Raw genomic sequence first — 72,089 nt, 5'->3', positions numbered from 1 at the left:
GTTTAACAACAAGCAGAGGGGCAAAATCAAAAACGACAAGATCTTGAGGTGGAGAATCGAACTTTCCACCTACAATTACGAGATCTTGTACCAGCCCGGGAAGCTCAATGAACCCCCGGATGCTCTATCGCGTGGCACCTGCGCCAGCGTGCAGATCAATAGACTGCGGGCCCTCCACAATGACCTCTGCCACCCGGGGGTCACCAGGTTCTTCCACTTCATCAAGGCCCGCAACCTGCCTTACTCCATTGAGGAGGTCAGGACCATGACCAGGAACTGCCAAGTCTGCGCTGAGTGCAAACCGCACTTTTATAGACCAGACAGGGCTCACCTGATAAAAGCCACTCGCCCCTTCGAGCGCCTGAGCGTTGATTTTAAAGGGCCTCTCCCCTCCTCCGACCGCAATGTGTACTTCCTCAACATTATTGATGAGTACTCCCGTTTCCCGTTCGCCATCCCCTGCCCGGACATGACCAGTGCCACGGTCATTAAATGTCTGAACGACCTCTTCACCCTGTTCGGTTTCCCCAGCTATATCCATAGCGACCGGGGCTCATCGTTTATGAGCGACGAACTCCGCCAGTACCTGCTCGCTAGGGGTATTGCCACAAGCAGGACCACCAGTTACAACCCCCGGGGGAACGGACAGGTGGAAAGAGAGAATGCGACAGTTTGGAAGGCCGCCCTGCTAGCCGTAAAGTCTAGGGGCCTTCCGACCTCCCGCTGGCAGGATGTGCTCCCCGATGTGCTCCACTCTATTCGGTCACTGCTCTGCACTGCCACTAACGCCACCCCTCATGAGAAAATGTTTGTCTTCCCAAGGAAGTCCACATCGGGGACATCGCTACCCGCCATGGCTGACGTCCCCAGGGCCGGTCCTACTGAGAAGACATGTGAGGACCCATAAAATGGACCCCCTGGTCGAGAGGGTCGACCTCCTCCACGCCAACCCCCAGTATGCTTACATTGCGTACCCGGACGGGCGGGAGGACACAGTCTCCATACGAGACCTCGCACCCTCGGGGGCCCCAGTAACCCACTACCCACTACCACCCCCCCCCCCACGATCCAATATCCAACCCCAACAGACGGCACGCCTGGGCCCCGTGACCCGCTCGACACCCACGAGGACTGCACACCAGTGCCCCAGCCTACGCGGGACTCGACGCCGGAAGCTCCACTACCCCTGCCGTCGCCACGTCGATCACAGCGGCAGACAAGACCTCCGGAGAGACTCCAATACACAAACTTTTAATACACTTCACCCCGCCGGACTCATTTTTAAACAAGGGGCGAATGTGGTAAACCACTGTTATACCTGCCTGTGTGGGTGTTTGTATTCCACTGTGTACATGTCTGTACATGCCTCGGCTGACTCCTCCCATGAGTCCAGGTATAAAGGTGACTGCTCCACAGTCCCTCTGTATTCTGGACTGGTCGACCACTCGAGGCACACCTTCATTCTCTTGTTAATAAAAGCCTGTTAGTTAACCTCAGTCTTTTGAGTAATTGATAGCGCATCAGCTAGCACCATTTAAAGCTGGATTGCACTACTTAAAGCCAGTCTGCATCTCTTAAAGGGGAAGTGCATTGTGGCTGGAGCAGGTGGTGTAAGTCAGTGTGCAACTTATTGTGAAGTGGAAAAAGAATGGCACAACATGGGAGAGAGCAGGCTCCAAGATTTTCCGATGCTGCACTGCAGGCCTTGGTGGAGGAGGTGGAAAGGAGGAGAGATGTGCTCTATCCACAAAGGGCCAGGAGGCCCTCCAGACAAACTCTCAGAAGGCAGTGGGACTGGATAGCCTTGACGGTCAATGCCAGGAGTCAAGCCCCGAGGACCCGGATGCAGTGCCACAAGTAGTTCAATGACCTCACATGAGTGGTCAAGGTCAGTGAATGTATCTTCAAATGCCATATCCCACCAACTGTACGACTAGCCTCAGACACTGCTCAATGCACCACACCCCATCACTCACCTACCAACAATCTCTATCAATCAAGACTTATACATAACATTCATAGCTTCACCTCACCCTCACACACTTAGCACTGCTGCAAGCCTCACAGCCAGATCTCACAACTTGCTCACAGTGCCAGCTACTCAGCCATGACATCCACATCACCCAAACAGATTGCACCACACTCACTGACACACTTCCCTCTCCCTTGCAGGACAAGTTGGTGCATAACTGGAGGCAGCAGGACCTAACCGGTGGGGGACAGGTGCAGCTGTGTGTCCTTAATCCCATAGAGGCGACGGTGCGCGCCATCATTGGAGCAGCCATTGCTGAGGCCGTGGCCAGTGGTAGGGCTGAAACCATAGAAAATGCCGGTATTCTCATACCTAATCCTCCTTCTCATATGTCACTTACCCCTCATCCCACAATCTCTTCTGATTTACAAGCTGCAGATAGTGTAAGCATGCACCTCTTACTTCCCACCCCCCCCCCGACTCCTCCCCTCACCACATCCTTACCCTTGTGCCTTTCTCCTTTCAGATACCCAAGAACTGTTACCTGGCTAGGCAGTGGTGGAAAAGCAACAGCTGGAAGAGCAAGAAAACATTGATGATGAAGAAATACCGTTACTCGATTTCACACTCGCAGCCACCAGCTCAGATACTGACACTGCGCCTAATTTAGAGGATAGCTTAGATGTGAGATCTGCATGTGGTCGAATACCGGGCACGAGTGGCCTGCAGCCAGGGAAGAGGGCAAGGGTAGCGCAGGTGCCAGCTCACCGGAGGGCGAGGTCGCACATGAGTTCTGCTGCAGAGGACTCAGATGAACACTTCGATGGAGTGGGCTACAGAAGAAGGCTGATGTGTCTGCACAATGAAATGCTTGGTGCATTGGCAGACCTGCGAGAAAGCCGCCGGGCAATGTCAAGGAGCATGGAGGAGTGTGGTACCAAGTTTGCACAGGGCTTTGCTCAGAGCTTGGAGCCCATCCTTTCCAGCATGGAAGTGGTGGCCAGCTCCATTAGCATACTTGTGGACCCAACCATGATGCAGCGTCTCATGCCCGATGTCTCAGCTTCCATTGCAGCACAAGCAGCAGCCACCCATCATCTGGGTGCTGCAGCAGAAGCTCAGACTTCCCTCATGCAAGCTTAGCTTGCTGCCATGCACGCTCAGACTGCTGCCATCATGGCAGCATATATCAGTGTTGAAAGGGGCTTGCAGGGTGTCACAACAGTCCAGCAATCTCTTCTCCAACAGATCACTAGGATTGCTGAGATGCCGCATTGGGGGAGTGGCAGTGGCTCTGTGGAGCACAATCCTGCTGTCCTTTCTCCAGATGACAGCATTTGTCCTCCCACCATTGCCACTCTGCCAGTACTCTGTTGTTGTCTGTCAGCCAGCCAGCCCAGACTGCTGCCACTCATGCTGAGATGGTGCAGTCCGCAACCAGTCCTTCTAGGCCCAGAGCTGCTCGAGGTCATCCTCCAAGGCCATCTGCTGTCTCCCCACTATCAGTCGGCAGCCTTCCACCAGCCATGCTGCAACCACTGGGGTAGCACTTGGACGGGCAAAGGCACACAGAAGACAGGCACTAAGGGAATGCACAAGGGTGATTAGTTTACGTTTGCATGCAATATGGTATGATTTGATTTATACATTTGGTTTGGAATGTATATTTTGTGTTGGCTTTTATTTTTGCTTGTGGCCAAGTGGGCACTGTGATGGTCGGTGACAGAAGGAAGGCAAGATGTTGGTGAATGGAGAATTGGGGTTGCATTTATTGGTATTGCAGTCAGATGAATTGTTTAAGGTCAGCTTGGCCAGAAAGGGGCTGTTTAAGTTGCCTCCTCTCTTCCTCTTCCTCCTCCTTCTTCCTGCTCCTCCGCTGCTCGCCATATAGCTGGTGGCAAGGGCTGTGCCCTCATGATGGTGAGGTTGTGCAGCATGCAGCAGACCACCACGAATCTTGACACCCCGCTCTGCCGAGTATTGCTGGGCTCCTCCAAGCAGTGGAAGCGTTGTTTCAGCACGCCAATGGTGGCTCTGTCACATTTGTGTGGCAGCATGGCTTTCATTGTATGCATGCTGCCCACGTGTGCATGGGTTGCACACCAAGTTCATGAGCCAGATGGTCAGTGGATAGCCCTTGTCACCCAGTAGCTAGCCTTTGGTTTGTTGTGGTGGCTCAAATACAGATGGCACAGCGGATGCCACAGAATGAAGGCATCATGACTGTTGCCAGGATACCAGGCATTGACCTGCATGATTCGCTACCTGTGGTCGTACACCAGCTGGACATTGAGGGAGTGGAATCCCTTTAGGTTGCAGTGCATCTCAGATTTGACATACATGCCCACAAAGCGATGTACGTGCAGTCAATGGCACCCTGCACCATTTGGAGCCAGCAATCCTCGAGAAGCCACATGCTCGCTCCATCTGCTGCTCTCTGGTAAGAGAGAATGAAATGGCATCAGCTCGCTTGGAACAGAGATCCTCAGTGACCTCCCTTACGCAACAGTGGACGGCAAACTGCGAGATGTTGCAAATATCTCCAGCTCCAGTCTGGAAGGAGCCCGACGCATAAATGTTCATCACCACGGCCACCTTCACAGCCACTGGCAATGCGGGCCTTGCCCTGCTCTGAGGTTGCAGTTGTGGCTGCAGCAGGTGGCAGATTTCAGTGAGGACATCCTGACCTCGCTTAGGTTCAGGCAGGAGAATTGCTCCCTAAACACCCTGGGTGGATATGGCCTCCTGCTGAGAACCTTTCCTCCTCTTCCCTCTTCTAGCAGCTTGTCCTGCTCTGTGTGTCCTCTGTTCATTCTGCAAGTCATGCTGTATTCCAAGGGGATTGCCTACTACTGCACCCATGTCTGGGAGCAAGTAGTTTGTGCAGAAGTCTTGAAGTCAGGACAAAGTCCTTCACCACCTGCCACACCACTCCCTGTAGACTTCAGCAACTTTAAAGAACTCTAGAAAGCACCAAACACTTGTACAATTGCAGCAAAAGCCAGTAGAAAACTATCAGCAACTAACTTGAAAGTAGTTGATGGTCCCTTTAAATAGCGCTGGTTGGGGGGGGTGGGGGCAGTCCTTCCTCCTGCTGAACACGTTCAGCTGTGCGAGCTTAGCTGGAGATCAATGTCTGTAAGGACAAATAATGCTCTCACTTCTCTTCACTGTACTGAAACCAAGACTTATCACATCATCTCCTCCTGCCACTTACGCTTTCCCGATACCTCAAAACGACAAAACTCCTGACCTCCTTCAGTTTGCCCTTTCCTACAATTGCAGGTTTTTACAAACCTAAGCTTGTCATTATCTAACCACTACTCCTTGAATTATCTCACCTTCGCTGTCATTCTTTTCAATCTTGGTAATGTTCTTCAGAATGGTTTCATGCCTAGGTTTCTCAATTTAAAAAATATAATTGAATATTTTATCCTTCATTTGTAAGTTGTCTCAATACATTCTGATGTCCGTTGTCTCCTTTCCACAGTATTTTTGTATTTAGCTGCTGTGGTTATTTTTTTCTAGAACCTTTAGGAGTGACAATCCAGGGAGTGGCAACATAAAGGAAAAACATCACTATGGCAATATATCGACACAATATTCCATCTCTTACGTTCTACCAACTAGAATCTATTCCTTCTTGGTTGGGAAGAAGAGAATTAAATGGCCATGATGAGTTATAAACTTAAATGGGATAGGATTTGTGTTCTTCCATTATAACATTTTCAATTTCTTATAGTTCATTCTATTATTTTACTTTTCCAGATGGAAATCATTTATTGTCTGGAGGTTGAGATTATTAGAATGATACATCTTTTAATTACTGTTAACTGTACTTCCTGTGCAAGAGAGCCATTTGCCAACTCAACAAATTGTCGTCCATTCTTATCAATGTTTACGTTTCGCCTAGACTTCAATATTTAATGGTAGTGATTCATGTGGCTATAAGCATTTCATTATTTTTGATTATATTTAAGAACAAAGCACTAACTTGACTTTGGGAGGAGAATGGGTTAAGATAAATTCTGGCAAACTTCCATGAGCTGGAGATAACAGAGATCTATGGCTTCCTCTAGTTGACCTCTATTACATAGCTTTAAAAAAGTAGAAAAATAACTTTTGGTAGTAAGCAAGAGCGTGGCATATGATCTTAATGAATGTTTTCAAATAATATACACTGAAATTGTTTTAAAAAATTATAAATGAAGTTTACATTCAAATCTACAAGTTTACATCCCAGGTGCTTAAACTGAGATTGGTTCCGATTCATAATTTGATTTAAAGTCTTACAAACCACCCAAAACATTTTGTGCGCCTAAAGGACATCCCCAAACCAGCTGGGTTTTTACAACAATCTGGTAGTTTCATGGTCACCAAATTACCAGCTTTTTAATCCAGATTTACTTAATTAACTGAATTTAAATTCCCCAGTTGATTAACATAACAAAAGCAGATTATCTGGTCATTATCACATTGCTGTTTGCTGTGTGCAACTTGACTGCCACGGTTCCAAAATTACAACAGTGACTACACTTCAAAAGTACTTCATTGGCTGTAAAGCACTTTGAGACATCCGGTGGCCGTGAAAGGCGCTACATAAATACAAGTCTTTCTTTTCTTTTCTCAGGACATCCCAGAGCGCTTTAAAGCCAATGAATTATTTTTGAAGTATAGTTACTGTTATTTTATAGGCAAAAAGAATAGAACTTGGGAAGATAAAATGGGCAACAATATTGGCAAACAATGATGTAGAACGACAATGGGAAACATTTAAAACAGTGTTCGACAGAGGCAGGAAAAATATATTCTGCTAAAAGGAAAGAACAAACTAAACACTAATGAGACTCCATGGATGAATAAATACATAAGGGAACAATTGAGGGTAAGGAAAGAGGCATACTTTAAGTACATAGACAGCAGAGGTGTGCTGAATACGAAGGGATTAGAAGATAAGTCCAAAAAAAATTAGGAAGGCAAAGAGGAACTATGAAATTAAATTATCAAGGAACATAAAACAAAGTAGTAAAATATTTTACAGGCACATCAATAAAAAAGGAAGTGAACCAAACACTAATACTATAGCAAAATACAGCGGATGCTGGAAATCTGAAATAACAACAGAAAATGCTGGAAACACTCAGCAGGCAGGCAGCATCTGTGGAGAAACAGAGTTAACGTTTCAGGTCTGTGACCCTTTGTCAGAACTGGAAAAAGGTTGGGATGGGAATAGAGCCATTAAGGGATAGACAGGACAATACCGCAGGCAACGATGGGGAGATAGCAGAAATATTAAATCATTATTTCACTTCGGTATTTACCAGGGAGATAGAACAGGTGGACGTGACATTAGATGATGAGATGAGTAATGAGATAAGTGCTTTTAAAATTAAGAAATGGGAAATCTATATATATAAAACAGTATGTCTCTCTCTGTCTGTCTGTCTGTCTGTCTGTCTGTCTCTCTGTCTGTCTGTCTGTCCGGCTATACAATCAAAAGTTATAGAGCGTACCTACACATATGTTATATCAAAAGAAAGCTCATCATTAGGGGACTCTTGTAGGCGGATTTACTTTTTGGTCGGACAAACATTGTGCCGACGGTATCCAAAAAACGTTCAAAATTCCACTCATTATCCGCTCATTTGCATCGAGTAGGGGCGGGTTCATTGTGTGTGCGGGGCGGGCCATCCTACTGTTGAGTGACGTGATGATTGACCAATCCTACAGTTCAACGACCTGATGGTTGACCAATCGGTGCGTGTGTGGGCGGGCCTTATCGTTCTGAAATGAGGTGAGTGGCCGCCATCTTGATTCCAAACTCTTCGTTTCTTTTTCCCACTTTCTGCGTGTTTCTTTTCAAATCTACATTTCCAGCAAAAAAAAAGTTGCTTTTAAAACACAAATTGTTTTTTTAAAAAAGTTAATTAATTTGTAAATCTTTTCTCTAACCTCGATAATTTTCCTACCTTTCACCATTTTTCCCAGGCCTCGAAGCCTGGGCCTCTGTTGCCCAGCCACGCCTGAGCTAGGCACCTCCCGTCGCGATCAACAAAAGGCCCGCGATCGCCGCCATCGTTGTGAAGGCTGGAGGCTTCCCCCCAGTCGCTCTCTCTTCCCCCCAGTCGCGCTCTCTCTTCGCCCCAGTCGCTCTCTCTCTCCCCCCAGTCGCTCTCTCTCTTCCCCCAGTCGCTCTCTCTCTTCCACCCGTCACTCTCTCTCTTCCCCCCAGTCGCTCTCTCTCTTCCCCCCAGTCGCGCTCTCTCTTCCCCCCAGTCATGCTCTCTCTTCCCCCCAGTCGCTCTCTCTCTTCCCCCAGTCGCTCTCTCTCTTCCCCCCGTCGCTCTCTCTCTTCCCCCCAGTCGCTCTCTCTCTTACCCCCAGTCACTCTCTCTTCCCCCCAGTCACTCTCTCTCTTCCCCCCAGTCGCTCTCTCTCTTCCCCCCAGTCGCTCTCTCTCTTCCCCCCAGTCGCTCTCTCTCTCTCTTCCAACAACAACATGCCCTCAAAAAAGCCTCTGCACTGTCGGGCACTCCAGCTAGTATTAAATAAACTAGTCAAACTCAAAGAGGATAAAACCCCTGGTCTGGATGGATTGCATCCACACATTTTAAAAGAATCTAGCGAAAAGATAGCAGGGGCATTACTACACATATTTAATAATTCATTAGAAAAAGGTGTAGTGCCAGAGGACTGGTGGATAGCTAACATAATGCTTATATTTAAGAAGTGGGATAGAACATGTCCAGGGAATTATAGACCAGTCAGCTTAACATTGGTGGTAGGAAAAATAATGGAATCCTACTAAAGGAGAGAATAGAAGAACATCTAGAAATGAAAAATATAATAATGAATAGTCAGTGTGGATTTCAAAAGGGAAAATCTTGCTTGACCAATCTTATTGAATTTTTTGAAGAGGTAACAGAAAGAATAGACAAGGGTAATGCAGTAGATGTAATTTATCTAGATTTTTAAAAGGCCTTCGATGCGGTACCCCATAATAGATTAATGAATAAGGTCAGAGAATGTGGAGTCAGGGGAAAAGTAGCAGAATGGATTGCTAGCTGCTTCAAGGTAGAAAGCAGGAGAGTGGGAGTAAAGGGTATTCACAGTGGCAGAAAGTGGGTAGTGGTGTTCCACAAGGATCAGTGCTGGGACCACTGCTGTTCACAATTTACATTAATGATTTAGACTTTGGAATCAAAAACACAATTCCTAAATTTGCGGATGATACCAAATTGGGTGGGGTAGTCAATACTGAGGAGGACTACAACAAATTACAGGAGGACATTAATAAACTTGCAGAATGGGCAAATAACTGGCAAATGAAGTTCAACACAGATAAATGTGAGGTATTACATTTTGGTAGGAAGAATAGGGAGTTCACTTATCACTTGGAGGGTGCAAGTCTAAGTGGGGTAGAGGAACAAAGGGATCTTGGAATACAAATACACAAATCACTAAAAGTTGTGATGCAGGTTAGCAAGGCCATTAAAAAAGCAAAGCAAGCACTAGGGTTTATTTCTAGAGGGATAAAATTGAAAAATAGGGAAGCTATGCTAAACCTGTATCAAACCTTGGTTAGACCACACTTAAAAGTACTGCGTGCAGTTCTGTTCACCATATTATAAAAAGATATAGAGATACTGGAGAGGGTACAGAGAAGATTTAGAAGGATGATACCAGAAATGTGAGGGTATACATATCAGGAAAGGATGAACAGGTTGGGTCCTCTTTTTCTCTTGAAAAAAGAAGGCTGAGGGGTGACCTAATAGAGGTCTTTAAAATTCTGAAACGGTTTTGATAGAGTGGATATAGAGAGAATGTTTCCACTTGCGGGGAAAGAACATAACTAGAGGCCATCAATATAAGATAGTCACCAAGAAATCCAATAGGGAATTCAGAAGAGTGGTGAGAGAATGTGAAACTTGCTACCACAGAGTGTGGTTGAAGCAAATAGTATAGATGTCTTCTTCTTAGGCAGTCCCTCGGAACTGAGGATGACTTGCTTCCACATTAAAAATGAGTTCTCAGGTGACTGATGAGTCCAATGCGGGAGCTACAGTCTCTGTCACAGGTGGGGCAGATGGTGGTTGAAGGGGCGGGGCGGGTGGGGTGCTTGAGTTGACGTGCGCTCCTTGTGCTGCCTGCGCTTGGCTTCTGCTTGCTTCCAGCGAAGAGACTCGAGGTATTCGGCGCCTTCCCGGATACTTCTCCTCCACTTTGTGCGGTCTTGGGCCAGGGATTCCCCAGGTGTCGGTGGGGGATGTTACACTTTTTCAAGGAGGCTTTGAGGGTGTCCTTGAAGCATTTCCTCTGCCCACCTGGGGCTCTCTTGCCATGCCGGAGCTCCTAGTAGAGCGCTTGTTTTGGGAGTCTCGTATCGGGCATGCGGACAATGTGACCCGTCCACCGGAGCTGATCGAGCATGGTCAAAGCTTCGATGCTGGGGATGTTGGCCTGAGCAGGAACACTGACGTTGGTGCACCTATCCTGCCAATGGATTTGCAGGATCTTGCGGAGGCAGCATTGGTGGTATCTCTCCAGTACTTTGAGGTGCCTGCTGTACATGGTCCATGTCTCTGAGGCATACAGCAGGGCGGGTATCACTGCTGCTCTGTAGACCATAAGCTTAGTGCCGGGTTTGAGGTCCTGGTCTTCAAACACTCTCTTCCTCAGGCAACCGAAGGCTGCACTGGCACACTGAAGGCGGTGTTGGACTTCGTCGTTGACGTCTGCCCTTGTTGACAGTAGGCTCCCGAGGTATGGAAAGTGGTCCACGTTGTCCAAGGCCTTGTTGTGGATTTTGATAATTGGGGGGCAGTACTGTGTGGCGGGGGCACATTGGTAGAGGATCTTTGTCTTACGGATGTTTAGTGTAAGGCCCATGCTCTCATACGCTTCAGTGAAGGTGTTGATGATGGTTTGGAGTTCGACCTCCGACTGAGCGCAGACGCAAGCGTCGTCTGCATACTGTAATTCGATGACAGAGGATGGGATGACCTTGGATCTGGACTGGGGGTGATGGAGGTTGAACAGTTTCCTGTTTGTTCTGTAAATTAGCTCCACTCCAGTGGGGAGCTTACTGAGGGTGAGATGGAGCATTGCAGCAAGGAAGATCGAGAAGAGCGTTGGTGCGATGACACAGCCTTGCTTGGCCCCGGTTCGCACATGAATTGGGTCTGTGGTGGAACCATTGGTCAGGATCATGGCTTGCATGTCGTCGTGAAGCAGGCGGAGGATGGTGACAAACTTTTGAGGGCAGCCGAATTTGAGGAGGACACTCCATAATCCCTCGTGGTTGACAGTGTCGAAGGCCTTTGTGAGATCAAAGAAGGCCATGTATAGCGGTTGGTGCTGTTCCCTGCATTTCTCTTGTAATTGACATGCGGTAAAGATCATGTCCATTGTGCCCCTTAGTGGGCGGAATCCACATTGTGACTCTGGGAGGAGCTCTTCGGCCACTGGGAGAAGGCAACTGAGGAGGATTCTTGTGATGACTTTCCCTGTGGCAGACAGCAGGGAAACTGCTCTGTAATTACCGCATGCGTGGATTCTTTAGCACAATCAAGACCATCTATGGCCCAAGCACCCAAGTGCCCAAGGTCCTACCCCTCTGCGGGCCAAGAACGGAGAGGTACTCATCAAGGTCAGAGAGGCAGTCAGTGCCCGCTGGAAGGAGCACTTCAAAGATCTCCTTAACCGTGACTCTGTCTTCGACGCGAGTGTCCTCAACTCCATCCCGCAGCATGCTACCCGCCACCATCTCAGCACAACCCCAGCCCGGCATGAGGTTGAAAAGGCCATCTGACAACTGAAGAACAGCAAGGCCTCAGGAGCAGATGGAATCCCCGCCGAGGCAGTAAAGCATGGAGGAGAAGCACTACTGGCATGAATTCATGAACTCATCTCTCTTATCTGGAAGGAGGAGAGCATGCTAGGGGATCTCAGAGATGCCGTAATTGTGACCATCTTCAAGAAAGGTGACAAGTCCGATTGCAGTAATTACAGTATAGATGTATTTCAGGGGAGGCTGGACAAGCATATGAGGGAGAAGGGAATAGAAGGTTACGCTGACAGATTTAGATGAGGAAAGACAGGAGGAGGCTCGAGAGGAGCATAAAAGCCGACATGGACTGGTTGGGCCTAATGGCCTGTTTCTGTGCCGTATATCCTATGTAATCCTATGTAAAAACGGCAGCCAATTTGCACACAGCAAAGTCTCACATATACAATAATAAATGGCCAGTTCATCTGTTTTTTGTGATGTAAGCTGTGGGATAAATGTTAGACAGAACACTGGAAGAACATTCCTCCTCCTCAAATAGTGTCATGGGATTTTTTATGTTCACCTGAGTGCCTCTGTTTAACACCTTATCTGAAAGACAGCACATCTAATATTGCAGTACTCCCTCGGTACTGCACTGAAGTGTCAGCCTGGACTCAAAAATTGATATTCTGTAATTAAACTGAAGAAACACTCAAACTCAATTCCTTATTTACAAATCCTGCTTGAAATTCAAGGTCATTATGAACTGGGACATTATTCATGACTATCTTCACTTTTTTGCTAATGCCTGAAATCAATTGACATTAATATGTAATAATATACTTATTGCAATCAAGAATGGCAGTTTCAATCTTTAGATTATTGTATTAATATTTTAGCAGGTATTCTTAATAATAATAAAAAGAAAAGAGACTTGCATTTATATAGCACCTTTCATGATTTCAGGATGTCCCAAAGTGCTTTACAGCCAATGAAGTACTTTTTGTAGTGTGGTCACTGTTATAATGTAGGAGCATGACAGCCAATTTGTGCACAGCAAGATCCCATAAACAATAATTAAATAAAAGACGAGATAATCTGTTTTACTGATGTTGGTCCAGGGATAAATATTAGCCAGGACACTAGGGAGAACTCCTGCTCTTCTTTGAAACAATGCCATGGGATCTTTTACATCCAGCCGAGGTTTCACATCTTCTCCAAAAGACGGGACTTCCGACAGTACAGCACTCCCTCTGTACTGCACTGGAGTGTCAGCCTAGATTTGGTCCTTTAGTCTGTGGAGTGGGAATTGTACCCACAACTTTCTGATGCAGAGGCGAGAGTGCTACCACAGAGCTACGGTTGACACTAATAAATATTCTTTTGCAATGTACTAGTGTAAGAATTTAAGAGTCAACCATATATTGTTGAACTGGAATCCTGTGTAGGCCAGACCAAATTCAACTTTCAACTTTTCAATTTTTTTTTTTTATGTCATTGTTGGTGCACAAGTGCAGTACAACGAAATGTAGGCTTGCGGCTCCCGAGAGTGTACATTTAGATTAAGACATTTAAACATTCAACATACATTTGGCTTGTAATACATTAACATAAACATAACCATAATAAAGTGCATTGGCAGATGTGCAGGCTTTAGAGTTTATTTGTGGAGTTCAGTAGGATGACAGCCCTGGGAAAGAAGCTGTTCCTAAATCTGGTCGTACGGGTATGAATGCATCTGTAGCATCTCCCAGATGGCAGGAGGGCGAACAGACTGTGGCTGGGGTGGGTAGGGTCTTTGATGATGGACCGTGACCTCCGTAAACAGCGTTTCTGGTATATGTGCTCTATGGTCGGTAGCCGGGTGCCGGTAATGCGTTGGGCAGTTTTGACTACCCACTGCAGGGCTTTCCGGTCATAGTAGCTACAGCTGCCATACCATACTGTGATACAGTTTGTCAGGATGCTCTCTATTGTGCAGCGGTAAAAGTTAGAGAGGATCAGGGGCTGGGGTGGGGTGGTTTCCTTCCCTGAAGGGCATTAATGAACGAGTTGGGGTTTTTACAATGTTCTGGCAGGGTTCGTTGTCATTTTCTGGTGCTAGCCTACAAATTACCAGATTGATTGAATTCAGTTTCACAAGTTGACCTGCTGGGATCTAAGCTCTTTTTAAATCGTTTGACATCAATTAATGTCAATTGATCTCCGGCATTAGCAAAAAAGTGAAGATCGTTCATAATGACCTTGAATTTCAAGCAGGATTTGTAAATAAGGAATTGAGTTTGAGTGTTTCTTCAGTTTAATTATGGAATATCAATTTTTCAATTTCGCTTTGAGTTGCTCGTTAATGATGTGCATGAATATAAAGCATCTCCCCGATCTTTTATGTGGTAATTATTTAAACATATTTTAGAGTCTAAAACTACTTAGCTATTGCATAAAGAGCTCACAGGCCCGGCGTGATACCACATTTAAACCATTGGTTGTCCAGCGTGACTACTGATCGGGAGAGCTGATCTGATAAGAGGTAGAGAAGACAGTAAACGGTTTGGAAAACATTAATCTGGAATACTACTTTAAATTAAACTGTGGGAGTAGGACGAGGGAGCACAGATTCAAACTCGTAAACAGTAATTGTAGGAGGGATAGATGGAAGTTCTTCATGCAGTGATCAACACTCTGAGCAGAGTGGCGGAGACCAAAAGCCGGGATCATTCATGAAATAAATGGATGCAGCGATGTGTGTGTGGAGGGGGGCTGTAGAGCCATTCTGGGCGGGTGAATTAAGATGGGCTAAATGGCCTTCCTCATCTGTAAGCATCTTGTGATCTTGCCGATCTAGTGACTTGTTACTTGTGTACTCTTCTGATGCAACCAATAGACTGTAGCTTAACAAAAACACATTAAAGGAAACTTAACAAATTCAAATTTTGTTCTGGGGTGATGATGCACTCCAGCCGCTCAGGTGCCCACCGGTCGCGGAAGGCTTGTTACTTGTGTACTCTTTTGTGTGGACACTAAACCAAATAAACTGTAACTAATAAAACATTAAATGAAACTTAACAACTTAAATTAAAATGTGGTTGGCCGGGGTGATGATGCACTCCAGTCCCCGCGGTGCCCACCGGTCGCAGGAGGCCTCGAGTGTGCTCCATCTCCAGGGCCACCCGGGTGAGAACCTGGCCGTGGGAGAGAGGCAAGCAGTCGGGCCGAACGACCCCTTGTTACCTGTGTAAGTCCGATCTATTCCTTGTTTAATTATGATAGCTCAGGGGGGGGGGCGTATCCTCGAATATAACAGTGACTGTAAACACACATTCATCGCCTCAGGAACTGTATAGGACTTAAAGAGTTAATGCTAGCGAGTGAATATTACTCTCCCTCTATAACCAAGGGATGCAAAGTTCGTTTGTCAGGTTCATGCCTACATTACAAGCTCTCTGGTCCAATGTATGTTTTACAATGTGGCTTACACAAGATAACCAGAGCGTTTCAACGTTTATTCTGTAGTATATGGTTTTAATGGGATAACACCAGCTGCAATATAGCAATCGGTATCTACTTGCCAGTACTGTTACTCTAAAGTTTTTCACTTCTTTCTTGGAAGTGTAATGCAAGTGTACGGAAAGTCCTGTGGCTTGTTAAAACGCGAGGTAGGGCACAGCCACCTGTGTGACTGAGAGCTGGAGGGCTGTTCGGCCAGCAGGTCACTCTTTCAGGACGGCCGAACACACAATGACGCAGAGCTGCAGCCACTGTTGTGTCATTTGTTCAGTTTGTGTCCCTCAAACTGCTCTCCTGGTAAATCAGTAGACCCGACAACCAGGAGATAATTTGTGTGGTTTCTCGTATCTCTCGGCTAACGGACACCTAACAGTACATAAGCTCAAAGTGCAATTGATAAGCCCAGTGTTGAAGTGATTGAGATGCGTTAAGTTAAAGAGCTGCCGGCTGTTCTTGTCAATTGAGGCTATTTGCAGGTAGCGTCGGCGCATTGGGAATGTTGATGTTCATTCGAGAGAACTGTTTCAGCAAGAATCTTACCTGGCAAAACTAGTGCACGGATAGATTCCCATCATCATGAATATGTATCCTTAAACAGCGACACACACACACAAAATGGGGCATTTTAGTCCAATTATAAACTGCTGAAAATAATTTGCATGCGTAATACTTGCGTCCAGTACACGTAATGCATCTTTGGAGTGTGTGTTGATGTTGTAATTCACTGACTCCGGTAGGTAATTGTCGCTGGCCTGTGCTCTCCAACTGGAAAGTAACACACCCAACTCCAAAGGACTGGAACGAGAATTTCAGGCTACGGATGTAATTTACTGCGTTAGTCTTTGAGTAGCGAACGGAGGAAGAACTGTATCACGAAGCGTGCATGACTATTGCAACACTTGAATTGTATTTTTGGAGTCATTGTAAGCGGCGCTTCTTTCGGAAGGCGAGACCTGAGAGACTGGAGTTGGAATGCTGGAGGGTTCAGGGAGCCCAATCCCTTTGCCCCATCCCGCACTGCCATCAAGAGCAGCACTCGGCTCTGACTGACATCCCTCACTAAAGGGGGGAACTCTTGCATTTCACTCTCGGATATGTTGCCGACTGGCTGTTCCGTGGCTCCATCCAACAGCCTCTCCTCACTGAAGTAGCGACAGCGGCCAGAGAGCGGATTGAGGATGGATACTGAGACGCTGAGCTCCAACAATGAGACCGGCCTTGGGGGAAATGCCAGCTCGGATGGGACAGCCGAGGGACCAGAGACAGTGATTGTGCCGATCACCTTCGGCTTAATATTCCTCCTCGGCATTATTGGGAACACTCTGGTGATGATCGTGCTGGGACGGACCAAGTCGAGGAGATCGCGCAGCACAACCAACACCTTCATCCTCAACCTTTGCATTGCCGATCTCTCCTTCCTTCTGTTTTGCGTCCCCTTCCAAGCCACGATTTACTCTCTCCCCGAGTGGATCTTTGGCGCTTTCCTTTGCAAGTCGGTGCACTATGTTTTCACGGCCACCATGCTGGTGAGCATCTTCACCCTGGCGACCATGTCGGTGGACAGGTACATCGCCGTGGTCCACTCCAAGCGTCCCCCGTGCATCCGAAACAAGAGGAACGCCACGGTGGTGGTGGCGGTGATCTGGGTTCTGTCGCTCTTGACCGCGGTGCCGGTCGCCCAACATCAGACGCTGCTGACCGGGTACCGCCAGGCTCCGAACAAGTCGTTCTGCTGGGAAGTATGGGAGGACGGAACTCCCAAGCAGATCTACAAAGTGACCATTCTGATCACTGGGTACTTACTGCCCCTGCTCTTGATCGGCTGCTGTTATGCCAAGGTAACTGAAGCTGCTCGCTCCATTCCAAATAATATCAAAGAAAACTTTCGCGTGGCGTGAGTATGGTTACAAGTCCAATTGGATCCATTCCCGCGAAGTTAATTGTGCAGAAAGTGAACTCGGGAGACACGAAACTACGCTGAGAAGGGGAGCAAGAAAGGGAGTGGTAGCCACTGATAAACTAGGCAGAAGGTTTAATTTAATATTCAGTGCAAATACAGAGTATATTAACGCTGTCTCTTTATAAAATCATTTTATTTTAGCAAAATGCAACAGGTGAATTAATGGGTGTTTTGAAAGTCTAGGAACTCTTAACAAGATTCTGGGATAATAACATTTTCTGCTCGGCCTGTGTACTGGAGTTTTATATAAGGCGATATGTGATCTGACCGTATTGGGAATGTACATGCAGTCTAATTACTGCGATCGCCTCTATACTGGACTGAAGCTGTTGAGGATCTCATGACAGATATTGTTGGAAATGTATAATTAATCTGCTTAAAGTTTAGGGAAGCGAGGTTTACCTCAGCCTTAAGCTGTGCTTAAATGTACATATACTTGCCTGCTTTATTTCACCAATAGTCATCAACAAACGTACCCTTCCTTTCTTCACAGAGCAGCTCGCTGTTTCACGAGCTCTTGTTCCTCTTTCAGGTTTTGTTTCACCTCCACAAAAAGGTGAAGAACATGTCGAAGAAATCAAAGCGATCCAAGAGAAAGGTAAGAATGCAGCACAGACTCCGGTCTACTGAAACCTTTCCATTCCAAGCAGTCACACCGTGTACTTTCACTAATTTCTTTCTGAAAATTCCACTGACACTTGCCTCTGGTAGTTTTCCACTTATTCCGTTGTAATCCGCAACAACTACCTCATCTTCAAAAACAGACAGCCAAATGGAAATAAATCACTAATAGTTGTAAATACGCTAGACTATCTTTTTAACACAACCAGTCCCGTTTATAATGCACTATGCTCCTTTCAGCTTATGGTTGAACAAATACAAATTCCATATGTGTATCTATTGTTATTTGTGCATAGATGTCCATTGACTATGATTAAGTGAAAATCTAGCCCAAGAGCTATTAGGCAGCCCATAATTATATGAACAGTATTAGAACCATAAAAACAAACCATTCTTGCTCAAATGTCTCAAAATATTACCTGTTTCCCCTTAATTCCCCTTCACCAATAATATAACTGTGTGTAAAGCTTTTTTTTGTCAAAGTAAGAATAGGGCAGAACTCAAGTACACAATGTATTATGTAGAGTGAAGAAAAAGTTACTCATCATAGAAATAAATTATAGTGAGATTGAAAAAAGAGGTAAAACAGCACAACTTAATGGTCGTATTCTGCTGAGTGACTGAGCAGAGTTTGCTCAGTAACAGCATGAAAACATACATCTTAAAGTTCCACCACACTATAAGCAAGCACCATTCCCCACAATATGTAATATTGCGACAATATACAAGAGGATATTAATATACTTGCAGAATGGGCATGTAATTGGCAAATTAATTTCAATATAATTAAGTGTGAAGTGTTACATTTTGGTAGGAAGAATAAGGAGGCCACATACTGCTTGGAAAATAAGAGTGTAAATGGGGTAGAGGAGCAAAGGGATCTGTGGGGTACAGATACACAAATCACAAAGTAGCAACGCAGGTTAATAAGGCCATAAAAGCAAATAAAGCACTGGGGTTCATTTCTAGAGTGGAAGAGCAGCTCTGTTAAACTTGTATTGAATATTGATTAGACCACACTTCGAGTATTGTGCACAGTTCTGGTCTCCATATTATAAAAAGTATATAGATGCACTGGAGAAGTAAAAAAAAGATTTACAAGGATGATACCAGAACTGAGAGGTTATGCTGATCAGGAAGGTTGAACAGGCTGGGGCCCTTTTGTCTAGAAAAGAGAAGGCTGAGAGATGACTTAATAGAGGTCTTTAAAATGATGAAGAGGTTTGATAGGGTAGACGTAGAGAAGATGTTTCCACTCGTGGGGGAGACCAGAAACTAGGGGCCATAAATATAAGATAGTCACCAATAAATCCAACAGGGAATTCAGGAGAAACTTCTTTACCCAAAGAGTCACAAGAATGTGGAAATCGCTACCACAAGGATTAGTTGAGGCGAATAGCATAGATGCATTTAAGGGGAAGCTAGATAAGTACATGAGGGAAAAAGGAATAGAAGAATGTATTGCTAGGGTTAGATGAAGAGGGGTGACTGGAGGCTCGTGTGGAGCATAAATGCTGGCATAGACCAGTTTGGCTGAATGGCCTGTTTCTATACTGTAAGTTCCATGTAATATATTCTTTCAACACTGTACAATTATATTCCCAGATAATTCTGCCTAGTTTACATACATAGAATTACATAGAATGTAGAATATCCTCCCTAAGTTTGATTAGTTTATCAATTATCTCCCACCTTTCCATCTTAAATGTGTAATATCTTTTTTTATCTCTTCTTCTAATGGCATGTCCGCCCTGTTAGTCTCCCTGGTAAATACTGAAGCAACGTAACTATGCAATATTTCTGCCATTTTGCTGTCACTGTCTGTGCGTTAATCTTGTGCTTCCCTTATTGGCCATATTCCTATCCTGATTTTTCTTTTGTTATTTATGTGTCTGTAGAATACGTCAGTATTTCTTTTTATATTCCCTGATAATTTAATTGTGTAGTTCCTCTGCTTTTCTAATTGCTTTTTTGACTTCTTTCCTAACCTCTTCATATTCCCTTTTGTCATCCTTTCCTTTATTGCTATGTATGTATGTATTTAGTTTCACAACCCGTGCAGCTGGAAAGGGAAAGAGAAAGAGGCTGAGTTTGGCGAAAGAGAGACCTAGAGATAAACAGCTAGGGTTACAATCTTATGATGGATTTCAGCCACAAACGTATGCCTTTCCTCTTTTGAGTGGACTTGCAATTAACAATCTGTCAATATGGTAACACTACATACAAAAAACTGTCTTTGTAGGATTGAAAATCTCAAATCCATCATTTTGCAACAATCATCCAAGTGCTGCTTACAAATTCATTTTATTTTTATTGGCCCTTTAAATGCAAAATGATCTGGGTTAGTTCACATCTGGAATTGCTTTCACGAGGGAAGAATTTCTATAAAGTGCTGTTACTGAAATTCACTTTACATCTAATGTAGAGTTTATGTTTATTGTTTGTCAATATAGCATGGCAGGGTTTCCTTTCAAGCCATTCCAGCAAAATGTGGTTTACTACAAAGAAATAAAATGGATATTTTATATAACGTTTGTGTACTCAATACAGTTGCATTTAATAGTCAGTTAGATCTGGTCAGTGGTGAGTAATGAGTTGATGCCAGATTTAGAGCAAAATTTCATAATGCTCTTTGTAGAATCATTGTAGTGGTGCAGACTGTTCTAATGTAATTATGATACTGAAAAATCCCCATATAAAGCAATCGTACAGCTGAAATGTCAGGACTAGCTTTCTTACTGTAACATTAATCTTTAACCATTAAAATATATCTTGCTAAACTTCTTCTATTAAACTTTTATTTCATGAAGCCAATCTTGCACATTCAAACAGGAAAGCAGTCAATCATTTACCCATTAACAGTCAAGATATAAACATATGTTTTGAAAATTCTTTAAAGAAATAAATGTACAGTGGTTCATATATTGTTGTATTATAATTATTCTTGACATATACAGCATAGTTGTGCTTATCTGCACAATTGTCTTACATACTTTGAGGTTCAGACAACAATGGAAGGGGGTACTCAAGGCAAGGGTACACAGGAACTATCCTACATTTTGTAGGGGCAACGTTTGGTTCGAGTCACTTTTTCCATTCATTTAGAAGATGGTCGTGTGCTTTGGTTTTCTACTTAGGATCAGCCTGTCTCTCATTGTTCAGGGGTGTATTGTGGTATTGGTGAAGGAAGACTTGTGCAGGCCTCCAGGAAGTAAGTTCAGACTCAATACTTTCTCAGTTCTTGGTATTTTCTCAGGTGCTTAATCCACATGCTTGTGGTGTGGGGAGGGGGGAATGCATCTTCTCGCTGATGTTACTCTGTCCATCTCGGGCAGCTCTCGCACACCTGGAGACAGGTCCAGTGTGTCTATGAGAATCTCAGCCTTTGTAATTTTCCTGATCACTGCTCAGAATGGTTGGATCTGGGGATAGGAGCTGGAAATGTGTAGAGACAGTCTGGGTACATCCTCTCCAGAATTCATACAACAGGGAGAGATACCTGAATAGGTCCTATTGTGTGAAGTTGAACTTGCTGCTGGAAGATCTTCCCCTTGTGGAAAAGTTGACCTAGCCTGGTGATGTCCTCCTAGTGTTAGGCTCACTTGCAGTGAGCTCCCTGGGATTCTTCCTTTTTGCTAGATTGGATGACAAACCTAGTGGAATCTTTAGTAGAGCAGAGGATCCTTTCTGGTCAATAATGTTATTGCAACTGTAGGATGTTCCTGCACTCCTTGCCAGGGTATCTGAAAAGCAAGTTGGAAATTGGAGTGGATTACGAGGCTGTGGCTTCCATACCCAGCCATGAGTACTATGGTGATGCTGTGTTCCAGGCCACATTTCTTTTAAACTGGGCTATCTAGTGGTAGCATCTAAGGTTTGGGAGTCCAAACCTCTCTTGAGCTTGGAAAGTTGTAATAATTTTAACTGCTCAAAGAAACTTGAGTTATATCCCTGTCAAGGTCATGGAACTCTTAGGCTGGGACCCTGACCGGTAGTCTTTTGAATAGGTGAAGGAATCAAGAGTGGCACATTCATCTTTGCTGTTTCCAGAAGTAATATGGTCAGATTGCCCCATCTGTCTAGGTCATTATATATGCTTGCTGCGAGTGGGGGATAGTTTTTTAATGCAAGGATGATGGTGCAGGGTTTACTGAAACTTTTGTTCGACTGTACAGTGAGATAGTGGGTCTGGCACATATAATAATTTATTGTCAGTCTATAATGATATTAGTGTTCAGCCCCTTTAACTTGCACGCCATAGATGCCTGTATTTGTTCTTACAGCTGTGTAAGAGCCAGTGGCTCTACAGCCAGAGCAAAGGGAAGGCAGAAGAAGGAATGTGCTGTCTGGTCCCTCATTGGAGGGAAATGTGGGGGAGGTATGACCACTGGTATTTCTGTGGACGTGGGCTGTAAATAGAGTGTTAGCCATGAATCAGTGGTAGCACCCTCATCTCTGAGTCACAAGTTTGTGGATTCAAATCCCACTCCAGAGACTTGAGCCCATAATCCAGGCAGATACTCCAGTGCAGTACTAAGGGAGTGCTACCCTGTCAGAGGTGCTGTCTTTCAGATGAGACTTTAAACCGAAGCCCCATGCCCTCTCAGGTGGATGCAAAAGATCCCATGGCACTATTTTGAAGAAGAGCAGGGGAGTCTTGGTCAATATTTATCCCTCAATCAACATAACAAAAACAGATTATCCGTCATTATCACATTTCTGTTTGTGGAACTTTGTTGTATGCAAATTGGCTGCCACATTTCCTACATTACAACAGTGACTATGCTTCAAATGTATTTCATTGGCTGTAAAGCACTTTGGGATATCCTGGGGTCAAAAAGGGGCTATATAAATGCACATTTTTTCTTTCTTTACTGATAGATTATTGTTTTTAGTTCTTGATTCAAAACTTCTGAACTTTAAATTAATCCAACTATGAAATACTAATGAATGCAAATAATTAAAATGACCTTATTTGCGAATTTAACAGCTATTAGAGTAAAGAATGTTACTACACAAATTCAATTATGTAAATGCATTATTGTACAGAGCATACACAGGTGATATGAATAAAATAGTTCATGATTAGTGATCATGGCCCAATAAACAAATAACATTTTTAACTATACTATTTATATAAATAGTAAAAGGGCAGTCAAAGGAAGGGTGAGGCTGATTAGGGACCAAAAAGGACATCTTGTGGAGCCAGAGTGCATGGCTGAGGTACTAAATGAGTACTTTGCGTCTGTCTTCACTAAAGAAGAGGATGCTGCTAAATGTCATAGTAAAGGAGGAGGTAGTAGAGAAATTGAATAGGATAAAAATAGATAACGAGGAAGTACTTAAAATGTTGGCAGCGCTCAAAGTAGAAAAGCCGCTCGGTCCGGATGGGATGCATTCTAGGTTGCTGAGGGAAGTAAGGGTGAAAATTGTGGAGGCTCTGGCCACAATCTTCCAATCCTCCTTAGATATGGGAATGGTGCCACAAACAGGACTGGTAGGTTGCAAATATTACACCCCGTTCAAAAAAGGAGAGAGGGATAAACCTGGCAAACACAAGCTAGTCAGCCTAATGTTGGAAACTTTTAGAGACAATAATTGAGGGTAAAATTAATTGGCACTTGGAAAAATATGGGCTAATAAATGAAAGCCAGCATGGATTTGTTAAAAGCAAACAGTGAGGATGATGGTAACAGACTTCAGGAGGACATAGACAGACTTGAAATTTAACGCAGTGAAGTGTGAAATGATTCATTTTGGTATGAAGAATGAGGAGAGATAATCTAAACTAAATGCCACAATTGTAATGGGGGTGCAGGAACAGAGAGACCTGGGGGTGTACGTACTCAAATCCTCGAAGGTTTCAGGACAAGTTGAGAAGACTATTAAAAAGATATACAGGATGCTTGGCTTTTTATATATATATATATATATATATTATTTTATATATATAGAGGCATAGGGCTCAATTTTGCCAGGCCCGAGAAGGCGGGATTGGAGATGTGTGGTGTTAAAATCGCAAAAACTGGCGGGCGGGCGGGATCCCGCCTCCATCCCGCCTCCGAGCAATTTTCTCACATGCGAGTTTTCTGACCCCGTCTCCATCCTGCCTCCAAGAGGTGGGATAGGCCCTTAAGGTCCTTAACAACCAGTTAAGTGCCTCTATAATTCCATTTTGAGAGGCCTTTCTGATTTTAACACTTTTCCCACGCACTTCACGCCTCCTCTGAAACACGCCAGTGAAACCTGGCGGCAGCACAAGTGGATTGCTCACTAACAGCTGCAGCTCCACCATTAAAAAGGAGTTTCCACCAATCATCATTTGCAGGTGGCAGAACTTTGTTGTCTCAGGTCTGGGGGAACTTTTAACAGGCCTACTCATTGTTGTGGAAGTTTGGAGCCTGACACCCATCTCCAGTGTGACCTCCCCACCTTGAATGAGCGCTTCCTCAACTGAGGTATATACCAGAAGAATGGGAACCATTTATTTCCTTTCACCCTGGACATCAGATTCGGACGAAGACCAGCCGCGGCACCAGCAGAACCATGAACAACAACAGAACCAAGCTGCTGCTCACCCACCTGAAGCTGCACAGGCCAGAAGGGGCCAGCACATAGAAGCCTGTCGGCGCAGGGGATACCCCCCAAACAGGGTCTACAGACAGAGGATCAGCTACCTCAACGTGACTGAGCAGCAGTGCCAAAGGAGGCTCAGACTTTCGCGAGAGGTAGTGGGTGACATCTGCGCAATGTTGCAGCAAGACCTGGAGCCCAGAGGAGCAGGTGGACACCCCTTATCAGTGGCCGTCAAAGTCACCACCGCACTCAACTTTTTTGCTTCAGGCTCATTCCAGGAATCAGCAGCAGACATCAGCGGCATCTCCCAGGCGGCCGCACACACTTGCATCACGCAGGTAACCGATGCCCTCTTTGCCATCGCGCACAATCACATCCATTTCTCCAAGGATCAAGCCAGTGTAACTGTGTGTTCAGTTGGGTTTGACAATCCGGCAGGCTTTCCAAGGGTGCAGGGCGTCGCTGACTGCACACATGTGGCCCTTAAGGCACCCCATCACAATCCAGGTATTTTTGTCAACCGCAAGGGCTTCCACTCCATCAACGTACAGCTGGTGTGTGACCACAAGAAGGACATTTTGCATGTTTGTGCCAAGTACCCTGGCAGTTGCCATGACTCCTTCATCCTGCGCCAGTCTAGTGTGCCTCCGCTCTTCAGTCCACCACACCAACTTAACGGATGGCTACTTGGAGACAAGGGCTATCCCCTGAAGACGTGGCTAATGACGCCATTGAGGAGCCCATCCAACGAAGCTGAGGAGCGCTACAGCTCGAGCTACATTTCCACCAGATCTATAATCGAGCAAACCATTGGTTTGCTGAAGATGCGCTTCAGATGCCTGGATCGATCAGGTGGAGCCCTGCAGTACTCAGCAGGGGTTGAGATGCCGATCTCAGTTGGGTGGGGACTCTGGTGGGGCTCTGACCGAGGGCTCTGCAGTGGCAAAGTAGTGTGAGCGCTTGGAGAGGAGCCCCCACTTCCTTGTCGTATGCCACCAACATCCCTCTCATGGGTCAGCCCCACTTCAGAGCTAGCAAGTGGCTTGACAGCACCTTGCTGCAATTCAGGGGGGCCATGAGGACCCATTTCTGTACTGGAAGTCCTACTCCCGAGGACTTGCCTGAAGGTCTGGTTTGTTTGCTCAAGAGCTGACCATCGCTCCTCAAGAGATGTCAGTCTATTCTGAACAAATACCATGTTTTCCATACCCTGGCGACTAAGCTCCTCCATGGACGTAGCCATCCTCTCCCCTACCATAGCCATCCTCTCCTCTACGGTAGCCAGCCTTACCATGGAGGTAGCCATCCTTTCCATGGAGGTTGCCATCCTTTCCGTGGTGATGCATTCATGCGCCAATGCCTCCACAAAGGCTCTGCTCATCTTAGCAATGGACTCCTCCATTTGCTCCACACTCGCAGCGACCCTGGAGACAAAACCTGCACCTCTTCCTGGAGTTCCAGCACCACTCTTCTTCTGGATGGACCGAAGGCACAGGGTCGACATGCAGCTCAGCCGAGCTGGCAGAGTCCTGCGCCCTCCGACGAGGACTCTCCACTGCTGTCCCTGTCTCCACCATCTGCTGATGCTCACTTGTGAGCTGTGATACACCAGGTGACAACACTGCACTATCTCACGAAGGTACCACCAAGGTGTGAGTGTCTGCGCTGGTGCTGGGTGCGCTGAATTCTGCTGACGCTGCGCCCTCAGAGGTTGCAGCTTCCTCTGAGGAGTCTGGAGGCTCAGGCTGTTCCTCCTGGATAGTGGGGACGGGTGCTTGCAATGGTCCTGTGGGGGAGTAAAGGAAAGAGTCAGAGATGTGAGGCCAAGGTTACATGCACATTGCATATTGCAGATGATCAAAAGTCAATCTGTTAGAGCTTCAGAATCATTATCAGTGACTCATGCAATGTCGATGAGAGAGATGATAAACTATTCTGTCACCAGCTTGCTCTGATGCACCCGTCTTTCCGTCCCCCACTTGCACATCCTCCTCCACTCCCACGATCTCCAGGGCCGCCTCCTCCCAGGGGGTGAGCTGGGCTACTGAGGGTGGCCATCCTCCTGTCCTCACTCTTTCCCTCTTATTGTGAGCTCTCTTTTCCTGCAATGAGGGAGACAAGTGGAGTTTGAGTGAGAATGAAGGAGTGAGTGTAGAGAATCCATATAATTGATGGTTAGAAGGAGACAAAGATGGAGTGAGGTGGCAAGACCAAGAGCCCTCCCTGTGTGTTGTAAGTTATTTTCATAGCATCACAGCAATAGGGAGTGTGAGGGCTGCATAGTCGAATAGTTAGGTGAATGTGACCATAGAGAGAGAGGGAATGGGTAAGGGTGCAGGGATGTCAGTGTCAAGTGGGATGTGGAGGAAAAGGTTGTCAAAGCTGAGTGCTGGTGAGGAGAGGCAATGGGGATCAGATTGAGGGTAATGGGAAAGTCATACTCACTTTTCCAGTGCGCAGAAGGTCATGACACCTCTTCCTGCACTGCAGCCAGGTTCTGCGGCACATAGACAAAGAGTTGACCCCCTGGGCCACTTGCATCCACACAGCTTTCGTCTGCTGGGGAGGCTTCTTCCTCCCTGAGGAAGGGAAGAGCACCTCCTTATTTCCCCTTGCTCCCTCCACCAGAGCTTGCAGGGCGGCGTCATCGAACCTTGGTGTAGATTTTGGCCTACTGCTGGACATATTGGCTGGAGGAATCTATCACAGCAAAGGGCATAAGGTTTGCAGTCTGCAGAAGAAGCAAGGCTGCTTGCAGGCCTTAAATCCAGCAGCACTGATGACGTCATCGGAGGCGACTTTCAGGATGGAAAGACTAAGTGGGCCAGGGGTTCCCACACGCTGGAAATCAATTGCCCAATTAGGGGAAAATCGCATATTTTTCCCACATCAAATTGGAGCCAGGTGGCTAACACGAAAAGCGGCTGACACGCCCCCAGCCCGCACCAATGGCAAAATCGAGCCCATAGAGTACAAAAGCAAGGAAGATATGCTAAACCTTTATACACACTGGTTAGGCACCAGCTGGATTATTGTGGCTAAATCTGGGCACTACACTGTAGGAAGGATATCAAGGCCTCAGAGAGGGTGCAGAGCTAATTGACCATCGATGAAATACTTCAGTTATGTGGAAAGACTGGAGAAGCTGGGGTTGTTCTCCTTCGAGCAGGGAAAGTTAAGGGGAGATTTGATAGAGGTGTTCAAAATCATGAATGGTTTTGTGTAAATAAGGAGAAACTTTTTCCAGTGGCAGAAGGGTCAGTAGCCAGAGGACACAGATTGAAGGTAATTGGCAAAAGAACCAGAGGCAACATGAAGAAACATTTTACACGGAGTTGTTATGATCTAGAATGCACTTCCTGAAAGGGCGGTGGAAGCAGATTCAATAATAACTTTCAAAAAGGAATTGGATAAATACTTGAAGGGGAAATATTGCAGGGCTATGGGGAAAGAGCTGGGGGTGGGACTGATTGGATAGCTCTTTCAAAGAGCCAGCACAGGCACGATGGGCCGAATGGCCTCCTTCTGTGCTGTATAATTCTATGATTCTACCCAATCAAGATAGCCCTGCAAACAAAGTTATCCAATAAAAGTGCATTTCATACAGGCTGCAGTGGAAACCTTCCCAGTGGGAATATTGTGGCTCTGAAACCAGTTTTTGAAGATACTTTGTTCTAGGTACTGAACCCGAAAGGGTGATTATATCTCTTTAAACTCAGTCTGAACTACAACCTTGTTGGTATTACACTAACTGGAGTAAGAATCTCAGCAGCGACTTCTTGTGTCACAGAGTATGTTCTTTTGTGTGTGCAAATTTAGGACTGATGTCAGAAAGTTCTGCTTTACTGCTAAACCTCAAATTTTCCGATGAATACTGTCCAATTTTCCGCTGCTGTTTCTGGCAGAAAGCACCCACCTTAAAATGGGCAGGCATATATAAATGAGGAGTAATGACTTGGTGATTACATACATGCCGTTTGTCATCATTATCACCTCATTTACACTAAGCACTAACTTTGCCACAATAAAACAGGTGTCTGGCATTGCTGAGTGCTACAGAAAAAGCAGAAGTGGATTTAAAGAGCCCAGCAAGTACTTTACAATAATTCGCAGAAAGCTTGTTTCGCTGCTGTTGTGTATGTACCTTTAAGAGAATAACTGGTCTCAGACTGCAGTACCGGCAGTGACCACCCCTGTATAAAAGGCGCTAGAGAGCCTCTGTTTGTTAGTTTCACTATTGACTTCCACCAGTAAAGACTTATTTTGTTCACTCCTGCTGTCCGTGTCTCAATTATTCACGGACGTAACACTGGCGACGAGTAAGAAACGAACTTACCTGCAACTCGGTAGCACCTCAGACGACGTTGTTGAAGGTCGGAGCCAGAAGAAAGAAAAAAAAAAATTGAGTCCAAAGAAACTCGAGAAATGGGCGTCGACCGTCAATCATCGGTTTGAAAACTTGCAGGAGAGACTGTCAAGAGCCAGGTTCGGTTCACCAGTCTGTGGTTTCCCAGCTAGTCGGGCTGGTGGCAGGTAGTGCTCTGATCCTTCCTGGGCTGCAGCGGGCTGAAGCTCGATCGGGTGGCTTTTCAACGGGGCCGGGCAGCGAGTCGGGAGGCAAAGAGAGAGAGAGAGGGTGGAGCACACAGGGCGCGGCCGGTGCTTCGAAGCCGGGCAGCATTCGGACCTAAGAAGAGGGAGGGAAGTGTCCCAGAGGGCCGGCTCCATGACGGGAAAATAATAAAAGAAAAAGAATCAATATTTAACGCGCAAGAAACCGTGGAAAGCAGCGCTAACAACAGCGGGGAAGAAGGCAAAGCGCGGGAGGCGCCATTTTGTTAAATCGGGGAAGAAGGCAAAGCGCGGGAGGCGCCATTTTAGATTTGCAAGATGCCGAAGACTGGCTGTATCACTGCTTTTGATAATACATTAGAGGACTGGACCATGTGTGTGGAAAGAGTCGAGGTATATTTCGAGGCAAACGAAATAGCGGAGGGGAAAAAGGCATCGATATTGCTAAACTTAATGGGCGCTAGAACGTACGGCCTATTGCGGGACCTGATTACTCCAGCCAAACCGAAGGCGAAGAGTTTTAATGAAATTGTTGCTGTCCTACAGGAACACTTAAACCCTGCACCGCTATTGATAGCAGAAAGATTTAAATTCCACAGGAGAACTCAGCACAAAGATGAGAGCAATGCTGAGTATCTTATGGAACTACACAAGCTATCAAAGCACTGCCAGTTCGGAGCAGGACTGGCAGATACCCTACAGGACAAATTTGTCTGTGGACTCCTGAGTGAAGGAACACAGAAGAAGTTACTCTCAGAAAAAGAGCTGACGCTAGATAAGGCTTTCAGCGTGGCAGTATCGTATGAAGCAGCAGCCAGGGGAGCTGCAGAAATTCAACAAAAACCACAGGAATACGGCACCCACGAAATGACACGGGGATTTGCAAAATGTTATCGCTGCGGCAGAACTAACCATGACCAGAAGGACTGCTGGTCCAAAGACAAAATATGCAGACAATGCGGGAAGATTGGACACATTGCACGAGTTTGCAGGTCTGGGAAGAAGACCAGCGACAACAAAAAGGCTACTAAGGAACCGTACAAGAAAGTACAAAAGATGACGGACAGTAGTTCCGAAGACCAGATGAGCGATAGTGAATCCGAGAACAGGAGACTAAGCTGTCTCAAACTTCACAATGTAATCGCAAAAGAGGATCACCGAACCATTTGGGTCACCCTCACGATAGCAGGGTCCCAAGTTAAAATGGAATTGGATACAGGATCAGCGCTAACCATCATGAATCGACGAGACTACGAGCGGCTATTTTCACACATACCCTTGAGAGAGACATCCATTGTCTTGACGACGTATACGGGGCAAAAAGTATACCACAGAGGAAAAATAAGGGTGCCTGTCGAATACAATGGCAAGAAAATACGGAAATTGTATCTCTACATACTGCCAAATGGTGGACCACCGTTATTGGGATGGGAATGGATCAGGAAGATAAACTTGGATTGGCATTCCATTCATGCAATGACGGTGGACGGTAAAAAAGATGAAGACGTCACTCCTGGACGATTGTCAACAATCTTAGCTAACGCCAAAGAAGTATTTCAACAAGAACTGGGCACGCTTAAAGGCGTAACTGCCTCGATAAAAATAGAAGAGAATGCAGTTCCCAAGTTTTTCAAAGCAAGACCGGTACCATATGCAATTCGCCCAGCCGTCGAGGCAGAGCTGGAGAATCTGGAGAAGGCGGGCGTGTTGTCTAAGGTCGACTGGAGCGAGTGGGCAACACCCATCGTTCCTGTCATGAAGAAAACGTTAAGCAATAAGTCCGGAGAGCCAAGGAAGATTCGCATCTGTGGGGATTTCAAGGAGACGGTGAACCCTGTCCTTCACACAGTACAATATCCTCTTCCAAGGATAGAAGACATCTTCACCTCGCTGTCTGGAGGGAAGCGTTTTACAAAAATTGACCTAGCACAAGCATATTTGCAGATGGAGGTTGAAGAGTCCTCTAGGAAGTATCTCACGATAAACACTCACAAAGGTCTTTACCAGTATCATCGATTGGTATTCGGAGTAGCATCGGCTCCGGCGATATGGCAAAGAGCGATGGAACAAGTCCTGCAAGGGATTCCGGGGACTCAGTGTTACTTGGACGACATCCTTGTAACAGGTGAAGATGACAGTGAACACCTTAACAACCTAGAACAGGTGCTCACTAGATTACGGGAACATGGGCTGCGAGCCAACCGCCCCAAGTGCGAATTTTTTAAGAAACAGGTATCGTATTGTGGCCACGTGATTGATGAAGAGGGGTTACATAAGTCCCCTGACAAAATTGAAGCGGTTGTTAAGGCCCCAGCGCCTGAAAATGTGTCGCAACTGAGGTCATTCCTCGGATTGGTGAATTACTATCATAAGCTTTTGCCGAATTTGTCGACAATTTTGCACCCACTGAACGCCCTGCTACGAACGGGGGTAGCATGGAAATGGAGCGATGATTGTAAGCGTGCTTTTCAGAAGAGTAAGGACTTAATCACTTCAAGGGAAGTATTGGCTCACTACAACCCAGCACTGCCGATCAGACTGGCGTGTGATGCGTCTCCCTACGGCATTGGGGCGGTACTGTCACATAAGTTCCTTGATGGGTTAGAGAGGCCGATAGCTTTTGCGTCACGCTCGTTAACTTCTGCCGAGCGTAACTATGCTCAGATTGACAGAGAGGCCCTCAGCCTAGTGTGGGGGGTGAAGAAGTTCAATCACTACCTGCACGGTCAAAAATTTACTCTACTAACCGATCATCAACCTCTTGTCTCCATTTTCAACCCTCAGAAGGGCGTACTGATAATGACGGCACAACGGCTGCAGAGATGGTCCCTTTTCCTAGGGGCACACCAATATGACATCGAGTACAAAGGAACTAAACAGCATGGAAATGCTGATGGATTGTCACGCCTACCGTTGCCGACGGAGGAAGAAGAAGGCCTTGCAGTGGATCCAATCGAGTTATTCCACTCGACCATAGTCGAATGTCTCCCTGTGACGAATGCAAACATAGAAAAGGAAACACGGAATGACCCGACACTATCACGGGTCTATGATTTAACGGTGAAGGGATGGCCAGCACATGGCGAACCACTGCTGCCAGCATTCTCGCCGAGAAGAGAACAGCTGTCAGTGTGCAGAGGGACCTTGATGTGTGGATCCAGAGTAGTAATTCCACCTAAGTTGACGGATAGAGTACTCAATGAGCTTCATGAGGGTCATCTGGGTGCGGTAAAAATGAAGAACTTAGCCAGAGCGTTTGTGTGGTGGCCGGGAATCGATAGAGAAATCGAAGAGATGACCAAGAGCTGTGCAGGATGCCAGAAGGTCCAAAACGCCCCACCACAAGCTCCTCTGCATCCATGGGAGTGGCCCTCATCTCCATGGCAACGGGTGCACATTGATTTTGCTGGTCCCTTCATGGACTCGATGTTTTTAATTGCGGTGGATGCACATTCAAAGTGGCCAGAGGTAATAAAAATGTCCTCAACCACCACGGAAAAAACTATCACAGTTTTGCGAACCATATTCGCCAGGAATGGGCTGCCTGAACAGATTTGCTCTGACAATGGACCACAGTTTGTGTCTGAAGAGTTCCGGAGTTTCTTAAAGAACAATGGCGTTAAGCATTACACATCTGCCCCATATCATCCAGCCACTAATGGATTGGCCGAGAGGTTTGTCCAAACTTTCAAGAAGGCTATCAAGGCAATGTGTAATGAAGATATACCCCTACAACACAAGGTGGACAACTTCTTGTTTGCCTACCGGAATGTGACACATGCGGTTACCAACCAAACTCCAGCCATGATGTTCTTCAATCGAAGACTACGATGCCGCTTGGATTTGGTTAAGCCAGACGTCCGAAGAGATGTGGAGAACAGGCAGTTTCAGAATATGAATGAAAGGCCGACCAGGAGTTTTAAGATAAGTCAACCAGTTTTGGCCCGGGACTACCGCACTGAGAAATGGCAGCCAGGAACGATTTGTACACGACAAGGACCTCTCATGTATACCGTGGACGTTGGGGAGAGCATTGTAAGACGCCATGCTGACCAGATTCTAGAGTCACTGGAAAACGTCAACTCCACACCACGATCTGATACACCTGGTAATGAAATTGACGTTCCAATTGCAGCTACCGCAGAACCGGTAATGTTGGAAGCAGATGAACCAAACAAAGACATTGATCCCGACGCAACATTGCCAGAAGAACCTGATACCCCAAAGAGGCGTTATCCAGACAGAATCAGGAAGCCTCCTCAAAGACTGAACTTATAATTGCTTAAACTTAACCAATGTATCAAGCAACAGTAATTGTGATTGTAATTTGTTATCATTTAGTTGTTAAATGAATGTTATGTACTGTTTATCTAAAAGGGGAGGAATTGTTGTGTATGTACCTTTAAGAGAATAACTGGTCTCAGACTGCAGTACCGGCAGTGACCACCCCTGTATAAAAGGCGCTAGAGAGCCTCTGTTTGTTAGTTTCACTATTGACTTCCACCAGTAAAGACTTATTTTGTTCACTCCTGCTGTCCGTGTCTCAATTATTCACGGACGTAACAGCTGCCAACTTTGGTCACTTTGTCTCTTGTTTTTTTCGCTGCTGACACCTGCTTTACCATTTACCTTTGTGCCTTGTCCTGCCAACGATCAGGGTTCTACAGCTGTAGGTAGTGGACTCCTCCAATTTACTACTGTCAGAGACCGTTCCTCATATCTGCACATGCATTTCATGCTCTGAAAGCACCCTTATAATAGCAGGAACTGTGAGATATGGGTCTCCAGCCTGTTCAACCAAAGGGAAATATCTCCCAATCTTTCAGTCAGCAACATCTTCCCTCTTATCTTTCACCCCAGATCTTCCTGTGCTCTATGTATCATCCTATGCATTCCCCTCTGGTTTATTCTGTAATTCCCACCACTGGCTGAATGTCTCTAGGCTGGTGCTTGGGAAGAAAAGTGTGAGTGATGCATAGAATGAAGTACTGTTAGGGCCCGAAACATAAAGGCCTGGTTGGTCTTTCACCCTCTGCTGCTTCTTCATCTGGAAAATCTAGAGGATGATAAGCTGAAGAGAAATTAAAATATGTTGTTAAGAAGAGCTCACGTGACTTTCAGTAGAATGAATGAGACATGGGTTTCATGACCTAGTTTGCTGAGAGGTAATGTGGAGTGCAACAGGATGATAAGAAAGAGAAGTAGAATGGCGTCACAAACCTGCAGCTGGCACCTGTCCTCCAACGTCTCTGTCCAACTTGTTCTATTGCTTATGTCCAGAAGAGCTCCAAAGAGATCATTCTCCAAAGCTTGCTTCTTGTCTATGATAAGAGAGAGGAGATTGATGGGTCCATCACTGGTAACCTTTTAAAAATAAAAAAGGGAAGAATGATCTCTGATTCCCATGAGATGCAGTCAACCCAGGTATCTGCCTGCAGACCATAATGTGGATGATGATAGGAGCATGAACCAAGCAATTACATACCACAAGACTTTTATTGAGATGCTGCACGTAAGGTTGTGAGTAAAGCAACATTTCCAGGTGAAGACGGGAGTGTAAAGAGTCCACGCTAACTCCTGGGCATTGATAATGAACCCTTTAGCACTTTAACACAGTAAGGGTGAGGTAGTTCTAAGTGGCAGATATGCTTAGTAAAATGCTTAGCATTCTTGGAAGGTGTGGCTGGCTCCTTTTGTCTTGTCTGACCTGGTAAGGTCTTTAAACTTATTGTTATTATATTAAGTTGCAGTGTATAGGGTTGTGGAACCGGCACTCACTGCCTTGGCCACCTGCTTCCGCTGGGTCTGAGTAGACCATCTTATGAACCTTCGCTGCTCCGTTTCAAAGAGGGCCTTCTGCCTCTCTTCACTTGGTCCAGGAGCACTTCTGGTACTGTCTCGGAGAATCCTTGGGCTCAATGTCATCCTACAGAACTAATAGACATTTCTCACTGGCAAACCTTCAGCCTCTGTTCCCAAGGCAGTTTTTAGTGTACCTGGCCCTTTAACTACCTGCAGGTGTTTAAATCCTGCAGTAATATGTGACTTCTTGCCCCAAATGGACAAGTTCCCAATGAGAGGATTTGCAATATATGAAGCTCACCCCCAATATTCTAATTAAGTTAACCCTAGTTCTAAAAGCAGAAAACATCTCATTTAGTCCTATTGCAAATTTCATTTATACCACTAATTTCATGAATTTATCTATCTTTCTAATGTTTTTCCCTTTAAGATAGTATCCAGTACAGAAAAGCAACATTGAGCCACAGCACAAGGTCCACACAACCATTGCATATTCTCCAGTAAACGAAATCTGTACAAAAATCTTCGTAGGGCAAAATCTGTATTTTCCAACAGCATAGCAAAATGTGCATTACTGTATATAACTGAAGTATGTATAAGAGTTATATACATATGATCTAAATTCTACCTCGGTCAAGTGATGAACCAAAAGACAATCAAGTTAGATTGATGAAAATATTGGAGATAATTGATTCATAAGTCAAGAAGTTAGTATATTAGTATGCTATTGGAAGTCTGTGCGGTTCATTGCTGCTCCAAAAGATTTGTGCAGGCCAGTGTTTATAATGGGGATGCTGTCGTTGTTGCCAGAGGCAGTGTTTACTGGAGCATTTATCTCCCTCTTGTTTACATCAATCAATAACTGCAGGACTTTAAAAATTCAATTGAGCTTGAACCATATATACAGCTGTGGGTTCCAACTGTGCTCAATTCCCACAACAGAAATTGAAATAAGGACAGATCTGATAACACAAGAATGCACCCACTAGGAGGTTTGTATTCATAAAATCCCCCCTCCCATTCTAATTCGTAACCATCGAACTAACCGGCTAAAACAGCAGAATCCTTACCAATGAGTACTGAATGAAATATACTGACTAAATAGACAATAGAAATAGACAACAAAGGGGCTTGGCAGTGCTTAATGGCACACACTTCAATGCAAGGAGTGAAGAAGGCAGATAAGCTGGGGGTACAAATAGACACGTTGAAGGTATGATATGGCTATTACAGAAACATGGCTGAAAGAAGGGCATGAATGGCAGCTCAACATTCCTGGTTACAGGGTTTTCAGACAAGATAGAGAGGGGGATTAAAAAAAGGGGGTCGCAATATTGGTTAAAGAAACAATTACAGCTGTGAGGAGCGATGATATGTTCGAAGGATCATCAAATGAGGCCATATGGGTTGAACTGAAGAACAAAAAAGGGGCAATCACACTGCTGGGAGTGTACTACAGACCCCCAAATAGTCAGAGGGAGATAGAAGAGCAAATATGTAGGCAAATTTCTGAGAATTGCAAAAACAATAGGGCAGTAATAGTAGGGGATTTCAACAACCCTAGTAGTAACTGGGATAGAATCAGTGTAAAAGGTATAGAGGGTGCAGAATTCTTAAAATGCATTCAGGAGAACTTTTTTTGCCAGTATGTAGCGAGCCCAAGAAGAGAGGGGGCGGTTCTGGACTTAGTTTTAGGGAATGAAGCTGGGTAGGTGGAACAGGTATCGGTGGGAGTGCATTTTGGTGGTGGTGATCATAATTCAGTTTAGTTATGGAAAAGGACAAAGATAGACCAGGAGTAAAAGTTCTCAATGGGGGAAAGGCCAATTTCACTAAGCTGAGATGTGATTTAGCAAAAGTGGACTGGAAACAGCTACTTGAAGATAAATCGGTGTCAGAGCAGTGGGAGGCATTCAAGGAGGAGATAGTGAGGGTTCAGAGCAAATATGTTCCCACAAATCTAGAGCCCCCTGGATGTCAGAGGACATACAGGGTAGGATAAGGCAAAAAAGGGAAGCTTTTGTCAGATACCAAGAGCTAAATACTGCAGAAAGCCTAGAGGAGTATAGAAAGTGCAGGGGTGAAATTAAAAAGGAAATTAGGAAAGCATACAGAGCGCATGAAAAAATATTGGCAAGTGAAATCAAGGAAAACCCAAAGATGTTTTATAAATACATGAAAAGCAAGAGGATAACTAAAGAAGTAGTAGGGCCTATTAGAGACCAAAAAGGTAACCTGTGTGTTGAGGCGGAAGATGTGGGTATGGTTCTTAATAAATAATTTGCATCTAGTCTTTACAAAAGAGAGGGACGATGCAGACATTGTAGTTAAGGAGGAGGCTTGTGAAATATTAGATGAGAGAAGAAATATTAAGGGGTTTAGCATCTTTGAAAGTAGATAAATTGCCAGACTCCACTGAAATGTATCCCAGGCTGTTAAGAGAAGCAAGGGAGGAAATAGCGGAGGCTCTGACCATCGTGCATCGTTGTTTAAAAAGGGAGAAAGTGATAGACTGAGTAATTACAGGCCAGTCAGCCTTATCTCGGTGGTGGGCAAATTATTGGAAAAGATTCTGAGGGGCAGTATTAATCATCATTTAGAAAGGCACGGATTAATCAAGGACAGTCAGCATGGATTTGTTAAGGAAGGTCGTGACTGACTGAATTTTTTGAGGAGGTAACAAGAAGGATCGATAAGGGTAGCATGTTTGATGTAGTCTACATGGATTTTAGCAAGGCCTTTGACGATGTCCCACATGGCAGACTGGTCAGAAAAGTAAAAGCCCATGGGATCTAAGGGAAAGTGGCAAATTGGATCCAAAATTGGCTCAGTGGCAGGAAGCAAAGGGTAATGGTGTCAGCTGTGGCTCAGTGGATAGCGCTCGCACCTCTGAGTCAGAAGGTTGTGGGTTCAAGTCCCACACCAGAAACTTGAACACAAAAACCTAGGCTGACACTCCAATGCAGTACTGAGGGAGTGCTGCACTGTCAGAGGTGCCGAGGTGCCGTCTTTCGGATGAGACATTCAACTGAGGCCCAGTCTGTTCTCTCAGGTGGATGTAAGAGATCCTATTCGAAGAAGAGCAAGGGAGTAATCTCGAGTGTCCTGGCCAATATTTATCCCTCAACCAACATCACAAAAACAGATTATCTGGTCACTATCACATTGCTGTTTGAGGGAGCTTGCTGTGTGCAAATTGGCTGCCACATTCCCTACATTACAACAATGACTACACTTCAAAAGTACTTAATTGGCTGTCAAGCACTTTGGGATGTCCGTGGTGGTGAAAGGCGCTATATAACTGTAAGTCTATCGTCAGCGGGTGTTTTTGTGACTGGAAGACTGTTTCCAGTGGGGTTTTGCAGGGCTCAGTACTAGGTCCCTTGCTTTTTGTGGTACACATCAATGATTTAGACTTAAATGTAGGGTCCATGATTAAGAATTTTGCAGATGATACAAAAATTGGCCATGTGGTTGATAGTGAGGAAGAAAGCTGTAGACGGCAGGAAGATATTAATGGACAAGTGAGGCTAGCAGAAAAGTGGAACTGGAATTCAATCCAGAGAAATGTGAGGTATTGCATTTGGGGAGGGCTAACAAGGCAAGGGAATACATATTGGCCCAGAAATTCGGGTCGGGGGCTTCCCGCGGGTGCAAGCCCCTGACCTGCACTTACCTACCGCGCCGGCCATTGAGCTGTGGGCCCGTGTGGAATTGCGATCCTGGGCCTCCTCCAACTGCCGGTGCGCAGTGCTTGCGTATCCCAGGGGCGCAGTTAGTTCGATGCGTCCCCTGGGATCACGTGGGCCATGGAGAGCCAATGGTAGCAGGGAATGCTTCATTCATAAGTTTGACAGGAAGACCTGTCAAACCTATAAATACTATAAGCCCCAAAACATCACTAAATCTTCAAATAATTTTTTTTTTAAATCACATTTTTTAAATAAACTATACATTACATGAAATAACTATTTTAAACAATAATTTAAATTTAAAAAAAAAATAATTTTATTTTCTAACGGGGCTAAAAATAAACTTACCTTTCTTTAAAGTATTTATAAAAATAATAAGCCTGTGGAAAAAATGTTTTAATTTTAATTAATTCACCACTTACCTTGTAAAGAGCAGGCCTTGCGACTGCTTTTTACATGTCTAACTTCTGGAGACTTACCTTCCCAGGAAAACCTGCAAAAAAAACATAAGTTCGATGCGCACGCTCCCTCTTCTGCGCACGCGTTCCACCTCTTAACCCCTTCTTTCAGTGGAATGGAAGTGCCGGTTTCCCATGCATGCGCAGTGCATGCACGAAACCGGCACTTCCATTGGGCTTACGGGTGAGTACCCCATGCGTACTCACCCATGGAGACCCGAATTTCTGGGCCAATAAATTGTTGGATACTGAAAAGTGTAGAGGAACAAAGGGACCTTGGAGTGCATGTCCACAGATCCCTGAAGGTAGCAGGACAGATAGCTAAGGTGGTTAAGAAGGCATACGGGATACTTTCCTTTATCATCCAAGACATAGAATATAAGAGCAGGGAGGTTATGCTTGAACTGTATAAAACACTAGTTAAGCCACTAGAATACTGCGTACAGTTCTGGTCACCACATTACAGGAAACATGTGACTGCATTAGAGAGGGTACAGAGGAGATTTACGAGGATGTTGCAAGAACTGGAGAATTTTAGCTATGAGGAAAGATTGGATAGGCTGGGGTTGTTTTCTTTGGAACAGAGGAGACTGAGGGGAGACTTAATTGAGGTGTATAAAATTATGAGGGGCCTGGGTAGCGTGAATAGGAAGGCCCTATTTCCCTTTGCAGAGAAGTCAATAACCGGGGGCATAGATTTAAAGTAATTAGTAGAAGGATTAGAGGGGAGTTGAGGAGAACGTTTTTCACCCAGAGGGTGGTTGGGGGTCTGAGACTCACTGTCTGAAAGGATGGTAAAGGGAGAAACCCTCATCACATTTAAGAAGTACTTGGATATGCACTTGAAGTACTGTAACCTAAAAGGATACGGACCAAGAGCTGGAAAGTGGGATTAGGTTGGATAGCTCTTTTTCGGCCAGCACAGACATGATGGGCCGAATGGCCACCTTCTGTGCTGTAAATTTCTATGGTTCTATACTGTAATCACTGTAAAACCAGTACAGTACAAGGTGCCATGCACATAGATTATAAAATGTTCTGTGCATTCCACATATCAGTGCTCATAAGTGATTTCTGGGGACTGGACTCATCCCATTAGAAGTATAGCAAGATGAATTGTTGTGCTGAAGCAGCTAACAGCTAGCTTAGATATAGCTTCTAAGGCCTAGGAATTGGATCATACCTGAATCGAGTGGAACGCACACGACTAATGAGGCCGGCGGCAGGGCCATGGCAAATTGGACTGCTGGTCTGATTAGAGTAATACTGGCGAGCTGCGGGCGACTGTCGTGGCCCCAGAGGCAACTCATTGGTCGGGGGTGGCGGGAGAGGGTGCGGGGCAACAAGAATGGCCGGCTGGGGACCTAAAGAAAGAAAGACTTGCATTTATATAGCGCCTTTCACAACCTCAGGCTGTCCCAAAGCGCTTTACAGCCAATGAAGTACTTTTGAAGTAGTCACTGTTGCAATGTAGGAAACGTGCCAGTCAAAATAGCACACAGCAAGCTCCCACAAACAGCAATGTGATAATGACCAGATAATCTGTTTTTAGTGATGCTGATTGATGGACAAATATTGACCGGGACACCGGGGAGAACTCCACTGCTCTTCTTCAAAATAGTGCCATGGGATCTTTTACATCCACTCGAGAGAGCAGACGGTTTAACGTTTCCGATGCTATTCAGATGCGGGAGGTTGACCCCCTAATTTGTACCTCTTAGTACCCGTTTCCTGTCTGGAAAGCGGACACAACAAGGTCTAATTTCACTCCCTAAGTATTCAGTCATTTACTAATATATAGGCTGAGGCTGGATCTATGTAACCCACCGTGGGGAGTAAGGGAAGCAGTGGGGGTGATTTTCCCAATGGAGGCGGGTTGGAGGCGGGTTTTGGATTGGGTGGGTTCCAAACCCGCCTCCACTGAGAGGTGGGGAAAAGTTTGCGATTTTCCCCTAATTGGCCAGTTGATTTCAGAGGTGTGGGTTCCCCTGGGCCAATTAGTGTTTTGGGACTGAAACTCGCCTCTGCTGATGTCACTTATTCAGCTTCATTTAAGGGCTGCTTGCTGCCTTGGCTCATTCCACTGGTTTTTGGTCAATGCTGCACCACCTCCAAGCTGTTATCTCCTTGAAGAATGGCCAGCTCCAAAGCAAGGGCCTCCCCGAGGTTCTCGGATGAGACGCTGGGTATGCTGGTTGAGGGGGCGAGAGCTAGCACGGAGGTGCTCTTCCCCTCATCTGGGAGGAAGAGGCCTCCCAAAGAAACCAAGGCTGTGTGGGTCCAGCTGGCAAGGGATATAACCTCCAGATCTGTGTGCAAATTGGGTAATTGTTTCTGTTTATTGATGAAATGCCATCCCTGTGGGAATGTATTAAAATTAGGTGATGGCAAACTGTTGGCGTGATGGCATCTGTTATTTCGGCTTAGGCAACTCCACATTGTGGGCTCCGTGACACTTGCGTGGTCAGGTTGGTGGTCAGAGTGAAAGGAGGCCAGAGAGTCATGCCCATTGTCTATCGTGTTAAGAAGGAGCCAAGCACATGTGCCACAATGGGCAACCTATGCAAATCTGGCCAGGATGAGTGCATTCCTTGCATGACGTGCTTCCATGCGCTGGCGCCTTCTGCCCTGTGTACCATCAGGTGGGTGAGCAGGAGGTTGGCGCTCTTGCTGCTGAGCTGCCTGGTTCTGCTGCTGCTGTGGCTGCTCCTCATCCGAATCTGATGTCCATGGTGAAAGGAAATAAATGGTTCCCATGCTGCTGGCAGATACCTCTGTTGGGGAAGCGCTCAGTCCAAGCGGGGAGAGGGTCTTCCAAGGAGGTCCCACAGTTGAGAGATAGAAGCTGCAGCACCTCTGACTTTGGTAGGCCTGCTAAAAGTGCTGAAAGACCTTTGGAACAAAAGTTCTGCCACCTGCAACTGCTCCCTGATGAAAGCTCCGTTTTAATGGTGGCCCTGCAGCTGTGAGGAAGCCACCCACTTGTCAACCCGCCAGGATTAGCTGGCGTGGTTTAGGAGGGTTGTGCAACATGCTGAAAATGTGGTAAAATAACGAAGGCCTGTCAAAATAGGATTATAGAGGCCCTTAACTACTATTTAAGGGTCTTAACTACCTCTCCTGACTGATGGAGGTGGGACCGAATCGCGCCCATCAAACCCGCCTCCGGCAAAATTGCACGGAGGCGGGATGGAGGCGGATAATGAACCTGCCCTCAGTTTTTTGCCATTTTGCCAACAGTCCCGCCTCCAAACCCGCCTCCTTGGGGCTGGGAAAATTGCTCCCCAGTGAGTAACCACAGAGGAATGTTGTAAATAAAGTGTTCTTGTGTCTGAAATGCAGTCTGATTTCTCCACCCGAACGACTTAAAGAACTATAGAGGTAAAACTAGATGCAAGTTAAAATACCTCTCTATTGATTGCATTTGAGATTCACAAAGGATATATCCTCTAGGTGATCTGATGGCATATAGTGCTGTTACAGGTTGCAGGCTCACACCAACAACTCCTGCACACCTTCCTCACTCAACCAGACCATTGTGGGGAAAGGTCTAGGGTAAAGTCTAGGTGCCTCCCCACAGAACTGAAGAAAAGAAATTAAAGACCAGATCCCCACAAGCGATTATGCACTCCCTGTACATATAAAAGTAAAATACTGCGGATGCTGGAAATCTGAAATGAAAACATAAAATGCTAGAAATACTGAGCAGGTCAGGCAGCATCGACCTGAAACGTTAACTCTGTTTCTCTCTCCACAGATGCTGCCTGACCTGCTGAGTATTTCCAACAGTTACTGTTGTTATGCCTGTAATTATATATAAGTTTGAGTATAAGCCTTTAGTGACATTCCCTTAAGGTTTAATGCTTTAATTAAGTGACTGGTTAGATCCAGAAGTCAGTCTACAGATTAGAGTTTGTAAGCTGGCAGTGAGCTGTTAGATGCTGCTGAATGTAATTGTTTTCAACCATAATAAAGGAATGATATTCCTGTATCATTCAGTCCTCCATCATTAGCTGGTTTTCTGCTCAGCTTCTCAGCTGGTCAACAATGAGGGATGGAATCCAAGAAGAAAATAAGAAAAAGGAAAATGATTCATACAAACAAAGAAGTTGAGTTCTGATGGTTTGAATCTGGAGTGGACATAGGTCACGAGCTGTTCTGTTTTGTCAGGCTTAGTAAATATTTAGCTGATGTACCTGTGAATGTTGCATTCTCTGATCTGAGAGATTCTACTGTGAGAGAGTGGACATGAGACTGAATTGACTTGCTACACTGAAATCTCTGAAGTCAGGCATACACAGGATTTGATATCTATCATTTCAGTAATATCATCTGAGGCCTGTGTAAAAGATGGGACATTATTCACCGCAAAGAATTTAGTATAAATTCCAATTGCACAAAAGTCTAATTACTGTGGTTTGTCAGTCGATGTAACCTTCCCATATCTAATAAAACCTGGTAGTAATCCTGTCAACATTGCCTTTCCTCTGCTCTACAGATGATTCAGACGGCTGTTTTTTTATTTAAAAAGTGAGCATGGCATTACCCATTTTCCCAGAACAACCATAAACAAGATACTTTTGGGCAATTTAACCTCTCACAATGCGTGTCCAACACGGCTAATTTGTCCTGGCATCCTGGGAAGGATTTCTATTAAAATTCTAGCCGTGCCCCACAATCAGTCATAAAATATTTTACCCTGTTTCCACTTTGTTTTTGATGCCAGCATACATGCCAACATGGAAAACCTATCCGATGATATGTGAAAACCAACATTAACAAAAAAAAAACGCGGCGAATGCTGGATATCTGAAACACAAACAGAAAATGCTGAAACTACTCAGCAGATTAGGCAGCATCTGTGGAGAGAACAGACACGACAATGTTTCAGGTGTGGATCTGAAAGATATGGCTCTGATGAAGGATGCACACCTGAAACGTTAACTCTTGTTTCTCTCTCCACAGATACCTGCCTGCTGAGTGTTCCCAGCATTTCCTGTCTTTGTTTCAAGCAGTTATGCAGGTGTTGTAACCTAAACTGTAGGATTATTCATTGTTCCTTCACTTGTGTTTAGAAATGCCAAAAAGAAAACAACATAAGTACATGAAGGGGAGATTGGTAGTGCGTTTCCAGGACGGTTTGGGGGCATGCTGTCCCAGAAATCGTTGAATTTTGACATTAAAAATAATCTGTTCTGATTAATATTAAGTACTTTTCTACTTTACATTAATAGAAGCTTAATCTTAACAAAAAGGAAAACAAACTGACATTTGGATTTTCAACAGATCCACTAGATCGTCACTTCCTCAAAAGTTACCCTAATAATCACTCTGCCACATCCAACATCCACCCTTTCAGAGGTACTTTTAAACCATCCTCTCCCCCAGAGCAGTTTATGGAGATATTGTAACTCATTCATCCTCCCAGCCTTTCACAATGACTCTCTTCCCCTGCTCCAATCCTCCCAGTTATTAGTAGCACTCTTTTACCCCTCTTCCCTCACTTTAACTGGCACTCTTTCACCAGCCGCCCCCCCCATCCAATCCACATCAAGCTGGTATTCTTCTTCCTCACCTACCCCCCCCCCACTCCCACCGCCCCCACCTCCACCCCCCAGTTAATGCTGGTACTCTCTCTACCCACTCTTTGTCAGTTAATGCTCTCATTCCTCCCCACCCCAAAGTGCCACTTCCAGTTTCTGCCCATTTGCCTCTCCTCTTCATGGCGATCCATCCATTCCCTCCACCCTGTGTACCCCAACTAGCCCCCGCCTCCAAACCCCCTCCAACCTGAGTCCCCCCGTTCCTACCTTGGTCTGTCTGCTAATAGTCCGGACCCACAATGCTGCTTATAGCATTAATAGCAGTGATTTCAGCCTCTGTATATTGCACAAAAGACCAGAATTCTTGGTGTTAGTATTAGGAACAGCAAAGGTGGAAGAGAGGCCCAGTCCAGTCTTGTCAATAGCTGGACTAGGGTAGAAGCAGGACTGAGGGGAGATGGACCGAGTCTGTGCCAATTTTGGTCATCAAATGAAACTATGAAACACTGACAGTTGGCATGAATGTGCCAGCACCTTGGTGTAAACAGCAAAAAAAAATATGTCCCTGAAGATGCTCATACATATAGGAACACTATCTGGGCACAGATAGAACTGTGGAAGAACATTGTAGGCCATGGCTGAATTCAAAGTAATTAAGGTAAATTCAGTAATCCCATACTTACAATGGAGCACTGTGCTCAAAGGGAGCATGGGTCAGAAGCAGGGCCATAACACTGGGAACTTGGATCAGTGAAATTACCTCATTATTTCAGTCCCAGCATCTACCACTGCTGATTTCAACCAAGGCCCAAGCCCCTTACGAGGCAGTTCATTGAAACACCAGGAGATCAGCATGGAACGAATGCTGCTATTTCAATGACCAAATTGGCCTTATTACTGTATTCTGTAAAATATATTTATTCTGCTCCTCTATAAAATCCCCACAGCCAACATTTTTAGCCTTTCAAGATCTTACGACACTAAACAAACAAATCAGAACCATTTAGATTTTATAACCATAATCAGAGTAAAGTAGGTCTCTTTAAAATGTCCGCTGTAATACAGAAATTGAGAATTATATATTTTTTAAAAATGCAAGTGTTGGAAGAGCAAACCACTGTGCCAGGAAGGGTAGGGAGACCAGCTGCTTCACCTATTCCACTGAATACCCTATTTTGGGTAGTGAAATCTTTTCCCCATTTTCATACTGTGCAGCTCTTTCTTTCATTCAATACCTGCAGTTATTGCTGAGTAAAATCAGACTCCGCCTTTTTCTATATTCCCAATTTTCATCTACAGGAGTGTTACCACTGACTGTGGAAAATCTTTCCAAGTCGCACCCTAATTATACAGTATCACACAATGTATCGAAGGCCCTATTTATACAAAAGCCACCAAATCTGTTGCTACATGTTAAATTCTTTTATCATATGTATATGTCACACTTTATATCAATTTTCCTCTCTTCCTCCCACTTCTCTCCTAAAGGCAGGCTGGGTGTAGTAGCTGGGTGAAGCAGTTTGTACCGGGGCTAGGTAGCTGAAGGCATGGCCACCAATGGTTGAGCAATTAAAATCGGGGATGCTCAAGAGGCCAGAATTAGAGTAACACAGATATCTCGGGGGTGGGGGGTTGTGGGGCTAGAGGAGATTACAGAGATAGGGAGGGGCAAGGCCATGGAGGGATTTGAAAACAAGGATGAGAGTTTTAAAATTGAGGCCTTGCTTAACCAAGAGCCAATGTAAGTCAGCGAGCACAGTGGTGATGGGTGAATGAGTTTTGGATGACCTCAAGTTTACGTAAGGTAGAACATGGGAGGCCAGCCAGGAGTGCATTGGAATAGTCAAGTCTAGAGGTAACAAAGGCATGGATGAGGGTTCTGCAGTACCTCAACTATTATGGAAGTTTATTCTTGATTTGCTGCCATCTTATACTGCACTGGCAGATGGAATCTCTCAGAATTAGTTAAAATAAAGCACAATTATTTATTTCCCTGAAAGTAACCTGTGGGTGTTTATTGTGTTTTTTAACCCAGTGTTTCCCCTTGGTGACAGTATATGATGTACATCTTCCGGAACCTATCCTGGTGCTCCTTACAGCTGCTTCACCAGTTGATGGAGCAAGTAAAGTGGTTGGCCGCTGGTGTCTGTGGGAGCCACTTGGGATTGAGGTGACTCTGTACCTCCTTGTATTGCATCATAAGATAGCCATAGAATGGGTTCCATGTTTGCTGTTGTACTAACTGGCTGGCAGTGCCCAATTTCTGGCACACCATCTGCCATTTGAGATGAGATGTGATGGACCAGATGTAGCAACCCCTTTGAGAGGCAGAAGCCTCATCCATGCCCACCCCAACCGTGCCCTGCTACTGAGCACTATCGCAGCACATCCACTGCCCGTGTGGGAACAGACCTCTGGTTGACAATGAGGGGAGTGAAGCCCTACATCATGGCTCTTTCCATCCACCATGTTGAAGTCTGTGTAGATTGGAGACCAAGGCCTCTATCGCACATCAAGAAACACTCCCACTCTACTTAGTATCTCTGTCACTGAAGGCTCTGCTGCAGATGTCCATGGAGTTGTCACTTGCCCCACAGCGGACTGCATTGCTGTCTATCTACAGGACTGTATAGATGGATAGCCTTAAATTACTCCATAAAATGACCATGCTCACATAGCAACCTTCTTTTATAAGTGAGCCCTGTGCTTTGCAACTGAGGAAGGACACAATGCAATCTTGGGGCCAGCTCCTGCTCCTCCACTACCACACGCTCCTCCTCACTTGTACTAAGCGCTTCCTCCTCAAACTCACTACTTAAATACCTCAACTGGTGCTTGCAACAGGTGGAGTAGGTGATCCAGTATGCTGTCAGGTGCTTGTATCTTTGGCAGCTATAGCTACTTTTTGGAAATGAAAGAACTGTTTGGCTAATTGGTGTGAAGTGATTTAAGAAATGGTACAGAATGAGCAGAGAGCAGATTAAATCACTACACTTTAATTAACAATGTAGAATCATAGTAGGTTACAGCGCAGCAGAAGGCCATTCGGCCCGTCGAGCCCGTGCTGACTCTCAGCTAGTCCCACTCCCCTGCCCTTTCCCCATAGCCCTGCAATTTTTTTTCCTTCAGATACTTATCCAACTCTGTAACATCCATGTGTAATTGAGACACGGACTGCAGAAGTTGGTTATAACAGGTGTTTACTGAATGGAGACAAAACTGGAACTACTATACAAAGTTACTGCACAGGCTTATATACAGGGGTCGTCACTACTGGTACTGCAGTATACAGGGGCTGCAGAATATAGTTCCTTCTTCAAGGTACATACACTACAATTCCTCCCCTTTTAGCTAAACAGTACATAACATTCGATTAATAATTAAATAACATATTTACAATTACAGTTGCTATATACATTAGCTGAAGTTAATCAATTATAAATTCAGTCTTTGAGGAGGCTTCCTGATTCTGTCCGGATAACGCCTCTTTGGGGTATCAGGTTCTTCTGGCAAAGTTGATTCGGGATCAACGTCGTTGTTTGGTTCGTCTGCTTCCAATATCACCGATTCTGAGGTAGATGCAATTGGTACTTCGGTTTCATCACCAGGTGTATAGGATCGTGGTGTAAATTTGATGTTTTCCAGTGACTCTAGAATCTGGTCAGCATGGCGTCTTACAATGCTCTCTCCAACGTCCACGGTATACATTAGAGGTCCTTGCCGTGTGCAGATCGTTCCTGGCTGCCATTTCTCTGTGCAGTAGTCCCGGGCCAAAACTGGTTGACCTATCTTGAAACTCCTGGTTGGCCTTTCATTCATATTCTGAAACTGCCTGTTCTCCACATCTCTTCTGATGTTTGGCTTGACCAAATCCAAGCGGCATCTTAGTCTTCGATCGAAGAACATCATGGCTGGAGTTTGGTTGGTAACCGCATGTGTCGCATTCCGGTAGGCAAACAAGAAGTTATCCACCTTGTGTTGTAGGGGTATGTCTTCATTACACATTGTCTTGATAGCCTTCTTGAATGTTTGAACGAACCTCTCAGCCAATCCATTGGTGGCTGGATGATATAGGGCGGATGTGTAATGCTTAACACCATTGTTCTTTAAGAACCTCCGGAACTCTTCAGACACAAACTGTGGTCCATTGTCGGAGCAAATCTGTTCAGGCAGCCCATTTCTGGCGAATATGGTTCGTAAGACTGTGATAGTTTTTTCTGTGGTGGTTGAGGACATTTTTATTACCTCTGGCCACTTTGAATGTGCATCCACCGCAATTAAAAACATCGAGTCCATAAATGGACCAGCAAAATCAATGTGTACCCTTTGCCATGGAGATGAGGGCCACTCCCATGGATGTAGAGGGGCTTGTGGTGGGGCGTTTTGGACCTTCTGGCATCCTGTAAAGCTCTTGGTCATCTCTTCGATTTCTCTATCGATTCCCGGCCACCACACAAACGCTCTGGCTAAGTTCTTCATTTTTACCCCTCCCAGATGACCCTCATGAAGCTCATTGAGCACTCTATCCTTCAATTTGGGTGGAATTACTACTCTGGATCCACACATCAAGGTTCCTCGGCACACTGACAGCTGTTCTCTTCTCGGCGAGAATGCTGGCAACAGTGGTTCGCCATGTGCTGGCCATCCCTTCACCGTTAAATCATAGACCCTGGAGAGTGTCGGGTCATTTCGTGTTTCCTTTTCTATGTTTGCATTCGTCACAGGTAGACATTCGACTATGGTCGAGTGGAATATCTCCACAGGATCCACTGCAGGTGCTTCTTCCACCGTCGGCAACGGTAGGCGCAACAATCCATCAGCATTCCCATGCTGTTTAGTTCCTTTGTACTCGATGTCATATTGGTGTGCCCCTAGGAAAAGGGACCACCTCTGTAGCCATTGTGCTGTCATTATCGGGACGCCCTGCTTAGGGTTGAAAATGGAGACAAGAGGTTGATGATCAGTTAGTAGAGTAAATTTCTGTCCGTGCAGGTAGTGATTGAACTTCTTCACCCCCCACACCAGGCTTAGGGCCTCTCTGTCAATCTGGGCGTAGTTACACTCGGCTGCAGTTAACGAGCGTGACGCAAAAGCTATCGGCCTCTCTGAACCATCAAGGGATTTATGTGACAGTACCGCTCCAACGCCGTAGGGAGACGCATCACACGCCAGTCTTATCGGCAGTGATGGGTTGTAGTGAGCCAATACTTCTCTTGAAGTGATCAGGCCTTTACACTTCTGAAAGGCCCGTTTACATTCATCGCTCCATTTCCATGCTACTCCAGTTTGTAGCAGGGCGTTCAGTGGGTGCAGAATTGTGGACAAATTCAGCAAAAACTTATGGTAGTAATTCACCAATCCTAGGAATGACCTCAGTTGCGACACATTTTCAGGCGCTGGAGCCTTAACTACTGCTTCAGTTTTGTCAGGGGACTTATGTAACCCCTCTTCATCAATCACGTGGCCACAATACGATATTTGTTTCTTAAAAAACTCGCACTTGGGGCGATTGGCTCATAGCCCGTGTTCTCTTAGTCTAGTGAGCACCTGCTCTAGGTTGGCAAGGTGTTCACTGTCATTTTCACCTGTCACTAGGATGTCGTCCAAGTAACACTGAGTCCCCGGAATCCCTTGCAGGACTTGTTCCATCGCTCTTTGCCATATAGCCGGAGCTGATGCTACTCCGAATACCAGTCGATTATACTGGTAAAGACCTTTGTGAGTGTTTATCGTGAGATATTTCCTAGAGGATTCTTCAACCTCCATCTGCAAATATGCTTGCGCTAGGTCAATTTTTGTAAAACGTTTCCCTCCAGATAGTGAGGCGAAAATATCTTCTATCCTCGGAAGAGGATACTGTACTGTGTGAAGGACTGGGTTCACAGTCACCTTGAAGTCCCCACAGATGCGAACCTTTCTTGGCTCCTCAGACTTATTGTTTAACGTTTTCTTCATGACAGGAACGATGGGTGTCGCCCACTCGCTCCAGTCTACCTTAGTTAACACGCCTGCATTCTCCAGATTCTCCAGCTCTGCCTCGACGGCTGGGCGAATTGCATACGGTACTGGTCTTGCTTTGAAAAACTTGGGAATTGCATTCTCTTCTATTTTTATCGAGGCGGTTACACCTTTAAGAGTTCCCAGTTCTTGTTGAAATACCTCTTTAGCTTTAGCCAAGATTTTTGACAATCGTCCAGGTGTGACTTCGTCATCCTTTTTACCAGCCACAGTCAGTGCCTGAATGGAGTGCCAGTCTAAACTTATCTTTCTGATCCATTCACGTCCCAATAACGGTGGTCCACCATCTTGCAGTATGTACAGATACAATTTCTGTATTTCCTTGCCGTTGTATTCGACAGGCACCCTTATTTTCCCTCTGGGGTATACTTTCTGCCCCGTATATGTCTTCAAGACAATGGATGTGTCTTTCAAGGGTATGTGTGAGAATAGCCGCTCGTAGTCTCGTCGATTCATGACGGTCAGGGCTGATCCTGTATCCAATTCCATTTTGACTTGGGACCCTGCTATCATGAGGGTGACCCAAATGGTTCGGTGATCCTCTTTTGTGATTACGTTGTGTAGTTTGAGACAGCTTAGTCTCTTGTTCCAGGATTCACTATCGCTCTTCTGGTCTTCGGAACTACTGTCCGTCATCTTTTGTACTTTCTTGTACTTTTCCTTAGTAGTCTTTTTGTTGTCGTTAGTCTTCTTCCCGGGCCTGCAAACTCATGCAGTGTGTCCCGTCTTTCCGCATTGCCTGCATGTTTTGTCCTTGGACCAGCAGTCCTTCTGGTCATGGGTTGTTCTGCCGCAGCGATAACATTTTTCAAATCCCCGTGTCATTTCATGGGTGCCGTATTCCTGTGGCTTTTGCTGTATTTCCGCAGCTCCCCTTGCTGCTGCTTCGTACGATACTGCCACGCTGAAAGCCTTATCTAGCGTCAGCTCTTTCTCTGAGAGTAACCTCTTCTGGGTTCCTTCACTCAGGAGTCCACAGACAAATTTGTCCCGTAGGGTATCTGCCAGTCCTGCTCCGAACTGGCAGTGCTTTGATAGCTTGCGTAGTTCCGTAAGGTAATCAGCATTGCTCTCATCTTTATGCTGATTTCTCTTGTGGAATTTAAATCTTTCTGCTATCAGCAGCGGTGTAGGATTTAGGTGTTCCTGTAGGATATCAACAATTTCGTTAAAACTCTTCTCCATCGGTTTGACTGGAGTGATCAGGTTCCACAATAGGCCGTACGTTCTTGCGCCCATTGAGTTTAGTAGTACCGATGCCTTTTTCTCATCGGCTACTTCATTTGCCTTGCAATATACTTCGACTCTTTCCACATACATGGTCCAGTCTTCTATTGCATTATCGAAGGCAGTGATATTGCCAGTCTTCGGCATCTTGGAGATCTAAGATGGCACCTCCTGCGCTTTGCCTTCTTCCCCAATTGAACAAAATGGCGCCTCCCACGCTTTGCCTTCTTCCCCGCTGGATTAAGATGGCACCTCCCGCGCTTTCTGTCTTTTCCGCTGCTGCCAGCGCTGTTGCTGGCGTTTTTATGCCTTGATAGCGACGCCCTATGGTCTTCACGCACTTCCCCCCGCGCTGCTGCCAACGCCGCTCTCCGCGGTCCCCGTGGCAAACTGCAGCTCCTCGTGGCTTTCTGCGCTTCTAATTTCTTTTATTTTAATTACTGTTCCCGTCGTCAGAGCAGACCCTATGGGACACTTTCCTCCTTCTTCTCGGGTCTGTACGCTACCCGGCTTCGTAGCACCGGCCGCGCCCTGTGTGCTCCACCCTCTCTCTCTCTCTCCTCTTCCCGACAACGCTGTTCGGCCCCGTTGAAAAGCCACCCGATCGAGCTCTAGCCCGCCGCAGCCCAGGAAGGATCAGTGTACTACCTGCCACCAGCCCGATTAGCTGGAACACCATAGACTGGAGAACCAAGCCCAACTCTCGACAGCCTCTCCTACAAACCTTCGAATTCGATGAATCAGAGGGCGGTTGCCCACGGTCGACGCCCGTTTCTTCTGTTTGTTTTTTTTTTCTTTTTGGATTTCTTCCTTCTGGCCTCGACCTCTAACAACTTCGCTTCAGGGATGGATCCCCGTGAGGTGGTGCAGAACTGTAGGTAAGTTCAGATCTGTTCGTCGCCAGTGTAACGTCCGTGTGTAATTGAGACACGGACTGCAGAAGTTGGTTATGACAGGTGTTTACTGAATGGAGACAAAACTGGAACTACTATACAAAGTTACTACACAGGCTTATATACAGGGGTGGTCACTACTGGTACTGCAGTATACAGGGGCTGCAGAATATAGTTCCTTCTTCAAGGTACATACACTACAATTTCCCTTTTGAAAAATAAGATTGGGTCTGCCTCCACCACCCTTTCAGGCAGTGCATTCCAGATCTTAACCACTCACAACGTAAAAAAGTTTTTTCTTACGTCGCCTTTGGTTCTTTTGCCAATCACCTTAAATCTGTGACCTCTGGTTCTCGACCCTTCTGCCAATGGAACAGTTTCTCTCTATCTACTCTATCCAGACCCCTCATGATTTTGAACACCTCTATCAAATCTCCTCTCAATCTTCTCTGCTCCAAGGAGAACAACCCCAGCTTCTCCAGTCTATCAACGTAACTGAAGTCCCTCATTCCTGGAATAATTCTCGTAAATCTTTTCTGCACCTTCTCTAAGGCCTTCACATCCTTCCTAAAGTATGGTGCCCAGAATTGAACACAGTACTCCAGTTGGGGCCGAACCAGTGTTTTATACAGGTTCATCATAATTTCCACACTTTTGTACTCTATATCTCTATTTATGAAGCCCAGAATCCCGTAAGCCTCTTTACCTGCTTTCTCAACCTGCCCTGATACCTTCAACGATTTGTGCACATATACCCCTAGGGGGTCTCTGTCCGTGCACCCCCTTTAAGATTGTACAATTTAGTTTATATGTCCTCTCCTCATTCTTCTACCAAAATGTATCACTTCACACTTTTCTGCATTAAATTTCATCTGCCATGTGTCCGGCCATTTCACCAGCCTGTCTATGTCTTTCTGAAGTCTATCACTCTCCTCCTCACTGTTCACTATACTTCCAAGTTTTGTGTCATCTGCAAATTTTGAAATTGTGCCCTGTTCACCCACATCCAAGTTATTAATATATATCAAGAAAAGCAGTGGTCCTAGTACTGACCCCTGGGGAACATTACTGTGTATCTTCCTCCAGTCCGAAAAACAACCGTTCACCACTACTCTCTGTTTCCTGTCACTTAGCAACTTTTGTATCCATGCTGCCACTGTCCCTTTTATTCCATGGGCTTCAACTTTGCTGGCAAGCCTATTATGTGGCATTTTGTCAAATGCCTTTTGGAAATCCATGTACACTATGTCAACCGTATTACCATCATCAACCCTCTCTGTTACCTCATCAAAAAACTTGATCAAGTTGGTTAAACACGATTTGCCTTTAACACGTCCGTGCTGACTTTCCTTAATTAATCCACACCTGTCCAAGTGACTGTTAATTTTGTCCCTGATTAATGTTTCTAAAAGTTTCCCCACTACTGAGATTAAGCTGACTGGTCTGTAGTTGCTGTGTTTATCTTTACACCCTTTTTGGAACAATGGTGTAACATTTGCAATTCTCCAGTCCTCTGGCACTACCCCTGTATCTAAGGAGGATTGGAATATTATGGCCAGTACCTCCACGATTTCCGCCCTCAATTCCCTCTGCATCCTAGGATGCATCCCATCCATTCCTGGTGATTTATCTACTTAAGTACACCCAACCTTTCTAATACCTCTTTATCAATTTTTATCCTATCAAGTGTCTCCACTACCTCCTCCTTCACTATGTCTATGGCAGCATCCTCTTCCTTGGTGAAGACAGATGCAAAGTGCTCGTTTAGTACCTCAGCCATATCCTCTGCCTCCATGCATAGGTCTCCTTTTTGGTTCCTAATTGGCCCCACCCCTCTTACTACCCTTTTGCTATTTATATGCCTGTAGAAGACTTTTGGATTACCTTTTATGTTGGCTGCCATTCTATTCTCATACCCTCTCTTTGCCCCTCTTATTTTCTTTTTCACTTCTCCTCTGACCTTTCTATATATATAGCCTGATTCTCCGATGTATTTGCATCCTGACATCTATCATACATGCTCTTTTTCTGTTTCATCATATTCTCTCTCTGTTTTGTCATCCAGGGAGCCCTGACTTTAGTTGCTCTGCCTTTCCCCCTCGTGAGTCTGTACCTGAACGATTTCCTCTTTAAAGGCAGCCCATTGTTCCATTACAGTTTTGCCTGTCAATCTTTGATTCCAGTTTACCCGGGTCAGATCCATTCTCATCCCACTGAAATTGGCTTTCCCCCAGTTAAACATTTTTACTCTAGATTGCTCCCTGTCCTTTTCTATAAATAATCCAAACCTTATGATATTATGATCACTGTTCCTTAAATGTTCACCTACTGACACTTGCTCCACTTGACCTATCTCATTCCCCAGAACCAGATCCAGCAATGCCTCCCTCGTTGAGACGGAAACATACTGATCAAGAAAGTTCTCTTGAACACACTTCAGAAATTCTTCCCCTTCTCTGCCCTTTACCCTATTATGATCCCAGTCCATATTAGGATAGTTGAAGTCCCCCATTATTACTACTCTATTGTTCTTGCACCTCTCTGTAATTCCTCTGCAAATTTGCTCCTCCATATCTTTCCCACTATTTGGTGGTCTATAGAATACACCGAGTAGTGTGATGGCACCTCTATTATTTCTTAACTCTAGCCATATAGATTCTGTCCTTGACCCTCCAGGACATCCTCCCTCTCCAGCACTGTAACATTCTCTTTAACCAATGCTGCCACACCACCTATCTTTCCTGAACATCTTATTTCCAGGAATATTTAATAACCAATCCTGCCTTTTTTTGAGCCAGGTCTCAGTTATTGCCACAACATCATATTCCCATGTGGCTATTCATGCCTGCAGCTAATTTACCTTGTTTACTATGCTTTGTGTGTTCAGATACATATAATCTAAACCCATCTTAGACCATCCTGTATTCTCTCTTAGTTTGACCCCACCTAATAATTTACTATTTTTTACTTTAGTGCTCTCTGTCTCTCCCAATCCTTTGAGCATTTTATTTCCCCTTTCTAATGTTACATCCTGGTGCCCATCCCCCTGCCAAATTAGTTTAAACCCTCCCCAACCGCACTAGCAAACCTCCCCGTGAGGATATTGGTTCTGGCTCTGTTGAGGTGCAATCCGTCCGACCTGTACAGGTCCCACCTCCCCCAGATCCGGTTCCAATGCACTAGGAATCTGGAGCCCTCCCTCCTGCACCATCTCTCCAGCCACTTTTTTAACCTCTTTCTGTAAGGGGTGGTGTGTGGTGGTTGTTTGTCAGCTTCACCTCTGACTCCTTTGAGCAGTTCAAATCACTCCCACTGCCTTTTTGTTCTAGACTTTGAACTTATTTGGGGGTTGTAATGAACTTGCAACAGACACCTGAGTTGGTCAAAAGAATTCAGATCTTTATTTTGAGACAGGAAAATATACAATACAATAAAACTTATACGCTAAAAGGGTGGGGAACACTCGGAAATAAGCGAGGGAGAATTACAATAGACAAAATCCCTTACCCTCCCAACCCCACTATCCTCACTAGGTTGAAATCCAGAGGACCAGGAAATGCTCACCAAACGACTTTCTTGACAGATTGTAGAGGTTCGCGAATTCAGGGTTCTCCTTAGTTGTGGCGGTTGAGGCCTGCCGTACCCCGGACGTGGTAGAAGACTGCACCTGCGTTGGGTCTTCAGTTTGGGTTTGTCTGCTGATGCGGTTAGTCACGCTGTTGGATGTATCGGGTAAGTACCCAATTTTCTTTGGTTAAGGCAAGTTTTAGGGTCTTTTGTGTCAAAATCTTACCCAGGGGTAAGTCAGACTAGCCTGTAGAGTGGAAACAAGTCTTTGTTTTTCAAATTTTCGGTGGTTGGTTTCTTGTTGGTCACGGTGGCCCAATATTACCTGGTTGGTGGTAATATTGGTAGTTGTTGGTTTCTTTAGGCCTTCGGTTGCCACAACTTTCCCTTTTCTTCTCCTTCCTTCAAGTCTCCGACTCTCTTTCCTGTACTGAACTCGTGCTCTGATCTCACTCGAACTGCTTCTGATGATGAACTGTCTGTACGAACTGACTGTACACTGAAAAAGCAGGCCTCAATTATATTACTTTGAGGCCTGGCTTATCTGACTGCCAAATCTCGGGTTTCTTTGTTAAATTTGGCGGGCTCGTTATTTTTAATAGGTTTTAAAACTTTACCGAGCTTCGGGGATGGCCCATCTAGTCGTAACGAGTTTCGGGGATGGTCCATTTAACTTTAATTGGCCTTTAACTGGTTTCAGGATTGCCCTGAAACTAGTTTAAAAATATAAAACGTTTGTAAATCTCTTTGATTGGTTTTGGACTGCTGTTTGATTGTTGTATCCTGTAGGGCTATGTTCTTTCCTCTGTGTTGCTGTGGGCATGTACTGTTTTATTCATGTACTTTGGCTTTGCGATTTTCAGCGGGAACAGGTTTTATTGTCTTTATGTAAAGGCTGAGGTGGTCTAGGACATTCCCAGACTGTCCAATATCCAAACTCGGGGGCCCATCCCACCTTCCCTGTGTCACAGCCTTTCGCAAGTCTGAACATGCCATTTAAACCAGCCAAATTTTCCTAGGGTTTTAATTTTAAATCCCTTTGGCCCAATATTTTCCTCAAACAGTCCAATATCTCTCCTTTCTTCCTTTGGGGGAAAATGTGTAATTTTGCGATCCTTACATTTTCTAGCCCCCTAAAATCTGCCTGCTGGACCTCATCCCTCTTTCTACCTATGTCGTTGGTACCAATATGGACCATGACCTCTGGCGGTTCACCCTCCCCCCTCAGAATGTTCTGAAGCCGCTCAGAGACATCCTTAACCCTGGCACCAGGGAGGCAACATACCATCCTGGAGTCACGTCTGCGGCCGCAGAAACGCCTGTCTGCTCCCCTAACTGTTGAATCCCCTACCACTATTGCTCTCCCACTCTTCTTCCTCCCCCTCTTGTACAGCTGAGCCACCAGTGGTGCCATGGACTTGGCTCTGGCTGTACTCCCCAGAGGAACCAGCGCCCTCACCAGTGCTCAGAACTGAATACTGTTTGGAGAGCGAGATGCACTCGTGAATATTGCATATTTCAAAATTGTAAGGTATAAATTATAGCTAAAAATAAATAATCTTTAATTATATTCTGCAACATTTTGAATGTAGACTGTGAAATTTACAAGGCCATGACTATCAGATGATGACCATTTGGGCAATTTTGAGAGTCTCACCATTGCACCCACCCATTGCCTGTTGGTTGTTACAATAACTCTCTCTAGTTGCTGGGACAATAAAAATATGACACCATCCTACATCATGCGTGAAAACTTTAGGGGAAGATTTTGAGGTCTCCTGCAGAAATCGGTAGTAGTGCCTTGGGTAGTGGAGAACACATTTCTGCTCCATTCCAGTCTTCTCCATTTTAATGGGGTCCTCAGAATATGTGGCCACCTAAAGCAAGTGCACGGCTAATTTAGCTATTTAAATCAAAGTCCTATGATATCAATAGGACCCCAGTGCCATTTTAGAACTCAACTGGGGGAGATTTTCAGGCCGCCCGCCATCAGAAACTGCCTGAGGATAACATTAATCTACATTTAGGTTTGCATTTACTCCTAAAAATAGCACACAATGTATTACAAGAGTATTAAAGGATGTTATGTGAACAATTCCAATGAGAATTTCTACCCTTGTTTTTTTTTAATTCGTTTTGTTTATGGGATGTGGGCGTCGCTGGCAAGGCCAGCATTTATTGCCCATCCCGAATTGCCCTTGACAAGGTGGTGGTGAACCGCCTTCTTGAACCTCTGCAGTTCGTGTGGTGAAGGTATGTCCACAGTGCTGTTAGGAAGGGAGTTCCAGGATTTTGACCCAGCGATGATGAAGGATCGGCGATATACTTCCAAGTCAGGATAGTGTGTGACTTGGAGGGGAACTTGGAGGTGGTGGTGTTCCCATGCGACTGCTGCCCTTGTCCTTCTAGGTGGAAGACGTCGCAGGTTTGGGAAGTGCTGCAGTGCATCTTATAGGTGGTACACACTGTACGCCGGTGGTGGAGGGAGTGAATGTTTAAGGTGGTGGATGGGGTGCCAATCAAGCAGGCTGCTTTGTCCTGGATGGTGTCGAGCTTCTTGAGTGTTGTTGGAGCTGCACTCATCCAGGCAAGTGGAGAGTATTCCATCACACTCCTTACTTGTGCCTTGTAGATGGTGGAAAGGCTTTGGGGAGTCAGGAGGTGAGACACTCGCCACTGAATACCTAGCCCCTGACCTGCTCTTGTTGCTACAGTATTTATGTGGCTGGTCCAGTTAAGTTTCTGATCAATGGTGACCCCCCAGGATGTTGATGGTGGGGGATTCGGCGATGGTAATGCCATTGAATGTCAAGGGGCAGTGGTTAGACTCTCGCTTGTTGGAGATAGTCATTGCTTGGCACTTCTGTGGTGCAAATGTTACCTGCCACTTATCAGCCCAAGCCTGAACGTCGTCCAGGCTTCGTTATCTGAGGAGTTGTGAATGGCGCTGAACACTGTACAGTCATCAGCGAACATCCCCATTTCTGACCTTATGTTGGAGGGAAGGTCATTGATGAAGCAGCTGAAGATGGTTGGGCCTAGGACACTGCCCTGAGGAACTCCTACAGTGATGTTCTGGGGCTGTAATGATTGACCTTCAACCACCACAACCATCTTCCTTTGTGCTAGGTATGACTCAAACTAGTGCAGAGTTTCCCCCCCCGATTTCCATTGACTTCAGTTTTACTAGGGCTCCTTGATGCCACACTCGGTCAAATACTGCCTAGATGTCAAGGGCAGTCACTCTCACCTCACCTCTAGAATTCAGCTCCTTTGTCCATGTTTGGACCAAGGCTGTAATGAGGTCGGGAGCTGAGAGGTCTTACCAGAACCCAGACTGGGCATCAGTGAGCAGGTTATTGGTAAGTGTCGCTTGATAGCACTGTTGATGACACCTTCCATCACTTTGCTGATGATTGACAGTAGACTGATGGGACGGTAATTGGCCGGATTGGATTTGTCCTGCTTTTTGTGGACAGGACATACCTGGGCAGTTTTCCACATTGTCAGATAGATGCCAGTGTCGTAGCTGTACTGGAACACCTTGGCTAGAGGCACGGCTAGTTCTGGAGCACAAGTCTTCAGCACGATAGCTGGGTTGTTGTCAGGGCCCATAGCCTTTGCTGTATCCAGTGTGCTCAGCCATTTCTTGATACCACATGGAGTGAATCGAATTGGCTGAAAACTGGCTTCTATGATGGTGGGGACCTCAGGAATAGGCTGATATGGATCATCCACTCAGCACTTCTGGCTGAAGATGGTTGCAAACGCTTCAGCCTTGTCTTTTGCACTCACATGCTGGGCTCCACCATCACTGAGGATGGGGATATTCATGGAGCCTCCTCCTCCTGTTAGTTATTTAACAGTCCACCACCATTCACAACTGGCTGTGACAGGATTGCAGAACTTTGATCTGATCCATTGATTGTGGGATCGCTTAGCCCTGTTTATAATATGCTGCTTCCACTTTTTAGTCCTGTGTTGCAGCTTCCCCAGGTTGGTATCTCCATTTTTAGGTACGCCAGGTGCTGCTCCTGGCATGCTCTACACTCCTTATTGAACCTGGCTTGATGGTAATGGTAGAGTGAGGGATATGCCGGCTGGAGTTTAGAAGAATGAGAGGGGATCTCATTGAAACTTATAAAATTCTAACAGGACTAGACAGACTAGATGCAGGAAGGATGTTCCCGAAGGCTGGGGAGTCCAGAACCAGGGGTCACAGTCTAAGGATAAGGGGTAAGCCATTTAGGACAGAGATGAGGAGGAATTTCTTCACCCAGAGAGTGGTGAACCTGTGGAATTCTCTACCACAGAAGGCAGTTGAGGCCAATTCATTAAATATATTCAAGAAGGAGTTAGATATATTTCTTAAGGCTAAAGGGTTCAAGGGATATGGGGAGAAGGCAGGGACATGGTACTGAATTTGAATGATCAGCCATGATCTCATTGAATGGCGGAGCAGGCTCGAAGGGCCGAATGGCCTACTCCTGCTCCTATCTTCTATGTTTCTATGAGGTTATAGATTGTGGTGGAATACAATTCTGCTGCTGCTGCTGATGGCCCACAGTGCCTCATGGATGCCAAGTTTTGAGCTGCTAGATCTGTTCTGAATCTATCCTATTTAGATGGAGGGTGTCCTCAGTGTGAAGACGGGACTTCGTCTCCACACTGACTGCGGTGGTCACTGCTACCAATACTGTCATAGACAGATGCATCTGCGACAGGTAGATTGGCGAGGACAAAGTCAAGTACGTTTTTCCCTCGTGTTGATTCTCTCACCACCTGTCGCAGACCCAGAAAGCAGCTATGTCCTTCAGGACTCTGCCAGCTTGGTCAGTAGTGGTGCTACCGAGCCACTTTTGGTGATGGACATTGAAGTTCCCCACCCAGAGTATATTCTGTGCCCTTGCTACTCTCAGTGCTTCTTCCAAGTGGTGTTCAACATGGAGGAGTACTGCTTCATCAGCTGAGGGAGGGCGGTAGGTGGTAATCATCAGGAGGTTTCCTTACCCATGCTTGACCTGAAGCCATGAGACTTCATGGGGTCGAGTCAATGTTGAGGACTCCCAGGGCCACTCCTTCTGGTGGGACAGGACATACCCAGGGAGGGGACATTGGCTGAAAGGTATGATTCTGTGAGTACGTCTGTCAGACTGTGACAAAATCTCCCAATTTTGGCACAGGTCCCCAGATGTTGATAAGGAGGACTTTGCAGATTCAACTGGGCTGGATGTGCCGTTGCCATGCCCGTAGCCGGGTGGTCTGTCCAGTTTCATTCTTTTTATTATGTTTCGTAGTGGACTGTTACAACTGAGTGGCTTGCTAGGCCATTTCAGAGGGCAGTTAATAGTCAACCACATTGCTGTGGGTCTGGAGTCACATAGGCCAGACCAGGCAGATTTCCTTCCCTAATGGACATTAGTGAACCAGATGGGTTTTTACAACAATCCGATAGTCTCATGGTTTATTTAATTAACTGAATTTAAATTCCCCAGGTGGCAAGTTGCGATTTGAACTCCCATCTCTGGATCATTAGTCCAGGCATCTGGATTACTAGCCCAGTGACATTACCACTATGCTATCATTCCTGTGTTTAGCAGAAAAAGCACAGGTGTCCAAAGCTGTTGGCATTCGACATCATACAGAGTTTATTTTTACTCTGGTTTGTCCCCTACATCCATACTGCTCTCTTTACTCAGGATGGTGGGACAGTTATGCCTCTCCTTGTTAACTTGGAAGGAGGCTTCATTGAACAGAATGGGAAAAGAATCTTCTGGCAGTCAAACCAGCTAAGACTGGACTGCAAATGCCTCTCTCAAACTAGGATTTTCAGCTTGAGAGTCCAGCATTCTGGTTTTGCAGTAAATGGATTCATCCATTTTGTTTTAGATATTTTAATTGTATGAACATTAGTATCCTTCTAGAGCCATTAAAAGTAGTTTGGTCGTACATCTTTAAGAGGCGAGACGTTGAAAGGGTTTTATTGGACACCATAACTTACTTTTCCATGTTTAAATTTGCTTTGGTACCTTAGTGAGCTATTTACATAGCACTGACTCCTTGGGATGAGGCTGTACTCACAGGAAGCATGGGTTGGAGAATCAGGGCTACAGCCCACGCTCCCTTCAAGTGCAGCTCCCTGATGGGAGCACGGGATTGCAGAATCACATCCCAGAGCATCAGGAAATCTCTAACAGGAGAGATGAGTTCGAGAACTTTAGGAGAGACTGGTAGGTGCAGCGAGTTAGCATGCTGGCCTTTTTCTTCTGAAATGTGGGTTCAGGTCTATCCTGAACAGATGGCTATAAGGATTTTCTGCGAGATAAGTTTGGGCTGTCTCAACCCAAAGGGAGTGTGCCTAAATTGCCCATAATAAGGTGCTCATTGCTACACTCACTCATAGAGGCCATTGGAAAAAGTCATACTGGTACTATGAGATTGTTCTTCTGAAGTTGGAGAAAAGGCGTATTTATTGGCACTGAGTAGAGATATTGGCCCGTAATTTCTGACAGGAGGCTTCCTACGTGCAGATGTCTCCTATCGGAAAAAAATCTATGCTCTTGCCTGAGGGCTCCCGAGGTCCGGACACTTCCGATGCTGGGCCTCTCTACAGTTGAAATGCGCAGGGCCCACGTATCCCAGGGGCGCAGGCGGTTCGCAAGCGTCCCTGGGATCACATGGGCCAGGCCAGCCAATAGGAGAAGGGAATCTCCCTTCATACTTTTGACAGATAGACCTGTCAAAAGTATGAATGGAGATCACCCCAAAAATACATCAAAACATTAATTAAATTTTTTTTAAACCACCACGTTTTTAAAATGAGTTAAAATTACATTAAATTCAATATTTTAAACAAAAATTTAAAGTTTTTTACAGGGCTAAAAATAAACTTACCTTTTTTTAAAGTATTTTTAAATTAGAAATGTTATGAAATTAAAAAAAAAACTTTTTTTCAACTCTTATGCTAGTTAAAAGCAGGCCTTATGCCTGCTTTTACCAGACGTAAGATTTTGAAGTGTTTTCAGCGGGTGACGGTTCTGCAGAAAGCGGAACTCTCCATCCGCAGAGGCCTTTTTCCAGGGCAGACGTCCGTTTTTAGCCTGAAACCGGCATTTCCGATGTCCCTATGGGTGTGTACACAGCGCGTACACAGCCATAGGCATCGGAAAATACAGGCCATTTACTCTTAACTGCTGTACCTGACCCAGGTGTGCTTGATGCTGATAGTGGGTGCTTGAAATGGTAAATATATTTATTTCCTTCCATTAACACTCTGTTTTGATGAGCATAAAATAGTTTTAAAGCACTTTGTTGCCTAAAGTGAAAACACTTTGAGAAAGTTAAAACCTTCTGTAAAAGCATTTAAAAATGGGGTCCAAGTAAATATAAGAGTTGTCCGACTATATTGTGCACAATTCAAACAATTGAGGTTATCTACGTTTCCACGTAGATTGAATAATGTAATTGTGATTTCAGTATTTGCTCTTTATTGATGGTAATTATGAATATAAATTCTTTTCCTCCCTTTGCTCTCTCCACAGACTGCCCAGACAGTTATGCTGGTTGTTGCTGTGTTTCTTCTGTCCTGGCTGCCCCACCATATCATAACCATGTGGGCTGAATTTGGAAATTTCCCCCTAACCGATGCATCATTTGCATTCAGAATCATCTCTCACTGTATGGCGTATGGGAACTCCTGCATCAATCCCATAATATATGCGTTCCTGTCAGAAAATTTTCGGAAAGCCTGCCGTCAAGTCTTCACATGCAAATTCCATTTCCCACGTCCCATTGAGGAGAAGGTGGTAAGGATTCGTATGGAGAACTTTTCTACAACCCATTCGACAACAAACGCTTGAAAGCATTGTCTTTTGATCCGAGCATTGTGACCAAGCATACAGGCCAGGCCCTAAGTGTGCACTTCTGAAATTGCACATCCATTGGGAGTGAACAGTCAAATTAACTGAATCTAGAATTCAGACATTCAAAAGGGTTGATGACAATGATGCCAGCAGACATCAGCATTAGGGTGACACGGGAGGTTAAGGTCCCAAACTAGCTTCGGAAAATAAAAGCTAAATACTGGCATCGACTTTAAACCATCCGATGTGAAACCTTAATGTTAAAATGGTTTCAGCAGCATCTGAAAATCCATTGGAGGCTATGAAATAATTCATAAGCATACAAATTTGTGTGCTGCGATTAAGCGTATGTCACTCAAGAAAATTCTAAACAGATGCAGAACTTGATCTTTTTGGAATGGTTGTGTATTGACATACCAACAATGAACTTAGACTTAATACAATCATTATTTTTAATGACCATTACAGTGTTTTATTATATTACTATTTAACATGAAAGGTTTTGGTTGTTGTTTGAAGATGTCTAATCAGTAAGAACTCTGCATCACAATCCAATCCAGATTGGCTCAATTAGAATCTATTTAGAATTCTAAAGTAGTTTCTGAATTCACCTTGTGCAGTTTTATTTGGATTTGGATGAGATATGGTCAAGTTGATTTAATTTCAGTTTCGTGTCAAACTTGAAAAATTGGTAGCGGAAGCTTGAAATTCTGAGAAATTAAGTTCTTGAATCAGAATTCCAATAACCAAGTTAATGTTTCCACCCTACCGTGGAGTCAACTCAACAAATACTTATGACGCTGATGGTTAAAATATTAATAAAAGAAAAACACTGGACCAATAGCTCTAATGTAGGCCATTGGACTGTAGCTGTGGCAAAGGTTTTTCAGTAGGAATAAACTTCTGAATCCTGTGATTTTGTCCACTTCAGAACAATTGAGATATCAGTCACCACTTTGCCTGTTCCAGATTGGAGCAGTTACAGGTGTTGTAGAAGATAGCATTTGCAGCAGTCAATAAAACAGATTCCAACTTTGTAGAGGAATGGTTCACACGATGATTTTGCAGACTGTTCTCTGGGTTTGAATCCAGTCCACGCTATTGGGACTGCAGCCTCTCTTGCTCAGCTGTAAAGGTCCTAAAGTAAATGGATTTGGGCCGTCTCAATTCGGTGATATCAATCTGCTAATGATTTGGCACTAACTGGCAGCTTCTCTCAAGACCCAAAGGTGGAATGATTTAATCCCAGTGCAGCAGCTAATGCTCTTCTGAGGTGAGGAAGAGAAGAGGGTGTATAACCCATATTGTTCTTGCTTGGGAATTTGTGATGCTAATAATGAGTTCCAATGGTCTCAGCTGATTTGCTCACAAACACTGACATCCGTCATCTTTATGACCACAAAAAAAATCACCCCAAAAGTGAATTTAAAAAATAATCTGATTTCTGGGTTCAGAGATGTAAAATCATTGTTGTTAATCTGCATCCTTTCTGATGTGCTCATTTCCATTGCACAGTTCAGTAACTGAAAATGCTTACCAAAGAATAGGATATTGGCATTAAATGACAACAAAACACTAGGGGCTAGATTTTCAGTAGCTTGCGCCAGCAGTTAGCGCCTTAAGAGAAGTGATTTCCGGGCGCTATGCGTGTAGCGCCCTGGCGCAGCGCAGTTTGCGCTCCGCCCCAAATTAAGTTGCCCGTTAGCGCCGGCGCAAAGTTTAGCGCCCGCCCGGATGCATGCGCAGAAAATGACGTCACATCCTCGTGCAACGCCCTTTGGCCGCCCCGATTGCAAACTTCAGTCGGACCGCCCCATTGTGCGGCGGGCGGCTGGAGCGTTTGGAAAAAGGAACGCAACACAACCAGCGCGGGCCCCGGGGGGCGCTAATTAAAGGGAACGTCCTCTCCAGTATAAAGGCCATCCTTTTTTCAGAAAACAGTCTTGTGCAACGCATTTCTGGAGACACAACAAGGAGGATAGCTAACTGGTTTCAAGCAGCAAGAGGCAGGTATTTTTGGACTCAGGCAATAGCGCTGCAAGTGGCCATTTGGAAATTAGACTGTTTGCCAGGATTTGATGGGGGCTGCATGGGGTGCCAACGCACAGCTGCAGCGCCATATCCGTAGGGCTCGCAGACGCATTGTGAGAGGGGCAGCCCTGGCTAGAGGCAGAGGGGGCTACAGGCGTCGGCCACGTAGGCCTTACCCAGTCAGGCTATACCGCCAGCAGCGCTCCTACCTAAACATGAGTGCCGCGCGATGTGTTAGAAGGCTCCGATTCCGAAAGGAGGTGATTGCAGAGATCTGCCACCTGCTTCGCCGAGATCTGCGGCCAAAGCTCAGGTGCAGGACGTCTCTGTCGGTGGAAGTGAAGGTGACGGTGGCATTGAACTTCTATGCCACCGGCTCCTTCCAATACGCTGCTGGGGACATAGCAAACATCTCCCAGTATGGCGCGCATCGCTGCATCCGCCACGTGACCGAAGCACTGTTCAGAAGGAGAAGCCAATTCATCTCCTTCCCCATGGCCCTCGAGAGCCAGCATCAGCGCGCATTGGGATTTGCCAGACTCGGGGAATTCCCCTTGGTGCAGGGCGCCATTGACTGTACGCATGTGGCTTTGCGGGCCCCTCTGGAGCATGGCGAGCAGTATCGCAACAGGAAGGGCTACCATTCTCTGAATGTGCAGCTGGTCTGTGACCACAAGCAGCGCATCATGGCAGTCAATGCCAGCTTCCCAGGCAGCAGCCACGATGCCTTTATCCTGCGGCAGAGTACTGTGCATGACATGTTCCAGGCACAGCCTTCCCCAAGAGGATGGCTCATCGGGGACAAAGGCTATCCTTTGTGCACCTGGCTCATGACCCCGCTTCGCGCGCCCAGGACCGCTGCTGAAGAGGCCTACAACGAGAGCCATCAAACCACCCGCAACATCATCGAGCTAACTATTGGGGTCCTCAAGCAGCGGTTCCGCTGCCTTGATCGCTCCGGAGGAGCTCTCCAGTATTCGCCGGACCGGGTCTCCCAATTTGTGGTGGTTTGCTGCATGCTACACAACCTGGCTATCCGCAGGACTCAGGCACTGCCACCTGACGTTGGACCAGCACCTCAGGAGGGGGAGCAGGAGGAGCATGAGGAGGAGGAGCAGGAGTACGTTCCCAGGAGGGAGCGACCAGGGCCAAGGGCCGCACGACGCCACCTTATTACACGGTACTTCTAAGCCCCCTGTCAGGGAATGGCCAGGGGCCATGAGGGAAGATGAATGCAGCCGCTCCGCAAGCCCTCAGCCGGCGAAGCCAACAAACACTAAGAAGAACAACCATGGAGACTGCATGAATAAAGATAATTTTTTATTGCACAAAAATGAAAAGCCCTTCCCACATGAATCCCCAAAAACAATAAACGGGCCCCACAAAAAGCCCAACAAACGACTCACTCGCACAAACTGGGGAGGAGCCACTCCACCTTTATTGAAACCGGGCCTCAACGTCGGCCTAACGCAAAAAATAAGCCCTCCAAAAGCACAACCATGGGCAAAATAAAGATGGCCACCGCCATATTAAAGGAAAGCTGCCCACACCCTCTACTGAGTGGCCCGCGAGGGCGAGACCTTGGCCAGCATTTTGCCTCCCCTGCCCTGCCTGCTGCTCCTTCGCAAGCTCTGCCCAGTGGCTGCTGCGAGGCTGGGGGAAGGCGCCTGAGGCTCAGATGCCCTTCCGCCAGATGCCGCTGGGGGGCGGCCTACACGGCGTTTGGGCCTCGAGGGGCCGTCTGCTGAGTGGCGCACCTGAGCCTGGCCACCATCAGCTGCAGCCGCTTGCCGTTGACGCCCCAGAGGGGGAATGGCGGCGACGGATGGCGCAATGTGGGCCAGCTGGCGTCTGGGATGCGCTGGCTGGTGCTGTGGCGTGGTGGCACTCGGCCGGGCCCGCACTGCAGGATCCGCAGCAATCAGCCGACGGGCGGCTTGCTGGGATGGTCCAGCGCGGCGCCTGCCCTGGCGATGCCTGCCTGAGACAGCGCGTGTGGCAGCAGTGAGTGGCCCTGTGGTCCTGGTGTGCGCACGCATCACATCCGCCAGGGTCTTGACGGCATCAGTCAGCATGCGGCCAGTCGCGGCAGTTGCTGCCCCGAACTCGCGCACACTGGTCGCCAGCGACTCGATGGCCTCAGGCATGCGCCCCACCACGCTCATGAGCTCCGTGTGGCGCCGGTCTGAGTCGTCGGCCATCTTATCCAGCTTCCGCACCTCCTCCGAAGTGAAGGTGTCCGGACTGGAGTCGCGACTCTCCCGCTGGGGAGGAGGGGGCCGAACTAGGGGACCCTTGCCGCGTTGGTGACGGCGAGTGTGCCGAGCAGCAGCACTCCCCTCTGATCCTTCCCCCCTTTGGGGGGAAGGCCGCGGGCCACGCGCACGGCTGCTGGGTGGCTGGACGCCACTGGTCCCAGAAGCTGCATTGCCCTGCGACAGTTCCTCCAGGCACTCGTCCAGTGAGGAGGTGTCAAGCATTTCCTCCTCTCCTGCGGGACGTGACTGTTCCCCCGAAGGTCCGGCTTGCTCCTCCTCCTCCTCCTGGTCGGAGGTGCTGTCACTGGCAGCCTCAGGGTCCTGGTCGTCACCAGCTGAAAGCAGGAATGCACAAGAGTAGCTTCAGAGTGAGGAGACGGCGTCAGCGAGGGAGTTAGGACTGGTGGGATTCAGCGCATTGGTGGGACAGTGGCAAAGGAGGTAGCTCGGATGGGCCAGTGCGACGCGAGAGGGCCAAAAGGCGAGGTCCTTACCATTGCCGGGCAGTGGAGGGTCGGATACACCGCACGCTGTGGGGACAATCACACGGGCTCCCATGAGCACACACACGCGCTCCTCCAGCCGAGTGAGCTTCTGCAGCTTGGCGCGGCCACCCCTGGCACGGGCCTGGCGATTAAACGCTACTTTAGCCTGCAAGAGAAAGGACGGGCTGTAAGTGCGCAGTGAAGCCCTGATGTAGTGTGCACTGCCTCCCATGGTGGACTAGCTTGGACAGAGTGAAGCCCTGATGTTGTGTGCACTGCCTCCCATGGTGGAATAGCTTGGACAGAGTGAAGCCCTGATGTAGTGTGCACTGCCTCCCATGGTGGAATAGCTTGGACAGAGTGAAGCCCTGATGTACCGTGCACTGCCTCCCATGGTGGAATAGCTTGGACAGAGTGAAGCCCTGATGTAGTGTGCACTGCTTCCCATGGTGGAATAGCTTGGACAGAGTGAAGCCCTGATGTACTGTGCACTGCCTCCCATGGTGGAATAGCTTGGACAGAGTGAAGCCCTGATGTAGTGTGCACTGCTTCCCATGGTGGAATAGCTTGGACAGAGTGAAGCCCTGATGTAGTGTGCACTGCCTCCCATGGTGGAATAGCTTGGACAGAGTGAAGCCCTGATGTAGTGTGCACTGCCTCCCATGGTGGAATAGCTTGGACAGAGTGAAGCCCTGATGTACTGTGCACTGCCTCCCATGGTGGAATAGCTTGGACAGAGTGAAGCCCTGATGTAGTGTGCACTGCTTCCCATGGTGGAATAGCTTGGACAGAGTGAAGCCCTGATGTAGTGTGCACTGCCTCCCATGGTGGAATAGCTTGGACAGAGTGAAGCCCTGATGTACTGTCCACTGCCTCCCATGGTGGAATAGCTTGGCCAAAGTGTAGAGTGCCGAATGGCCATTTGATGCTCATGACTGTCCCAATGCTGCTGGCTGAGGGCTGGCCAATAGGACTTTCAGGTCCCTTTGCCCATCATGTCAGGTGTACATGCAAGAATGAGGAGGAGACTGGAAAGGCTACTCACCCTCACAATCCTGGTCAGATCGTTGTATTTCTTACGGCATTGTTTGTGGGTCCTGGGGGCCTCGCCGGTGAACGTCACCCTCTGGGCGATCTGCTTCCAGGCTTTGGTGTAGTCATGGTGGGTTGGATTCCTCCCACTCTCTGGGAACAAGATCTTGCGCCTCACCTCCAGAGCTGTGACCATTATGTCCAGATCACCCTCTGAGAAGCGCAGGGCACGCTGACGGGCCTTCTCTGGCGTTGCCATGACTCCCTGGGGCTGAGCAGTAGTGTTGAGGCCTCTTTGCAAGGCTGCAGTGTGCAGGGCGTGGCAGCAGACCAATTCGTCCCTTCCCCCTTTAAGAGCTGGTCGGCACCACGGGGTCTGCTGTCAGTGCAAAAATGACCGCACCCGTGCTGCGCCCCGCCTGGGCGCTATCCCTCTGGACCGCCGGCTTAGCGCCTAAAGGTAGGAGTGCAACGCCTCTTTTAGCGCTCCACCACTCACTTAGGGCGAAGCCACTGAATTTCCGGCAACGGGGCGCTACTTTGGGGCGGGCGCTAACTTCGGGCGGGCGCTAAGGTTAGCGCCCCAAAACTGTCTATACTGAAAATCTAGCCCTAGAAGTTAAGATACATTTTCCTTGCATTGGGAGTTAGTGAATTTATTACTGGCAATACTGGTGGAAATTCCACCATCACCAAAAGTTGATGAAAACTTGATCACCAAAAGTCTATTTGTAAAATGTAAAATTTAGATTGTGTGCAGAGCATTGTGGTGTGCAGTGGGCAAAAAGGCTGTCTCAGTGCTAGGTGTGATTAATGTTGCTTAATAGGAAAGGCTTTAATCCTGGGTCCAACACAGAGAGACAATCAGGCTGCAGGATACTACAGCAGGAGGGAAAAAGTACAGCTCCCAAAGGCATATTTTTATGTTCATTACTTCTAAATGCAACCAGCAGTGATGCGTTAAGATTACCACCATGCTGTAAAAGCGAGGTAAAAAACAACGGGTTGCTTTAAAGAAGCAATTCATATTTGTACTTAATTAATAGTACGGAGAATAGTATGACAGAAGATCAGTTTAAAAAATAATTATAATTTTTAAAAATTAATCCCATTGATTTATGATTAACCATGTTGATTTTCCTGACAAAACACCTTAGGCTTGATTTTCCAACATTTTTTGCCAGTGAGAATCACTAAGAAGATTGGATGTGTAGGCCCCTACTTTTATGCCTGAATCTTAATCCTGTGATTTTTCTAGTCGCATTGCACTGCCTGCTAAACAAGTTATCACTACTTGCTAGAGAGAGTCGTATTCAAACGAAGAGAATTATCGGCTGGGTACAATTTTCCAATGCCTTTGTGGGAAATGTAGCAAAACTATTTTTGGCCCATATAAAATAGATGAATCTGCTATGTTACTACTGGGTCTTTGACAGCTTGTGTCTTAAATAGTTGCTGCTTGGAGTTGACGTTGTTGCATTTTTAACTTTCTAGGTTATTTTTCTTGTATTTTGTTTGCTTATGATGACATTTTTGTGTTTTGCCATCCTACCATTTCAGGGGGGCTTGAAGCTCATTCCTCTGGGGATTCCTCTTGCCCTCAAGGACATTGAGTATTAGGAGAAGCTTGTGTGGACCTATCGGAGGCAGAGCTGCTCGCATCTGTGGCAGTCTGCTGCCACCCACCCTAACTCAAGTAATAGGGCCTGTCGACCCAAGCAGAGCCAATTGGGCACATCAGAGAAAATCAGTCTTCACCACCTAACTTTCACCTGGAACATCATGGATGTTAATGGCTGGTTCAAGGCATTTGAAGTTGGATTCTGGTTCTGACGAAGTGGAGCTCTCACCGGGAAAGCTGAATTGACCTATCAGTGAATTAATTATTCTGAACTCCTGGCCTTTGTTGCTGTTGCCACTAGGAGCTCACCAAAGGGAGGGCTGGAAACATCTCATGATTTAAACTTAAAGGAATGCAGCCACTTACGAGTAAGTGATTGCAAATGGGGGGAAATAATTTTTGTTGACCGCCTTTTCACGCAGGAACGGGAAGAAGTGACGGGCAAAAATAAAGTGAAGGATAATCAAGTGTGGAACACAAAATGGGTCTGTGGGCAAGTGTTAGAGTGGGAATGCACTGACCCCTGTTTTGATGACTGATGCAATGCTGCTGCTTGAGGTGGATGTGGAGAGTTTATGCTAAGCAGTGATAGAAATGAGTAGTCAAGCAGGTTCTCGTGGGGAAAT

General features: G+C 46.0%; 1 protein-coding gene across 1 annotated transcript; it reads left to right on the top strand.

Annotated features, from left to right (window-relative positions):
• Positions 1–15,962: 15,962 nt before the first annotated feature.
• On the top strand, positions 15,963–65,765 carry galr1b (galanin receptor 1b). Its single transcript, XM_085991373.1, has 3 exons — positions 15,963–17,083; positions 17,738–17,803; positions 63,716–65,765. The coding sequence occupies exons 1-3, from the start codon at positions 16,424–16,426 to the stop codon at positions 64,031–64,033; spliced, it is 1,044 nt and encodes a 347-aa protein (XP_085847499.1). The 5' UTR covers positions 15,963–16,423; the 3' UTR covers positions 64,034–65,765.
• The last annotated feature ends 6,324 nt before the right edge of the window (positions 65,766–72,089 follow it).

The sequence above is a fragment of the Somniosus microcephalus genome, chromosome 6, assembly GCF_052327205.1.
Source record: "Somniosus microcephalus isolate GS21.2 chromosome 6, FLI_Smic_1.0, whole genome shotgun sequence".
Classification (NCBI taxonomy): domain Eukaryota; kingdom Metazoa; phylum Chordata; class Chondrichthyes; order Squaliformes; family Somniosidae; genus Somniosus; species Somniosus microcephalus.
Note: the sequence above shows the minus strand (reverse complement) of the source record. Positions and strands in the feature narration are given on the sequence as shown.

Coding starts and splice junctions, on each gene's coding strand:
- galr1b (XM_085991373.1), top strand. CDS start 16,424: ATGGATACTGAGACGCTGAGCTCCAACAATGAGACCGGCCTTGGGGGA. Junction 17,084..17,737: donor TCGGCTGCTGTTATGCCAAG/GTAACTGAAGCT, acceptor TTCCTCTTTCAG/GTTTTGTTTCACCTCCACAA. Junction 17,804..63,715: donor CAAAGCGATCCAAGAGAAAG/GTAAGAATGCAG, acceptor CTCTCTCCACAG/ACTGCCCAGACAGTTATGCT.